We start from the raw sequence: 51,587 nt of genomic DNA, 5'->3' as shown, positions 1-51,587 counted from the left end.
TCTTTGAACTAAATGTCTTTTCACTCTACCATATTCTCCCATATGTGACCCAAATCCACCTATGAAAGTATGGCAGGACTCCATAAAACTAAGGCAGATTTTTAACTTCATGCTTTTGTTTCTAGATAAGGTACTTAACTGAGTTCAATGTTGTTAATTTTAAAATCCTCTGGAAAGAGAATTATTTCAATATAAAGCATGTGATTGCAGAGTAAATCTTAGGCTCCATTGACCATGAAGGATAAAGGAAATCATTGCACAATTATATATTATGCAATTTCATATGGGGTTACCCTAAAATCCGATTTTTTCAGCTGAATCACCATTGTTCCCAAAATGTTTAACATCACTTCTTAAGACTGACTGATCTCTTAGAACTATAACAGTTATTTTATTCAAAACACAATTTGTGCTACAGACTCTTCTGACACATTTATTATACCTTGTTCCTCTTCTCCAAACCTCCTGTTTGATGGCTGATCTTCACTCCAGGAGATCATCAGGACAGCGTGCCTTGGTCTCTTTTGGAAAGCACTGACAGAAGCAGATGATAACAAAATAAAAAGCCAGATTAGAGGAGAAAATATAAGGTCTTTGTTTGAATTAGTAATACTGATAAACAGCAGGATTGGGCCAGAAGGCTGTAGGAGATGAAGGGGATCAAAATCCACATATATATGGAGATACAACACATAGACATGCACATCCACTGTACATATGCACATGTGTATATGTGAGAGTGTGTGTGTGCATTCAGATGGTGATTCACTTCATACACAAAGCCAAGGAAGGGATTTTTCAGCAATGTTAGGGACTGAAAAGGATCTGGCAAAACAACCAAAGCTGCCCAACTCTATTCTCGCTAAGCCATGGGGACTTTTTCTCTCTCCACAATGTTCTGGTTTGCTTTAATATGTTTTTTTCAGTGTATCCTCATCCATTTATGTCTTCACTCTTAATGCTGCAGTTTTAATTATCTAACCTGTGAGATGTCTAATCTGTAGTGACATTAAGATTTCCATTGAGCAATCAAGCAATAGAAAGATTAATTCAAACCTCTTTTGCCTCCTCCACACCAAGTGTTCATTTAGGTTAAGGTTCAGCCTGTTGAGATAGTTGGAAACTGTGTTAAAAGTTGTCTGAATGGAAGAACAAGGAGATGCAGATCCAACCTAAATGTGTTTGGTAGCTAATTTTAGATGTCTGTGACTGAAAGTTTTGTCTCATATGTTGTACAACTTAGATAAAGAAGCTTTATGAAGTTAGTTCTTCCTGCTTGTCAGTAAAAAATACTTCATTTACCGGCAAAATAATTTTTTTGTTGTTTTCCTCACACTAATGACAAATAAGCAGTTTAGTACAGTATGTGGAGATTAATTTTCTTGCCAACTGTGTGATTTCCCCCTTTTTACATTGAAATGGCAAAATGTCAAAGCATTGATTTACAATTGTAATGTGTAATTATCAGCAGTAGAGGATGTGGATTAGTTGACTTTTCTAATTTTATTATTTCACAATGTTTCTTCTTGTTGCAAAACCCTTCAAATATAAATCTTCCCCCAACCAAATTTCACATTTCTCTCCACAGTCTCCTCTCTCTATTCACCCCTCATGACAACATTTCTGAAGTCACCAGCTCCCCACCACGTGCAGATTTGTTTCACTGTATTTCTCTCTGCTCTAAACAGCTGTTTGCTCTTGGGCCCTTTCTCACTTTCACTTCCCTCCAGTCTCTGCATGCCCTGAGCTTCTCTTCCAGATTTTAAAAGGGCCATGAAGACATTTTTGGAGGCTGGAGGTTGCATTTTGGGTGTGATCTCTGTAGATAATCTAAACAAAGCCTTCCAAGGCAGCAGGGATTGTTAACTGCATTTCTAGTACAACAATGATGTCATTGACCTGTGCCTACCTTTGTACTTTTGGTTCACTTAGCAAGAGGTAAGTCATTGCCTTACAAATCACAAAGAGACCAATAAAATTCCTTATCTACATTGTACTTAATTTATTTTAATCTCAGTTTTTTCCTTATAGAAATTAAGTTCTAATTAAAGCCCATTAACAAAGGTCAAATTGACTTGACATAAATGACTTTAAGCTGTGCTAAGAGCTTTCAGCTATCAACAGTTATCTATTACTAACAAATAAAACTCCAATAGCAAAACTGATATGAACTTAGGAGTTGTTTTTGCTGAAATCACACTGATTGCTATCTCACTTTCTAGAAACACAAGTTCTTATCTTTGTTAAATACTTTTTTATTGGCATGATCTCATTTCACAAAACTGCCACCAGACTGTTTAGAAGCACGTCTCTTGCACTGTCCAGATATAATTGCAAACATAAATTACTAATGTAGCTTTTTCAAATTTAAATAACAATAGTTTCTCTATATTATTCTGACCAGGTATTATGTGGGTCAAAACTGTTTCATCATAAGCTGTTTTGCTTATTATTTAGACAAAAATAACTGGTTTTGTGAGATTTTAATTTCCTTTATAAGATTTTAATTTTGGGGAAGGGGAGTATTTTGTGGGATTTCACAATCTCTTTGATAAACAGAAGTATTGCTTTTTCTGTACAGTCATAGTTTTTATACCTACCACGAGAAATATTGAATTGTTCATTAAAATAAATACAGAAAGTAATTTAATATTGAAACCCCTCAAGTGCTGAGGCATGGAACTGCTGGCCCACCCATACTGAGTATCTATCAGACTGAGCCTGCCCAGTGATCATAAAGCCCAAATATTTAAACACTAGACATTAAAACAAATAAACAACTACAGTGCCCACATAAACTTCCTTGCTGTAAGACTTCTATAATCTTATTAGCACCTTTCAACAGCCCTACTTACATGTTTTAATATGTAAATTATACAGTTCAGTCCTGTGTTTTCAAGTGGGCAGAATGACAATGTGAAGGTTGGCATTCACTTCCATGACTGAAGGTGTAGAAATGGGGTCACAAATGGGTACAATGACAGAAATTAATGTTGCTGCTCTATCCTACCTAGTAGCCTACTGTACATCTTTGTGGAACACATAGAAAAACCCAAAAGGACTGCTTTCTGGTTTTAGTAAATGGCAACTGAGTATAGGGGGCTTAACACAAAAACAGTGCTCCCAAACAGAGAGGCTGCTGGGCCTCCAGTCCTCTCATTATGGGAATTGTGAAGCTGATCTCTTTTGTAAGCTGTTGGATATCTCCTTGTAAGAGACATTGTCAATGAAAACAATTTGCAATAGAGATTTTTTTCCCTCTCTGTTTCCATGCCCTGTAAGCTCTGAAATAGCTCTAATAAGCAGAAGAAAATGTGTAACCAAATTAAATAAAACAAGAAAGAGGTGGAAACTGAAACACCTTAGAAGTCTGGCCAGCTTTACACTTATGGAAATATGGAGAGACTGCAGAGACAGTGGCTGTAAATGATGGCTGTAAATTCAGATCCAAGCAATTTATTTTACCTATGTGTGTGGCGGGCAAAGTTCAGTCCATTTGTATCTACCAGTTAATGTTTTACCCAAGGAGGGCACCTTTAACACTCTGAACAGTTCTCTAATTAAGATATTAAAGCAATGTCAGATCTAAATTGAGCCACTTAGTCAAATATGATCACAAGGACACATGAGGTGTCATTGGGTTCTTGAGATAGTTCTGCTCCTTTCTGTGAGAACCTGGGGCTCAGTTTGGCCATCAATAACCCCAGCTCAATAAATGTTCTAAGGGGCCCACTCATCCCCTTCTTCCTAACAGTCAAAGTTGTTGTCTGAAAGGCAACAACACAGGGGAAAGAGCTGGGAAGGAGGCAGGGGTTGAGGCATCAACTGTGGCAGTGAGGAAAGGCCAGCCATGAGCCTAAAGGCATTGCCAGACCCTTCCAAGGGGACAGTTCCTATGAGAAGACCCTCAGGGACTTATCCAGGTGATGACTTATCCAAGTAACTATACACATCTTATAAACAGAAATGATGTTCAAACCAACAGCTCCTGAAGTAATCCTACTTATCTTTATCCTGACCCCATCCTGCCAGGCATGAACGTCTAATTTAATTCTTGCACCCTGGACAGATAAGAATTGTTTTCCCTGGTTTTATAAACAAGATAACATCAAAATTGCAGCTTGGCAGGGATCACTGGTAAGTTCAGTGCGTTGCCTCATGGAAAATTAGACAGTAGAAGCAACAACAAGACCAAACCCTTTTCAGTCAGCAATAGCTGGGTCTCACCATCAGGATAAGCAGACAGGAGAGCAGCAAGGAAGGAAGTGGGGTTGTGATCCACCTTCTTAAACTAATTGGCAAATGGGCATTTTTAAAGACAGCTGAAGAGGTGGAAGGTGTAGGTGTAGGTGTAGAGTCTGCTCAGGACTCAGTACTTCCTACCTATTAGGGTAACAATGTTCTTCACACTGCAGAAGTTTACATGACACAGTAAAATGAACTACTCATAATCTTGTCTCAAGTTCATGATACCTGAAAATAGTATTTTTTCTACCTCAAAGTCAAAGCAATAGAAATAAGTTTTCCATTTTTATGTTTATTCAATTAATAAATTAAACATAGAGATGTTTATATTCCTGATAAAAAACAATATATTACATTCAGTAATATTCAGGAATGTAAAGATGGTAATAACCTCATATAGAGAGTAAATTTACTTGTTCTTCCTCAAGGCAAATGAACAACTGCCAAAATGAGCAGGGGTGTGATTTATTCCTTCTCTTTGGCAGCTCTTCACTTCCTTAATTCTTCAACTCTAGCACTTTCTGGTCTCTATTATGGATTCTCAAGCTATTCTGCAGTGCTGCAGTTTGAATCCCAGGACATTCTCAGGCTGTCATGATGCAGCTGTGATCTGTGATCTGCACTGGGGTACAGATCAGGACCACTCCAAAGCCAATGACTTCTGGCATAAGAAAGCTATTTTTAAAAAAAGTCTTTCTGTTGAGGAAGAATGCAAAAGACATTTTTCCCACAAGTTCAAGGAGCACTGTTTACCTGACATCAAGTGAGTTCTCACTTATGAGTGAAAAGGGTTTTTTGAAGTTTCTCTCTTCCTGGAGACCCTAGCTGCTAATTTTGATGCTTTAAAAGCAGCATTCTCTTTTCATGTCAATGCTTTTCTCATTCTTGTGGTAAACAATAAACTGACAGAACGCTTTCCTGGCACTAAAGTATAAAAAGTCAACAAACTGCCAAAGAGGGAAATTGTCTTTCTTCCACTCTCCATCTGCTGCAGGCAGCTGAAGGGTAACTTATAGCAACCGTAGATTAGGAAAAAAATGCACATTGCTATAGAAATTGCCAACAGTAGACTCACTTGGAGAGCTTGGCTTTATTTGTAGACATTTCCAAACATTATTTGTTCTTTTTCAGGGCCTATTTCAAATTCCATCAAAGCCAGAGACAAGACTTTCACTAATTTCAATGCCTTTGGAGCAGATTCACAGGGGAGAGCCTGTGGCACCCTCAGCCCTGGCATTTTTAGTATGTTCATGTAGTCAGATTTCCAGCAGCAGAGAAAGAACTGGACAATGCTACAGAACACATTCATCATAAAAGTGAGCTCCTACTGGAAATGTCTGTGTCACAGAGCCAGTACATTCAAGTACAGTCTCCTTCATCATGCCTGTGCTTTCAGAAGCAGGCTGTGTTTTTCTTATCTAGAAGGATAAAGTGGGGGGGCTGGATGCCAGCTGCTGTGAAGCCTGGCAAGTCAGCAGGGCCCAGGAAGAAGCAGGGAGTCTGGAGAAGGCATCATGCAAACATACAGTGGCCAACTAACTGAAATGTAGCTGCCCTCAGCTCTGGCTGCTGCAACAGCTTGAATATAAAACACTTGGGTTGGGTGTTCCCAAACTGAAGCCTGTGAAGATTGGTATGGGGCCTGAAAGGCACTCTTAATTTGCAGACACCCCCAAGAGAAGCAGCTGATAATAGCAGTTACACAGTCTAATCTGGGAAGGGGATGGGTGTCTGGGCCAATTAGCTAATTAGAATATGGATTGGCCTTCTCCAGAGCTGGGAAATCCAGTCAGAATATTCACATCTTAACTGCTCCATAAGCTCTCCCTATTAATCATCAGAAATTCATGTGGGATCTGCTCCAAGGTTTCCATAGCTGAACTCTTGATTTACAGGAATGGTGAGAAGGAAGACATCCAGAATAGTGTATTTTCTTCTCCTTTCCTCTCATCCCCACTATTTTTCTACCCATTAAACAATTTCCAATTAACTTTATCTTGAAAACCCTGATAACAGTCCTGCTTTTTCCTGCTGAGCAAGACAGCCATAAACTGGAGGTCGAGAAAGGTCTTGGGATTGAAGTTCACTCTCAGATGGTGACTGGATGCAGTGCATGCACTCGGCTTTGGCAGAAAGCTTTGGAGCTGGACTGGCACACTGCAGGGATGGGCACTGCCTTCAGCCCAGCAGTGCAGGGCAGGAGGCATTTCTGCAGTGCAGGAATCCACCAAACACTGCTGATTCCTCTGTGCTCTGCTAACTGCTCACTGATCCATGTCTAAATATAAGTGCCTGTTCTTTCACATTCGGGTTATGGTGGTATAAATTAATAATAATGGCATCAAACTCAATAGAGTTAATGCCAAGGACAGGAGGATCACAATAGCTAAAATCCTTCCTTGTACTGTGCTTCTACTAAGCTGGTGGCTTTGTAAACTTGATGGATATCTTTTATAAGGAAGTTGAGATGCATTTAGAGATTTCAGCCCCTAAACGTTGCTGGGCTTGCTTCCCAAAGTCCATCATCAGCCTTTGGAATGTGCTAATAGGGCTCTCAAGTAGTTCTGATGATTAAAGCAATATTTTCATCTTTCCTAAATCATTGATTTAAGTTACAGCCTTCTCTTCTGCCTCCCAGCAGGTATAAATACTGTAGCTCCAAAGAGCTGAGCAGCTTATCTTTTAAGGCATGATGGGAGCATTTCATTTGAGGTGTGGAATTCTAAGCAGACACAACAGCTCAAAATGAAGCTTCTTGAACAGCTGAGATGAAATCTGCACATGTGTAAACAGGAGGGCAGGATGGATCTGATACAGTAATTATAGACATTGCATTAGCATCTAAAAGAGCCACCTCAATAATAATTAAAATAAAGCAATCCAGACCAATTAAATGTATCTAGAGAAGCAGTGTGTTTTCCCATCTCATAACTCTTTGTGTTTCTCTTTTTTTTTTAATCTCACTATTTTATCTCTTTGCTTTTGTAAAGACCTCCCAGCTTCAACATTCACACAATGAAGCCTTTGATGTAGGAGCTTTATCTCACTTTTCCACATGTCCAACAGTAGCATATATCAACTTTATCTTCTCTGCTCACAAGGAAAGCAATGATTTAATGTCTCCTCCTCAAACTGATCTCACATGGGATGTGACATTTGTATAATAGAGCTCACAAGGGTCAGTGCAGGGACTTAGCATCAGCACAACACCCCCCAGGCACAATCACAATTATATATTAGAAGTTCTGGTCTGTTCCATGCTCTATTTCTGCCTTTGAAGAAGACAGCAAAAAGAGTGGTGTTCTGGTAAGCAAGACCAGTGCAATGCACAGCACTGAGCTGAGAATGTGGCTGGGAGTCACAGCTCTGATTTTTCTTGCTGTGTGTTTGGCTGTGGAGGAAGCAACTGATGAAGGAATACCTTGTTCAAAGTACCAGCAAGCTTTCAACCATTCATGCTATGAGTTTGTTAGACTCCAGCAAACCTTCACAGGTGCCCAGAGCTGGTGTGAGAGAGGAGGAGGGCATCTTGTCTTTATTCAAAATGAGGAAACTCAAGAGTTCTTGCAAAAACATATTGCTGAGGATCAGGAATGGTGGATAGGACTGATCTCAAACTCCTTGCTGAATGAAACTACTGATGGTAAGTGGTTTTAAAATCACATCTTTAAAATTATATCAGCTCATGATGCTTTCTTAACATGGTAGAAAATGCAGTAAGTCCCTTTGTAGATGTCTGCTGAAAAGTCTCTTTTGTTGCTGTATCTTCAGATTTCTATTAAGATGTTTAATTACCTGCTTCACTTCCTTGTTGCATGTTATCACCCTTTCCATTGGATCTTGTAGTTGTGTGAACACATGGTGAGTGAGACCAGCTTGCTGACCCAGTGAAACAACTGTGCTGGGTTGGGTCTCCAGTGGAAGCCAATTCATCCCACTAGGAAGTGCTGCAAGATCTGATGCCAGGGAAATGGTGAAATCTTGAGGCTGGGAGCACAGGTGGAAGTGGCAGTGGCTCTTTTCATGATTGTATCAGGTTCAATATAAAATGTAATTGAAGATTCTTTCCCAGACTAACCATCTCTGCTTCAGTAGGAGCAGGGCTACAGTCCTGCTCTGCAGGCTCTGGCTCTAATTGTATTACTGTGGAAAATAAACATTCAGGACACAATTTCTCTGTTTGCAGGGTCAATAACCTGGCTGGACACTTCAAATCTAATCTACAGTAACTGGTACAAGGATCAGCCATCTCCCTTCTCATCCATGTGTGGGTACATCCTGAAGAATGCCAAGTATCAGTGGGGTGTGACTGAAAATTGCAGCCAGGAATTTGACTTCATTTGTGAGTTTGGTAAGATACACAACAGCTGGAACAGGGAAGTGAGTGTGCTGTGATCACAATGGGGCATAAATTGCCTCGTTGCTTTCAAAGTAGCTGGGAAATTACTTCATGAATCTTACTAAATGTGAACAAGCAAAAAATCATATAACCCCAGCAGATGCTCTTTTTTCAGTGTGCTGATAAAGATTTGATCCAAAGAAGGAAGAACCCACAAATCTGGGGAGATGCAGGTGCTCAGCAACCAGACATTAAGGCCCAGGGTTCCAGCAGAGGGTTGATAAAATAGAAATGGATCTGAGAGTGAATATAATGTGTAGCTGTCCACATCTTCAGTGGACATAAGCTGGCTGTGTTAAAGCATGGCTGCAAGAATAAACTCTCACAACACCATAATACCTGGGCTAGGTAGGACCCATATGGCTGTACCATAAAAACACTCATTGAAGTGGGCCAGAATAATTTCAATTTGTAACTGAAGCAAAAATATAGGCAGGCTTCCAGAGGCACCACTCCTTGCAGTCTGGAGTGAGCAAAAGTGAGAGCAAGTTTTTCTTGTTTCTTCTGAGACCCTTCCACCATGTGAAGTTCAAGGTTTTCCCAGGTCAAGGAAGCAGACAGGAACCTGTACTTCCTGTGCTCAGACAGAAAATCCACAGACATTGTGTCACTCAAATTGTGACTTGGAACAAGCAGTTCTAGAAAGAAATGCTGCAATCTCATCCCTTTAAACATATAGATATGAGGGGAATTTGTGTTCCTCTCACTTTGCACAGGAATACTTTAAACTGCAGCTACAACTGGGGTCACAAGCACTGGAAGGACAGTCTGGCTGTGGGATCACTAATATAAAAGGCTTCCAATCAAATATGCAAGTACAGGTTTCCTCCACAAGCCCTAGAACTGACACTGCCCTGTCCAGCAGTCTGCTACTACTGACATAAATAACAAGTTGTTCTGCAATAAGCAAAGCTAATAAAGTTTTGTTTCCTATCCTGATTTTCTGCTCCACATCCCTTCCCTACTCTACTCAGCACTCCCAGTTCACCCCCATATCCCCAGCATGTCCCACCTCTGCAAATACTTTTCACTGCCTCAGCTCCCTCCTCTGCAGCAGCTCCAGAGCTCCAGCTGTATGTGCTGGTCACTTGAATTCCATGTCCATGGTATTGATGTAGCTCTTTCTCTTCTCCCTAGATATTGCATTTCATGACATTTTAGGGTGTTGAAGGTTTATATCTATACATCAAATTTAGCTAAAAATGACTAACATTAAAAATGACTGAGGGAGAGGAAACTGGCAGACAGCACAACCCCTTAAGCTTATTTTTCTTGCAAAAACAGACTAAAATGATTTTTCCATTACAGCCCAGTAGACAACTGTCTGTTTGTAAGGAAAGTATCATCTGTTACCATAGGATCTGACTGAGAGCCCATTAAATTCAAAGAGCAACAATATCTTACACTACATTCATCATTCCACCACCCAGGAAACCAAGACCAGATCAAGGCAATTCTACCATTTGGTGTTCTGTAGGTTAGCAGTTTACTATAGTAAATATATATGTATCAAAGCAGGGTTTGTACCTAGAAACACAGACCAAGTTTTGTCCATCTTTCCATGTAAAAGTTGCTGAGAGAGCAAATACTGTGAGAAACCTGCATATAGAGAACAAATTAAAAAGGCATGAGATAATGGTCCATACTAGAATTTCCCAGCAAGTTATTTTTCAAGCTTATTTAGAGAGCTCTAATCTGCAAACTGATCATGTTGCTATAGTTACAGCCAGGCTTAGCTTTAGCCTTTAAATAACAATAGCACACAATTATTGCAGTGTGCACACACTGGCACTGTTAATCAAGGGACTTGAGGGGAATGATCCAAACAACCACGGGAGGACAATGTATTTAAACCTGGAACAGCTGAAACAAAAACACCCTTTTGCAACACTCCCATATGAGAGCAGTTATTCACATCCTCCTCTTCAGGGTATTAAGCAGCCTGATTACTACACGATACTAAAATTCTGAAAGATAATTAACTGTCCCAGATTAATCAAAGAATGAGGTGTATGTATTTAGAACTATGACCTTACCCATCTGAGCAGTCCTGTGAATGAAGTCAGTCAAATATCACACAGGAACAAAGGAGTCTCTGTGGCAGAAATGGGATCAGCTCCCACACTTAATATGCAAACTATTCTCCAAAGCAATTAACTGAATATTATGCAATCCATACATCTCTTTCAGAAGTAAGGAGCAACTTTAAACCTTCCAGCATTTCAGGTCAAACAAATGCTGAGTTTTTCACAAAATACTATCTATTTTTATAATTAAAATATTTTTGCTTATTGAAAATGTCCTCTATGTTTTAAAGCAGTAAAAACATATATCTATTAATTTTGAGTTTTAAAAAATAAAAATATTTAATTCTTTTTAATTTTCTTAAATTTTCTTAATTGTTTAGCTTAAAAGGGAGAAAAGGGAAGAAAGACAAACAAAACAAAATTGACATGGAGTAGAATTGTATCAGGATTTTTCAGAAATTCAGAAAGGTAATATTTGGGGTTCTTTTCTCCTATTAGAATCTGGCCAGAGCATCGCTTGTGATAATTCCAATGCCACTGTACAGTGTGGATCAGGAGAAGTGATTCAAATTGAAGAGAGCTTCTATGGGAGGAAGACCCCTCATTACTGTGTGTCAGAGACTCCTCTGCAGCTTGAAAGAGATGAAGGCTGCAGCTGGCTCAGTGTCAAGGATGAAGTAGCAGGTGGTATCTTACAGCATTGCTTGTCAGAAACACAAAGTGGGTACCAAAGTTCCTTGTGCCTCGAATACTTTATCCTTTTCTCCAGCAGTTTGCAGATGGGAAAGTGGATTATTCCTAAACTGAAGGGAATCAAAGAGAACTACTGACGGGGAGGAGGTGCTACAGGAGGCTGGATGGAAAGGAGGAGTTTTGTGAGGAGCAAAGAGTCAGAGAAGGAGAGGAGGGAGGGGAGGAGCAAATGAAGGGTAAGGGGTGTGCCTGACAAGGGTGTGGCTGGCTCCTCTTACTGTAGGAAGAAAACATGTGAGCATGCTGATTCCTTGACAAATTCAGTGGGATACACAAGGTTTGGCAGAGATGGAAGGCAACACATCCAAACAAACCTAACTCCAAAGCAGGAGGGGTGAAAAGGCTGACACCACTGGGGACATGAGGGCAGGAGGGACCTGCTGCTCCCTGCCTCGTGTCAGGCATCCACCCTGCAGGAGCCAAGGGCTTGGGTACAAAACAGTGACTGTGGCCTGTCCCCAGGGAGATTCTTAGGGCTTCCAGCCAAAATTAAACAAAACACAAAAACTTTTTTTTTTCTTTTTTTTATCATAGTTTTTCAAATTCAGCTTTGTTCCAAGAAAATGAATTGTTGCTAAGAAATGCCACAAAATAAGCAACACACTAAAGTCAAAGTGATGTGGAAATTTGTCTAGAAATCAGAGACATGATACTGCTCCTCCTGCCCTTTTTGTTTCTCATTCATCTTTCATCTGAGCTGTTGTGCCACTAAAGCCAAGAGCCACGTGCTGATCTGAAACGCTCCCTTTGCAGGCCAGTGTCAGGGGCTACAGGCCTGCCAGGTGGCAGCAGATGGCATTTTCTTTGGAGATCCTTGTCCAGCTTTGGGAAGCTATTTGTCTATTCAATACCACTGCAAGGAAGGTAAGAGGGAGGAGAATGTCCACCTAAGAAGCCTGTCCTGTTCTTTGCTGTGACACTGAGACCACTGATATTTATCTTCAAAATCACTGTTCCATCCTCAGGGAAGAAACTGGAATAGTGGAGATCACTGAGAATAGGCACAAAAATGTAGATTCCCTCTCCTAACTGAGGGTTCTGGGTAGAATATAAAGCCCAGAAATTCAGACACATAAAACATATTTATATGAAATTATGTTCCAACGAGAATTTTGATTACTAGTCATGGAAAAGAATCAGCTCCCTGTCACACCACTAATGCACACAAATTAGCAGCAGTACCAGCTGTGATTTGGAGCAGGCTGGCTCTCAATGCCTGAAAATAAATTGAATTTTGTAAGGAAAGTAGACAAACACTGGCACTGAATTGTGATTCTGCTTTGCAGGTCTGCAGCTGGTTATGAAAGACACATGTTTTGTCTTTGAAAATATCACAGTCACTTTGATCTGGCTGCTCTCACCATACTCTGGGAACCTTTCCTGTACCATTAGCACTGGAGATGGTCACACCATAGATCCTTACTACCCTCTAACGTAAGATATAGCCTTCATTTCTCTTCAGACAAACAGTATTATTCATTGCTTGCACTTTATTGAACGTGCCAAGCATTATAAATGAGATGTTAAAAACTAGATAGCTCAATAATAGAACATCCCTGTAAGAGACTTGGATTCTGCAAAAACCTGTTTTGAAATCAATACAAAATTTTATATTAAGCTCCCAACCACAATCTTTCTTCTATTATAACAACTGTTTCCTATTTCCAAGACTATTTATTCCAGATCTTAAGACTCAAAATTACTGAAAACATGTCAGTAATTGCTAAACTACAAGCAAATATTGTTTCCTTAAGTTTAAAGAGTGTTTTTTTGATAACAAAATATAAAAGGACATTCTGTAGTTTTTATTTTAATTGCATAGAAATCCTGGTTTTAATAGATCAAACATTTTTCTGCTGGATTTAAAAATCAGATGTTGTCTTAGTAGTAGGAATGACATTTGAATGAATGACATTTGGGGATGTGTTATCATGTAAGGTGGAGGACTTCCCAGGATGCTCTTCCACAACAAGTTCTCTTTCTATTCTAGACTCGTCAGCAACCTCACATACAGGTACTCCTCTCCTGGGGAGTTTACTGTTTTTGTGGAGTGCACCACCAGCGAGTGGCACGTGATGGCCCAGAGGCAGGTGACAGTTCAGGACCAGGAGGATCAGCTCAGCATTACCGGGTGCTACAGCCAGTATGAGGCAGGGAACAGCTCCCGCTGCCGGACGCTGTACGGGGAGCTGCTGTGGATCCAAGTTCAGCTCACTGGAGGTGAGGATCATTTCTCTGCATGATTTAAGGGAAGGATAAATATTATTGCCATCCTTAGATAGAAGCAGGATTGTCATCAAGCAAAATAATAACTCTTTTCCCACTAATTGTTGTATTCCTGCATTTTTATTCTCTCAGTCCCCTTGGAGGGGTCCTTTCTCAGAGATATTTCACCACCTAAAGCATAAGTATAAATTCTTTTTTCCTATTGACAAAGCTAACAGCACAAGCATAACTTTAGTCACAAAAATCTACGTGGTGCCAGTCAGAATATTTCTGTATTTGAAGTTAGAAATTGATGGAAATGCTCCTCTGATTAGAGTAAGAGGATTCCACTCTGAGCTGGACACATTTGCTGGTGTACATTTCTTTCTCACTTCAAGTTTCTGGAAGCCACATATGTGCTGAAAAAAATTAAAAATCAGTAGTGTATGTTTGAATTGTCTTCTCAAAACACTTCCAGCAGAAAACACATGATAGATTTGCATTAAGTCACCTTAAATTACTTTATTGAAAATGACTGCTTTGCTGCAGTGTTCTTGTGACTCCTGTATAAACACTGGAATGCTGCACAAAGCAGCTGGAACTTGTTGGCCTGTTGCACAAGCTGAGAGAAATTTTCATCTGTGTTTTTGCAGGCAATGGAGTAACCTACAGTGTGTTAGCAGATAACATGACACTGAGTGAATCCAGTGCAAAGGAAGGTTTTGTCCCCCATAACCTGACACTCAGCAGGGCCTCTCAAGAGCTGATAGGCCCAGGGGTGCACCAGCTGGAAATCCGAGCATCCAGGAACACGATGGCATCGCAGATCTCTGGGACTATTGCTGTTCATTTAATTGAGCCAGTATCTGGAATTCGGGCTGCAGTAGCTTCCCACACTCTGCAGCTGGGGGAGGATTTGGAGGTGAATGTCTCTGTGTCCCACGGTGCCCCAGAGAAGCTGATGTTTGAGGTGATTGGATCCAACCAAAGCCAGTGCCACAAAGCAGACGGCCCTCGTGGGGAGCTGCGGGCGTACGGCGTTCCCGTGCCCTGGGAAGGTACAGCAACACCAAGACCTCCTGTGCTTCCAGGACATCACATAAAGAGTCACAGCATCCTGGGCTAGGGGACAGTAATGCACAGCTGAATTTGGCCACTTTTCTGACTGCTCAAACTTAGTCTGCAGAGCAGGATGAACAGCACAGTCCTATGTAAGGGAGCTAAAAAATGGAGCTGACAAGTGGCTCTGCTCTGCAGAGTGACAGCAAGGCTTCACCCGATTCTTGCAATGGAAGAGACACAGTAAAGAAACATAGGCTTTATTATTCCATGCCACCATCTGATTGAAGTACAAATGAGGACATTTGCTTGAATAGCAAAGTGTTTTCCTCCCATTTGTTCATTATGTTTCAAGCTTAGACTGCTCTGCATGTTACACTGAAGTAATTCATAATCTGAGGAGTTCTTAGTAGAGATGACAAAGAAAAGGGGAGTTTTTCTGCATATCCATTTCCAACACATAACTTTTGTTGGAGTTAATTATGAATAAACATTTTAGTAATATTATTCTTCCATTAGTACATAGTCAAAGCCTTTAAAATGTAGAATTAGCACATTGTGCTTAAGAGTTAATTAACAGTGGCAGAAGATAAAAAAAGTTTCCACCTCTAATGAGCTATTCCAACCCCACGCCAAAGTGGGAACAGTAGAAGCTAATTATGATTTCATTTCATATTTTTAAATTATTCAATATTAAAGTTTTATTTGTTCTCCCTGTACCCATTTGAACATCCCTTCCCCATAGGCAGAAATTTTCAAACAAGATAACTGCTGTCTCTAGATGCTTGAACTCATTTGGCCTCCAGTGTTTGTACACCTCTAGTTTCCTGTGTGATTTCATAGTCAGCTGACAAAGAATTGCATGACAAGGGCTAGGAAAAGGGCAGCTGAGTTATTCAGAAGTTGAGATAAAGGGGAAAAACATTCCAGGAAAAGCCTATCAGCAGTGGACACCCATCAGAAACCCCCCTGAAAACTCCTAACAGCAAAGAAGAGGATTTTCTTTACAAACCTGTTGGACTGGGCCCACTGCTACTCTTAACTGGCCCTTTTGCCTTCTCCAGGTACTTTTGTAGTGAAAGTGGTGGCCATGAATGACTTCTCAAACATGAGTCTGGATCTTGGATTCATCACTGTGTTGGCAAACAGCTCCCATATAAAAGGTAATTACATTAATCTGACAGTGCTGTTTTCACCATGTAAGTGTCTTTTTGCAATCAGAGCATTTCATGGAGTGTTTATGGTTTGCATGTAGCAATTGCTTTTCTTCCAGCAACAGTGCTGAAAACTTTTGTGGAGGCTTCTTCCTGATGAAGGCAGATTCCCTGACTTTGATGTAGTCATAAATTAGCATCACTCTGTATATGTAACACATTGCACATTTGCTGTTTGTCCTAGAAATAATGAGTGAAGTTTATGGCTTGGGACATAGCTTTGAAACCAGAAAATATTTGCATCACAGCAGTCTCATAAATTGCTGTCACTAATGGCTTCTAGATGGCTCATCCTTTACAAGAGCAGATTATACCAGCAATAAAATAACCTCAGCACTAATTGTATTGAAAGTTTTCCAGTGCCTTCCATCAATTTTCCTTTGTACATCAGTGAAACTCCATCCCCTTCTGTGAATATATTTTGATTTATACCATTATGTTTGAAGAATCAAGATTATCTCCTTTGTAGTCTGTGATGAGCTTGTTGTTACCATTTTACCCATTTGACTGTGCTGTTTGTCACAGCTTTGGAGTCTGATTCTTACAGTCCCATCTTTCACACTGTCACAAGTCAATCCTTTGATTTAAGTCATTTTTAAATCATATTCACTGAGGATGTCTGAAAGCTTCACAGGTAGCACTAAAATATTCTGGATTTTTTGAATTAAACAGATTCTGATAAGGAAGAAGGCAGCTACAAAACAAACACCCAAAAGAAAAATGTAAGTATTATTTAAGGATCTTTCTTTAAAATTGCTTAGAGATTTTTCTTACCAGTGAAAGTGCTGTATAGGACAGGGAAAAGAAGTATTTGCAGCATAGTAAATTATGGACTAGATGTTCTGTTCCCCATATGCCTTAACACAAAATCTATACCACAAGTCTTGGAGACAAATGTGTTTACAGGCATTCCATCTACTACAATGCATAAAAAAGATTAAAGAAAATGAACTTTTTGCAACAATTCAGTTTTGGAAGTTAAAATGCGTTTAGACGAATTTTTAATTAATCTACTTGACTAATGCAAACCTCTCTCTGGAAAGTGATCCTTCAAGTAGAGTTTAATATATTTTATATGGTTCCCAAGTGTTTTCTGCTTTTCTATTGGAGTGTTTAAATTATTTTGCAATGAAAAATCTCCCAGATTTTGGCAAAAAAAGAAGTTAATGATACACCAATTACTAGCAGCTGTCCAAATTTAAATAATAAAAATGCCAGATAGAATATTTTATCATGTTAAAAGTCTAGTTTTTAACTGTAACACTAGCAGACAGACATCTGCTGTGGGAGATTTACTGCTTCACAAGGAGCCATCATGCTTTACAGATTGCCTGTAAAAATATATTGCATCAGAGGAATATAAATCTAATCCACACCCAAGTTTATCACAGCTTGGTACACAGAAAGACAAGCTCAGCTACCCTTCTTTTTGTTTATAGCTGCAATGTATCCAATTAAGATAAAAAAGGAATGCACCAGAAGACAAGTGGTTGTTCAAGGGTTAGAAGTCTTGGTCCAGATGTGAAGGTTTAACAGGAATTAATTTCCTAAGCACATGGTTTTGAAAATGGGAGCTGCACTCCTAAATCAATTCTGCATTTGGGAGAATTTTGCCACACAATTTTTCTGTGCCATCTTCTTCCATTCCCATAGCTTCTACTGCCACACTACCTCTGCTAAGAGAAAGATCATACAGAGCTGCATCCAGTGATTTGGGGTCTAAACTTTCAGACCTTTTTCATTATAAAGAAGCAACTTATGTACGTGTTTATTCATGTTTGTGTTCTAACTGATACATTTACTTCTTATTTAGGATCACAAAATATATATTAAACCAAGTCGCCATGTGGATCCTTTCACAACTGTTACACTTGCCTGGCCAGACAACAACAATAATTCCAGTTTTCTCTGGACCTGTGGTTTGTGCATTTCCTGAGCTCTCTTCACCAACTTGTACTTGATGAGTAACAAACTCACTGTTGTGTCAGATCCAGTGTTGAAAATCTGACTTAAGGATGCTTCATTTTCTGGCTTTAAAGTTTGCCACTCACTGTACATGAAGAATGTCCTTCTACCCAACCCGAGTTTTGGGACCAAACTAATTATGTATATATTTCGGCCTAGTACTCCAATTTGTCTTCTCCCAAAGGTTGCAGTTTTTCAATTTTTCAAGATCTACCTGTCCTAAGCTTCTCTCTCATAGCCAAGGACTAATCCCAAGTGAGTTACTCTGGCATTTACAAAGTACATGTGTCACAATAAAACAGCAATAATTAACATTAAACATGATGCAAACACATTTCTGGCTGAAAACAGGACTGGGATTCAGGCCATCTGTGTTCTATCCCCATAATTATCCCTGACCTCATACATGACTTTGGGAAAGCCTGTACTCTGAATCCAGATTACCAACTCTTTAAATTGTGTGCAAGAAACTTGTCTATAAAGCTCTTTGAAACTTGTGGCAGGAAAGTCCTTTATAAGATGTTGTTCTAACTATAAAGGAAATGTTTCTGCAGGAGCTTGCTGGCCTGCCTGGAATGAATGTGTGAAGCAACAGATAATCCTAATCAACCAAAGTAAGGTGCAAATCCCACCTTCCTGCCTTCCTCCTCCAAAATCAGCAGTGACTGTCAGGATTACCGTCCAAAACCATGGCAGTGAAGAGAGGCAGGATGAGCAATGTCTCTATGTGACTGCAAAACAAGAACTGCAACTGGAAATCAGGTCTGGTTTTAAACCCTGGTATTCACAGGTTAATATTATTACTGCACAAGCATAGTGCAAGGCCACAGTTTCCAATAATAAGGATAATAAAGTAGTATTGTACTTTTAGAATCATAGAATCCTAGATTCACAGAATGGTTTGGATTGTTCCACCCCTCTGTCATGGGCAGAACACCTTCCACTAGATCAGGTTACTCAGAGCTCCATCCAGCCTGGCTTGCAGCAGCCACAGCTTCTCTGGGCAACCAGTGCCAGGGCCTCAACACCCTGAGAGTAAAGTAAACTTATTGTTCTAAATCTATTTGCACCTTACCTTTATAAAAATTACTGACCAAATAAGTCTTGCTGCATTTTTCAGTCCATGTTTCTGAACACAATCCTTTTACAAACTGAAACACATTCTTCTGAAAACTACTTAGGGTTTTTGACCCCACTGCAGTGTTGGAGATTTCAATGTGTCAACCTCATTGAAACAGCAGGAATAAATGCCATAAGATAGGTGTGAAATTTCTCCTAGACATCTCATACTATGTGTAACTCCCATCTTACTTCCTTACAGGTGTGAGGCAAACTGCAAGCCAGTGAATGTTAGTGATGAAGTTGTTTTGAGTGTCTCTGGACAGGAGGACTCCCAGGCCATATATTACAACTGGTATTTAGATAACACATTCCAAAACAAGGTGAGAGCACCAGATTTGTCAGAAATACTGCATACACAAAAATAAATATCCACAAAGCCATACGGCCTCGGATATTTTGTCAAATAGATGCTCAGAAAATACTAGTGAAGATGGAGACAAGGGGGTGCCTGGATTGGGAGGGGTTATAATGAAGGGCACCAAACTGCCACCCTGCTCCTGATAAATCATAACAGAAAGAGCAGCAAAAAGCCTCTACTGCCATGTGTTCTTTTCTGTCTGATTTTCCAGCCTACAACCCTCCCTCTAGCCTGTGGCCTGACTGGTTTCCAGCAGAGCTCTTTGAATTTGCTTCAAAGCAACTCATCCATGTTGAGAATGAGCAGCTCCTTCTTGCAGACACAGGGAGAAGCTTTTCAGATTAAAGTAACAGGTAGGGGCTAACAGGGTTTTCAGGGTTTACAGATTCCTTTGAGATAATCTCTGCTGACATGACATGACATCATATTGATGTTGCACATGCATAGCCTCATTGACAAATATGAAGGTAAATTAGTCCACCAGTTGAAAGTGTTACTTTATATGCAAGTTCTTTAAAATAATGAGGAGATAAGTTTGTTCTGGGGTGTCGCACAGGAGAAATTCAGTTATCTCACTCCAAGCTGTTAATAACTTTGTTAAGGCTCAGCTGAAACAAAGTTATGCTAAATGCTTGATCAAATAATAGCGCTTTGCTTTATAATGCAGACATTAACATACTGGAAATAGTTCTTTTCCTGTTAAGATTGATTCATAGCAGGATTTCATTCCTCGTTAGCCCAGCCTGCCGTGTGTGTGCCCCAGCCCGGTTGCTCGGTGGGCACGATGCAGACCCGACCCAGGCGCTGCCGGGCACGGTCCTGCCTGACTCCCTGCTCCCTCCACTCCCAGGCACGACTCAGCGAGGCTACGGGGAGCGATGGTTCCTGCTGAGCACCGTGCCCCCGCCCGAAGCCCCCGGCTGTGCCCTGAGTCCCGAGCAAGGCTCGGTGCTCACCGCCTTCAGAGTCTCCTGCAGCGCTCCCGGCTCGCTAGGGCCGGGCCCGGCCGGTCCTGGCAGGCAGCTCACGTATTGCTTCTATGTGACACCAGGTCAGTCCCCAGGCCAGCTGTTTGGCTTCTCCTGACAAGAGCAAAGGCACAACCCGCCCTGCTCTGCAGGGACACTGCTCTGAGTCCTCTGTTCTCAGAGAGCAGGTGTCTCTGTGCTGTCTGCTCCCTGACCCCTTCTTTCCCGTTTCAGATTCTCTCCTAGATTGTAGCCCGGATCCTGAACTCTTCCCAGTTTATCTTCCACTTGGAGAAGAGGAAAATAATTTCATTTTACACGTGAAAATTATTGTTAGCAACAACTTTGGTGATACAGTTCAAACAAATGCTTCAGTGAAGGTACACAGTAGAATTAATTCGTTTCAAGAACTCTCAAGTGGATAAGTAACCCATAATCAACTTTTGGAGTTTCTTCCTGTTTTAGATGTACTACCCACTTCTGAATGTGCCATAATCACCATTTTTCTACCTAACAGAGACTATTCTCTGTGTGCTCAAGGTCAAAAGATCTTCCACTGCCCTTTTTTCTACAACAAAAGCCTAAAAGAATTGTTCGGACATTGACTGAGCAGTGTAAGCCTATTTACTGACTCTGGAATTACTCTGTGTAGACCCCAAAATCCTCCTGCTTCTTCCCCAGTGCCACAGTAAGGAGATCCTTATCAGGCCATAAAAATTAAAACATTTAAAATGGGGAGCATGAAGTTTTATGTCCCCCTCTATCTAGTCTGTCACTAAGATGATCATGGAAGCTGTTCAAAGAAACTTATAACTCTCAACTTAGCCTTGGCAATGTTGAGAGCATATCTGATTCCTTCACCAGGTTGGACCTGCAGATATGATGGATGGGAACCTGACCCTGCAGGCTGTGGTATCTGAGAAGGCAAACACCATCCTAAAAGATGGGAACAGCAGCATGAGTCTCCTCCAGCTGTACAAGTCAGTGACATCTGTCCTTAACCAGCAGATCCAAGAGGAAAGTTTTAACATGTCTTTACAGACAAACACACGAAAAGAGGTCAGCAAAACACTTGTTTTTTTGCAGTAAAATGTCATATAATGGACTCTTCATATTCTTTGACAGCTCTTAAGTTATAAAAAGCTCTCATATCACCACTTGAAATCAATGAAGGTTTCAAGTTTCTAGCATCGGTCTCAGTGTTTGGCACAGGTCTCAGCTAGTTTTCACTATTTGTCTACATAAATTATTTGTTTTATCATTCATCAGTAAGCAGTTAATTCTCAATTGTTATTTCATTAATTTAAACTAGTTAATCTAAACCTGATTTTCCCAAGCAATTTAAATATCAATAAAATGGCATCTCCAGAGGGATAAATATCCTATCTAATTTCCCCCAAAAGCACTGGATGGCAGGTAATTTTCTTTAGTCCATTTTAGCCACCAGTTGATGTTTCAGTCATAAGCTGATATTTGTATAGTGCTTTGAGTGCCTCAGATGAAGAGATCTAGAGAATGTATCCTTCAATTAAGATTCATTATTTGAATAACATCAATCACACATGGCTCTGCTTTCTCTGGAAGTGGCATTTACACAGTAATTCACATACATTACTACAAATTCTCACAAGTAACTCCTTGCTGTTAATGGATGTTAAGTGTATGAATTCTCTGTGCTGGGAGGTAACATAAAACTCATGATTATATAATTACTAGGGCAAGTGGCATCTTGTCAGTAGAGCTAATATAAGCTCAAATGATCCTTGTTGTGGAGTCTTACTCTACTGCATAACTTACAGCAAGCCTGGCTGTCAATACACAGCACTACTTTCACAGTCCTAATTAGCATCTTGTTCCTTTGCCTAATTATCCCTTTTCATCCCAAGCTCCGAGGGCTGATGCTGACAACTCTCTCTGTTGTTAAAATAACATCAATGCAGACTGCTCTGAAGATGTCAGAGGTATTGAAAGAAATCACTTACAGGAGTGAAGAGCTGTCTGTCTCAGCACAGGTAAGAAGCAATTCATCTTAAATCTTCTCACACTAATAGTAGTGACTCTAATTATCCCACTAACCTTGGAAGAGTTTCAGTGCCTTATAATTATCTGTTCTTACCCATTTTTCCAGCTGTACCAGCATGTGTATTTTGACCAGCAGTATTTTGACTCTGTTTAGAGTAAGTAAATTCAAGTCTCAGATATTGTCTCAGCAATCTCTACAATCCACGATATGACCATTACATTTATCATACATTTTTGAGACAGAATCCCTAACTTTTAGTCAGAAACATGTCAGGGTGCATGTTTTCTCTTATAAAGCATTTTCAGAACCCTGAAGAAGAACTGCCCCTAGAGGGTTTTTCTAGAATTGCCCACATTCATTCATCCCTGATCCTGGCACTGCACAAAATGCACACAGGCAATGGTCAAGGAACATGTCAGCACCCAGAGGAGCTGGGCACAAATGGGCAGGTTGGTCTCACAGTAGTATCCCTTGAGTCTTGTCTGGCAACAAGGCATTACTAGTAGATGATGCTATTTATGGTTACGGGGTGAGCATATGGCAGGACAGAACAAACTGTCACTGGGGGAAGTTTCCCAAATATGCAGGCAATAAAAACAGCTGTCCTGATTTCTGATGTATTACGGAGTTGAAGCCAGACAGTGGCTTGGGAGCATTTCAGCAGGATGTGGTTAACTTTGGCAAGACAAGAACACAGCTCAGATCCAGCTCTTACCCTACAGAAAGGCTGCTCAGCATTCACAGGCTGTGGGGATGGATGTGTCCAAGCCTGCAGTGAATTTGCTTAGCTCCTTCACTATCCTGGGCTAAAATCTGGCCAATGCTTTCCCAGTCCCAAAGCTGCTTCTAGGCACAAAATAAAAATTGCAAAAATCATTCTCCTTTGGCACTTCTCACTATGGCACTAAGATAGAAACTTATAACCTAATTTACTACTTTACTGTACATTTAAAAGCTGTCTTTGCCCAGGGTTTGACAGACAAGCTTCTTTCAGATTTATTCATCTTTTTATGGTTTACATCTGTAGAAGCAGGCTGTATTTTTCATGCCTGTATTCCATTTTGGTTTACCATCTATATCATCTTTATTAGCATTTGAAGTATTACCCCAGCACAAATAATTATAGTAAAAATGGTGTTATCCCCTAATAGTCCCAAAAGATTACTGATGTTGCAATATTCTGTAAGTGACACAAGTGTCACTTCTGTCATTTGTAATGCCAGCACATATAAACTGCTCCCTGTGTTTCTCCTGCAGGTGGAAGCCAGCAACACTCTGAAACATGTCAGTGCCTCCTTGCTCACTGTAAACACAGAGCACAGCAGAGATGGTCAGGAGTTAAAGGAAGCAGCCAACTATCTGCTTAATGCAGTGAGCAATGTTCTTAAAGCTTCTGTAGAAATCAGAGCTGGGAACACTTCAGTGCCAGAGGCAAATCAGGTAATTTAGATTTGGACCAGTTTGTACTGTACTGTGTGTGAATATTTGTTTGCTTTGGGAGGTTTTTAAAATCTCTGCCGTCTCTTGTATTTTTAAATTGCCACTGGGAAAGGTTCATTGTGACACCATGACAGACTTGAATATCAGAGGAAACCTCTCCCCAGTTAGACATGTTAGATTGAATATCTGTTAATGAAGATGATAGAGGCCTCTTAAGACTTGTTACATTGAAAGCTGAACAGGACAGAGAACACAGCATCAGCTCTGACCCCTAATCGATGACAAGCACGTTGCAACTTTTTTTCAGATTTGCTTCTATCCCCTCCTCATGCCCCATAATTCAAGGAAGCCACAGGTATTAAATATTCATGACTGCCACAACTACTTCACAGCTTGAAGCAGCTCTGGTTGCTGCTGACACTTTCGCAGAAAATTCTGAGTATCTGTTCAGAAAGACACAACATATCTATTTTGTCCTGCCCTTTCCTATCTATCTGTGAATTGTCACAGCTAACTCTGTGAGTTTCCTGGGCTGAACATACTTTAACTTCATCACTCCAAGGGAATGGGGATGAAATAAGTCTAACCTGAGAGAAAAGATTATCAACTGGACAAGTTTTCCAGCAATAACCCACTGATAATACACAATTGATATGTAATTAGGTCTTGCTTTTCCAAGTAACAAAACACTAACATGTGCAGCTTAGGGCATTAATACACAAAAGTACATGAATATATGGATAGATGTCATGCTTGTAATTTCAATGTATAGAAGTCATAAATATAACAATATAGAAGTAAAAATCTGTAAGGCATTTATTTGCCACAATGAGAATTACAGAAACTGAATTGCAAGAGAATAAATTTCTCTGAGATAAGGAAGCTTATCACCAAGTTTGTCAGCTTAGTAAGACACCAAAATTAAATGGAAGCAATTACAAAGAATGTGCAGCTTGATAATCCTTTGTTGTAAGTTTCCTCCTCCAATTCTTTTCCAGAGTTCAGTGTCACACCAGCTCCTGAGTACAGTTGAAAATCTCCAGAGTGCCCTTCTGTTTGGGAAGGTACCAGGTGATGAGCCAACAGTCCTCACCTCTCCCTCTGCCACAATGTATATGCACAGGTAAAAGCTGCAGTGTCCCCCACGGAAGCTTCTGAGAACTACAAATATTAATTCCATTGTGCTTAAACACAGTGTTTGAGACTAACTAAATACTGTAGCATAATGACAATTTTCAATAGTGCAACAAGTCTGTTGTTAGTGACTGATAGTAAGAACAGTTTGGACTCCAGAAGCATCACCTTAGAAATTCCCATGCTGTGTATTCTTTAACCAGCAGAGAATGTGCTACAATTTCCTGAGTGAGGCAGTAGTCACTTACTTTTGAAATGATGTAGAAAACTCATGTCATACCAGCTAAGGGTTTCTTTTCTTTTCCAAGTTGCCAATAATGACATGTTATATGGAACTGTAAGCAGCTTGGCAGAAGCAAATAAAATCCTGAGGAGCCTGACGAGCATTTTCCACTCCCTATAATCATCCCTAAATTGTTCCCCTAGAGCCTGGTTTTCATCCACATCAAACTGTGCATTCAAATCAAGAGCATGTTCACACAGAAACCAAGTCTTTCAAATCAGTACACCTTGGTAAAACTTCCTCTCCAGATGTGCCAATTCCAGCCCTTTTTTGATGATTCTATGGTAGCATTACATGGAGTACTGCATCAGGGACAGATTCATGTACAAAGCATTTACTGGCAGACTTAGAAATAGTTTTGCAACTAAATTATATTCTTGAAGAGAGAAAGATTTCTGTGATATGAAGTCCATGCTATTGATGTTTGGTTTTTTTTCTGGTGGTTATTTTTCCTTTTTTTTTTTTTTTTTTCTCTTTTATTCTGCTTTGCTTATGCCCAACCCTAACTGGACAGATTACAAACAGAAAACATGGATAGCACATCCATTAACATCTCCAATTCCAGCTCTGCCAGCTTTACTCTCCCACCTGCTTCCTCTCTCAATATTTCAGAAGTTGATGGTGAAACAGTGGATATAAGGGCAAGTAAACAGCTTTTATCTAACTCTATTTGATTTCCAGCTTACATTCCTGATCTAATGGTTTTAGAATTGTTTATCCTTTCCCAATGAACACACGAGCATGTGTCATTCCTCCTGTCATGCCAAGAAAATGATTTGAAATTATTGGTCAAAGAAGCCTTCATTTATCTTAATTGCATGAGGTTGGTTGAGCAAGTTAAGGACAACTGAATTCTTAAATTCCCCATCCCATCAGCCCCTTACAAACACTTTAATTCACCCGTTCATGGCAGGAGTAGGCAGTGGAATGAATCAATACCTACACATCTGTTTGCTGTTTGTTTGCATCTTATGCTCTGAGGATGATGCAACAGCTCAGAGTCCATATCACATTCAAACTAACCTAGAGCAGCCTTCTTTCATCCCAGCAGGAAACATCTGAGTGTGGGGCACTCAGATCCTGCAGGAGACAAATGTGCTGATGGTAGCACGGCCCCCATCTGAATGAGGATGTGGTGTTTTTTCTCTCAGAACAATAGATTGCATATAATTGTCATATTTTCATAATAAATTTTCTGAAGATCTCTCTGGTTGGTTTGACCCTCTCAGGAGACCCCTAAAATCCCTGCAAACATTTTTTTTTTCATTGCACCTTTTCCTACTCTGCCAAAAAGATGTCACACTGCACGGAAACAATAAAGATTGTTGTACACATTCCAGAATGAAAATCACTTTCAAGGTTTATAGATCCAACTTGGAGATAAGGTAGAGCCTTATTTAAATCTGGATGCAGACTTGTAAGTTTACTTCTATTTGGGTCTGAGCTCATTCTTCCACCATTCAGCAATTCAGGGTGTGAATAAAATAAAATATTGACAATAGCTCAGTTTTCTGATTGTTCATGTCTCCTAACAGATGGTGAGCTTTACCATGAATCCCTTCTTCTCCAGTGACAGCAGTTTTGACATCAGTGGAACAGTGGGAGGTCTAAGTCTAACTGGTCTGGATGGTTTGATTATACCAGTCAGCAACCTCAAAGAGAACATCGAGGTAAATTCACTATTTCCTAACTCTCCCCCTCTTTTCCTATTTTTTTCCTCTCTCCATTAACAAACTGTCATTTGTGTTATTTGTGAGGTGAACACAAATTCTGGTAGTGTTCATTACATTAGATAATGGGCTGATGCTGTCTGTAGTTGTGGTGAAAAAAAACCCAAGTATTTCTCTTTTCTTGAAAATGAGGCATTTTCTTCTTCCTTTAAATGAATATAAGAATGCTAATGGTTGTGGAAATAGATTTCAGCTTACAGTCATCCCCAAGCAGAATGTGAAGTCTGATTTCATCAACCAACTACTGTATTTATTGAACTACTCTTTGGCTTCCTAGCCCATCTGTAAACTGACATCTAAATCATTCATACATGCACTTTATGCAGCCAATGTCTCAGTCACAATCACAGTTCTCAGTTCAGAAATGCACTAACTCTAACCCTAGGCTTTGTGATGAGTCTACAGATTTCACATTAATTTTTCAGAGGTTAGTTGACATTAAAAAGAAACTTACTTTCAAAGTGGTATTTTTGCTGGCTATGCTTTCCTGATGTTGTGAAAAAAGATAAACTAGCATGTGGCTGCATGCTAAGAAGAAAAATGCTTTTCTGTATTTAAACCTATGTCTTTTTGTTTAAAAACAGATCATGTTACCAAGGCTTACAGCAGCTCAGGAAGATAAGATTCTGTTGAATCTGGGCAATTATAGCACTTTTCAAGTAAATGTTACCTCAGAAAACACATCTATAGTGATCCACCTGGAATCTGAACACGACATTCCACTAATACTTTACTTGGGGTATGGTTATCACCCAAATGAAACCAACTATGATATGAAAAATCATCTGTTCTATAAGAAAACTTCTGGAGGTAAGAGAAGTGGTTAGTGACTCATGAACTTACAGAATGAGCCTTGAGCATGAGTTCATTCTTTCAGCTGGAAAGAAACCTCATGCTTCAGAGTTCCAATCTCTGAATAAAGTGTTCATTAACAGGAGGAAAGATTGATTTGATCAATGAGTTGCTAAGAATGATTTCACGCCTGTTTCTTTGCTTCATTTATTAAATGCATACTTCTGAATTAGCCTTTCTATATATACATTGAAACTAAAATATTTATGTTCAAGGTGAGATGAACAGCTGGGTTCTCAGCCCAGAAGAACTCATTTTTGGAGAGGGAACCTACTATTTCATGGTTTTACAAGATATGGGAATGGATTCAACAGTCTACCATGGGCTAACCATAAATGCCACTTGCTTTGCATCCCTCTGTGTATTTTGGGACGAGCACCAGGGAGGCTGGAACAGCTATGGATGTCATGTAAGTAGAGCAAAACAAAACAATGGGTCTGTTGCACACTTCAAAGCCAGCCCTCATAACCACCATCTGTAATAACTGACACCATGAAATAAGATCATTCTGAGATGTTTTAATAAACTCAAGAATTTAGTCATATTGAACTAACCTTTAAACAACATTCCCATTTCTTGGGATGAATTTCTAAATAAGAAGAAATTGAACCATTCTGACAAGGCCATAATATATTGTAATGCCCATTACTGGTTAGGTGTTAGAATTAATAGTCTTCATTGGAACTTGAACAATTTGGTGTGCAGCAGCTCTCTACACTAATTTACCAATCTCAGCACTGTCTTTTCATTTGCTTGCTAAGTCATTTAATACTTTGAAGGCAGATGTTTTATCAGAAATCTTTTCTGAGTTTCAGGTAGGACCAAAAACAAATCCTAGCAGCACGCAGTGCCTCTGCAACCATCTGACTTTCTTTGGGAGCTCCTTCTTTGTCATACCCAATGCCATAGATGTCAGCAAAACAGCACAGCTGTTTGGTACATTCGTGGACAATCCTGTGGTAGTGACAACTGTAGGATGCATCTTTCTGATATATGTGCTTGTAGTTATTTGGGCTCGAAGGAAAGACATCCAGGATGATGCTAAAGTAAGTCTCCAGCTAATAAAGTCAATGTATTCAGGCCAATTCCCACCATGCCTAGCCTGTTTTAATAGGAAGTCTTTAACCAATCCTACTCCTTTCCCCGTAACTCTCTGTTTACTTGTAAGTAAATATTGTTCATAAGATCACAAATTCCTACTCACAGCTTTCAGGAATCTGTACTTACAGGACAGCTAACAGACTGCCCATGTTGTGTGGCTCTGCAGGTGAAAATCACAGTCCTGGAAGACAATGACCCCTTTGCTCAGTACCGTTACCTTGTGACAGTTTTCACAGGACACCGCCGTGGTGCAGCCACAACCTCCAAGGTATCAATGGCACTGTGTGGGAAGAGTTTCTTTGCTTAGGGAACTGGATGAATAATAGAGCACCTGAGGCTATTAAACAGGACAGCTCAAATGCACTGAAAGCCCTTAGCCCTGAGCCAGAAAGTCCTTAGGTTTGATGAAAGGAGAAATAATCACACTTAGGATGGAGATGTGCAAATCTTCATTCTGCCTTTTTATTTTCTAGGTGACTCTTACCCTCTATGGACTGGATGGAGAGAGTGAGCCCCACCATCTAAGTGATCCTGATACACCAGTCTTTGAACGTGGAGGAGTGGATGTTTTCCTCCTCTGTACCTTCTTTCCTCTTGGGGAACTGCAGAGTATAAGATTGTGGCATGATAATTCAGGGGACAGTCCGTCCTGGTAAGTGGAGATCTGGAGATGCTGGGAAATAAAAATCCACTCATAACTTTTTATAATGACAACAGCTTTCCCTTTCTAACATTTGAAAATTTTCCTTTCTGCAGTTCTAGAAAGAAGAGTCATATTCTACTTTTTGCAGCTAAATAGACCAAATCATAGCCTAAAGTGCAGGACCAGGAGTGTTTCCCATATCCCATGTCCAGTACAGGATAGGATATGTCTTGGGCCTTACAGTTTAGTCACCCCAAGTAGCTGAAAGCCAGAGTTTGTCCTCCACAGTTTCATTGAGCTCTGGATTTCACACACTCAGTGGTATATGACCGTGCCCTGTGTGTTTTTCCAACAGGTATGTGAATCGAGTATTAGTCCATGACCTGGCATGGGATCAGAAATGGTATTTCCTCTGCAACTCTTGGCTAGCCATTGATATTGGAGAATGTGTCCTAGACAAAGTGTTCCCAGTAGCAACAGAACAGGACATGAAGCGGTTCAGGTACCTCCTATTTCATGGATTTTTTTTCTCTTGATAGCAGTCAGTCTGGAAAACCAAGCATGAAAAAAAACAGACCAAAGCCCTAGAAAAAAAATGAAAACAAGGAAGGTCTTTCCACTGTCCTTAATGGGCTCTGAATAAGGGAGAGAGGGAGCACAGTTACATAAATCATTACCCTAACAGTAGTACCATACTGAAAATGTTGGTGCTAAAGAAGGATAGCCTAACAAACCTACAGAAAACCAAACATCTTCTCTTAAGTGTAATTTTCTTAACAATTTAAATAGGAACTTTTTGCTTTCCCCCTATGCTGTGTCCAAAAGAAAAGGACATAAGTAGCTATGACCATTCCATGCAAATCAAGCCATGATACTTGACCATTTCTCCTAATTATTACTTCTGCTGGTAGAGCCTAGAAGCATAAACAGGTTGGGACCCCGAACTAAGGCTGTGTTCTTCCCTCTCCTTTCTACATATCCATTTGATTTCCCTCTTCTCCTTCCCAGCAATCTGTTTTTCATGAAGACCTCCAAGGGTTTCCAGGATGGGCACATCTGGTACTCGGTGTTCAGCCGCTCCCCACGTAGCTCCTTCACGCGAGCCCAGCGCGTGTCCTGCTGCTTCTCACTGCTCCTCTGCACCATGCTGACCAGCATCATGTTCTGGGGTGTGCCAAAGGAACCTGCTGAGCAGAAAATGGATTTGGGTAACAATCCTCACCATTGCTTGGGCAGGCAAATAGAGAGACAGCAGAATCTGGAAGCAAGAGTTGATTAAATGGATTTTTTCACAAGAGAGAGGCTTGGTGGTTTATTTTATTTTGCCTGGGGTTATTTTTTCTTCTCTTCTCTGTTTGACCTTGACAGGTAAGATTGAATTCACATGGCAGGAAGTGATGATTGGCTTTGAGAGCTCCCTCCTCATGTTCCCCATCAACCTGCTGATTGTGCAGATCTTCAGGAACATACGACCCCGGCCAGCCCAGCAGGGCAGAGAGAAGAAGCCGGGAAAGAATGGCCGAGTGTCCCCAAGCCTGCCTTCCACTCCAGGGGCCACCCAGGCCGCCTCTCTCACTCCTGAGGCTGTGACAAAGGCAAGTCCCAGTGAGTCCTGCAGTGCCCTCTGCTGCCACACACTACCGGCTTCCCCAACTTCACAAATTTCCCTGTTCCGATGCCCTTCAGCCTGTCTGAAGAGAACAGCCAATTAGCAACTGGTGCAAAGCATTCATTTGCCCACCTAAATGTAATCCTTCATTAAGGTCTGCCCTTGTACATCCCAGCCCTTGCACAGTTATTGTGTGTGACCAAAGCACTGTGTTCAGGAGTCAGGGCAAACACTGAGCAAGACGGTGAAGATAAAAGGTATCATGGACCACATCTTTCTCAGCTTAGGTTCTCAGGCAGGCATGCTGCCCTTTTGAACCACAAAAGCTGCCTTGTTGAACTCACTGAAATCTGCCTGTCACATCCAGCTCTGTAGGATGTGCTATTCTTATCCATTCTGGAGATTTTAGCAGTTGGTGCTGTTCCCAGCCAGTGGTACTGTCAGATCACATCAGCTTAAGCCACTGCAGCCAGAGTCACTGCTGTGTTGCTGCTGTCTTTCCTAGGACATAAGAAGAATTGCCAACTCACTCTTTAAAGCCCTGAAGACTCCATCTCTCACCTCAGCACCAGACCTTGAAAAATCAGCTAATATCAACACACTCCTGTCATTGGTTGAGGATGTCATCTGTCAGCAGAACAGAGCTGGGCAAGAGCTTTATGATGAGAGCAAGAAGGACGGCCCTATAATTGTCACATTGGGTGCTATGGATATCCAAGGTAAATAACACACTGTGAAATACCTGCTGAAACCCTTGCAATGAAAATGATGATAGCACTGGATGTGATGAGCCAAGCTCTTCTTACATTCTGACTCAAAGGCAACTACAGAATCACAGAATAGCTGAGGTTTGAAGAGATCTCTGGATCCCACCACGCTGCTCAGAGCAGGGTCAGTGGGAGCAGGATTGCCCAAGATCAAATCAGTCAGATGCTGAATGTCCCCAAGGATGAAGACTCCACAAATTCTCAACTAGAGCAACCCACTCCAGTGTCCAATATCTATGTTTTTTCTTATGTTCAGAAATTTCCCATGTTTTAAGATGTGCCCATTGCCTCTTGTTCTTTCACAGCACCACTGAGCACCCAACTAAGTAAAGACAACTGTGAAATCTCTGTTTCTTACGCTGTAGAATCAAATGTTTGCTACCAGTCTGGCCTGGGAACTGGATCAGCATCTACAAATGAAAAGACTCACAAATATCACTTGTTTCACAAACTCTTTAACCTGTCTTTTTTTCTTTTTTCTTCTTGGCCTTGTGCTGTTGTTCCTTTCAGTCTGACTCTCAATTAAACAGGAATATATGAGTAAACAATCTCACTGATTTCATTAAGACTCACATTTGGCTTTTCCAGGGAGTCTTCCAAGCTACTAATTGCACAGGTAAACCATGAACAAATTAACAGCTGATCCGATCAGACCTGGATTAAGATTAAGATTTTAGGACTGCTGTTCAACTCAGTTGCCTTCTGGAAAAAGTTTCAGGCCATTCCAGCAGAAGAGCATAAAACTCTAGTATTAAAGCTGCTTTTACATGTCCTTTCATATGTTAGTCTTTACTTCATCACATTCATGATCTTTAGCTCCAGAGAAACCACCCTTTGAACAGTGTTTTAATCTATTTATTTTCTCAATAAATAAATAAAATTAATAAATTTATTCTTTGTCTGCAGAAAAAACAAGAAGTCCAACTCCAGAGAAGAGAATTTGTGACCAGCTGAAATACAATGATTACCATCGCTGCTTGTACCTGCAACTCCAGCACGTAGAGATGGAGCTGGAATTACTGGGGCCCCATAAATTTCAGATGCCTCAGAGTTACACACAAGCTGTTTGTCAGGTTCAGCATATGAAGAACCTCCTGGAGAACAAAATCTGCTCATCGGCATCCATCAGTGAGGGGTAACCCAGTTCTCATTCTAAGTATAAGTAAATTCAGGTCATGAATTCAAAATTGGATAGGATGACAGAGCTCAAATAATTACTGCTTAACATGTGCTAGATAACTATTATTACATCTGTAAAAATAAGTCTTACTATTATACCACTGCAGGAGCTACAAAGAAATTTCCATGCACTGTGAACTGCACACAAAAGCAATAATGACAGATCATTGCTGTTTGTCATTTTTGCCTCCAAAGTGGAAAGTTACAATAAATGCCATGTGATAGTAAAGGGCTGGGATAATCACCCAGCTTCAAAGTCACAGAAGTCTCTTAAATGTATGGATTAAAAAAATTAATAAGCAGACAAAAATAGTTCTGTGAAATATGATAATTAAATTGGAAGTATTGAAAACAATTGCACTAATTACGTCACTTGGCCATTATGGTGATCACAAGAGATGCATTCAGCAGCTTTAATGCACTCATAGCTTTGTCAATAATTCTACTGGAGATTCAATTATACATGAACTGGGGAGTAAAGAAGCTCATCACATTTATTTTGATTTTAGCTGATCTCTGCTCACTTCTTCATTATTTTTTCTCACTGTACTTTTTGGTATCCGTATATCCTATATAACTTCATTAATTAAAAGAATATTTTGATTTTATATCATAAGATGTTGCCTGTTCCCAGTGAACCTGATGACTACAATTTTGGTCCTGTTCCATCACAGATTGAATTTTCTCTTCTTGTCCGCTCTCAAGGTGGTCCCATACTCCAAATTTGTCCAGTGATGACAAGAAAAGTTCTTCTCCCAGAGGGCTGCCCTGGTGGTTTGTGTTCATTGCTTGGTTCCTTGTGGCAGCCACCAGCAGTGTGTCCGGGTTCTTCACCATGCTCTACGGACTCCATTACGGCAAGGAGAACTCCATCAAGTGGCTCATCTCCATGGTCATCTCCTTCTTGGAAAGTCTTTTCATCACACAGCCCTTAAAGGTGAGAGCCTCAGAAATACAGCCACTAGTCAATATGAACTCACCTGCTGCCATTGCAGGAAGACAATGTAAAATGTTCTAAAGAGCTGCAGGATTTAAGATATAAATGAGACGTCTTTGCCCTTCAAACAAGAGCAGGCAAGTGGTTTAGAGTTCTGATGGTTTTTGCTGACATTAACTCCATCAGTTTCATCTCCCTTGCTTTGTCAGGGTTTAGTGAGGTTTCTGACTAGAGAGGATGTGTCACAGAATCAGTTTTGCTGGACAAACCCCAGCACTGTGCACTGTTCTCTTGTTTATGGGCTTCAGCTGCATGGGTTCAACAAACCCAAGTACAGTTGTTATCCTTCAGTGCCTGGATCCAAAGGGATCCAGGTCAAAGCCTGAGCTTCTTTATATGAAATGGGAATATGGTGTGTCTATAGCTGATTCCTTCCAGGTGCTGGGATTTGCTGCTTTTTTTGCTCTGGTTCTGAAGAAGGTGGAACATGAGGATGAAGAAAACACTGCTATTGAGGGACCTTTATCTGCACCAGGTAGCTGCCTGCAAAGTTAAAAATTATTAAAGTGCAAAATTCTCCAAGCTTTTGGAGGGCTTTATGAATGATTCTTGACTAAGCTCAACTGGCTTGCAACAAAACCTCTAACAATTCCACAACTTAGTGAAAATAAGTAAGTGAACAGTAAAAATTCACCCTTCGTGTAGATTGGTAGGTCTTTATCTGACAAGTATAACTAAAACCTCTCACAAAGAAATTTCCCACATCCTTTAAGCCCTATATGGATGCTCTCAGGTTACATACTTTTCCACAACCACAATTATCTGTATTATTCCCCTAAACTCAACAGTGGCTTCTGCAATCATAATCATATCTAAATAAAGTCTTCACTAGAAGACAGGAATCCTAGGGCACAGCAAAGTTATCTGATCTACAGCTTCCTCCCTGCTCAGCTCCAGGCTATGAATACACCACCTTCTGAGATGCTCAGCCTAGAGAGAGACACCTGGACCACACCTGGTCCTAAACTCAACACACTGTTTTTGTGAGCTCCTTCCCTCCCCACTGTTTGCCTTACAATTGCTACAGTAATTGTTTAAATCACATCCTCTGCATTCCTGAGGGAAAGCATTAGATAGAAATGTTTCCTTAGAGAGTCCAAACAAACAAAAAGCAGGACATGGATGATCAATTAACTAATTCCAGGGTTCACTGCTCTCCCTCACAGGTGATTCACACCCACTCTTCGGGGTCCGAAGGGACAGTAGGAGCAACATTTACCGGCCACCTCCTGCTGCTGATGTGGAGAAAATGAAAATCAGCTACATGAAGGAGCAGAAAGCATTTGCCCTCATCAGAGAAATCCTGGGTATTACCCCTATGTAGACTATCTTTTTTATTCAGTAATACTCATCAGTAATTTTACATCAGTGAAAATATTGTTCTCTTGGGTGACAAAGTTTTGGCATATATTCAGCTTTCTGCCAGCCGTTATGATGTAGAGACAGGCTGTTCCCTGGCAGCTGGAGCTGCAGGGAGGTGGGAATGTTAGCTGGAGCTAAAACTGTGGCTAAGGCTTCATTTTATGGTAAAAAGACACATCACAAACATGAGAGATTAAAGAAAAGCAGAGAGGATAAGAGGAGGAGGTGAACATTTAAATGAAGCTGAAACCAAACAGCAGATGGAGGCCATCTTTCTAAAAGCAGATAGCATCTACAGATAATGATTTATGCCCCTGATTTATTTCCTCTAAAATCAATGGCAAAAAAAAAATTACCTCAACTTCACTTGGAACAAAGTTAGACCACTAATTTCATCTAGAGCTGCCATGACTACTTCTGTTTAGCCTTCCCACTTATTTTCTTGACTGCTACTCATATTCCAAATGTGAAACACTTAAACTGCAGCACATTGAAGTAGTTTGGGTGCATTCTATAGCACTGGTCACTCGGAATCTACAAAGCACCTCCTTGGCCTAATGGCTGCTGGCAGCAGTAATCATTCATGCAATCTGTTTTGAACAGCATTGTTAAGACAGAGCTCATGTGTTGTCTCTTTCTGGTTTTTTTCTAGCCTATTTGGGGTTTTTATGGATGCTGTTACTGGTTGCCTATGGGCAGAGAGATCCCAATTCCTACTATTTAAACAAACACATTGAGGACAGCTTTACAGATGGATTCCATGATGTCTACAGTTACCTGGATTTTTTCAAGTGGGCGAACACTACTTTACTCAAAAATCTTTATGGATCATATAAAGGTGCAGAGTCACATTGTTTCCCTTCAGTTTGCCAGATTCTGAAACTTTATTTTTAATACTTATCTCTAACTTGCAAAGGGACTGTGAGTGTATGAGGCTAGCAAGGAATCTTATAATATGAATACCAGTGGATGACAAAACCCTACAGCTTGACCCTAAGTTAAATATCCCCTGATATTTTCCTTACATTTAATATAACACAAAAGGTCTGCACTGCAATGCTAAATTTTTCACATTTTATATTACTTACACCAGATTTTCAGATATATAAGAAAGCTTACATAACTTTCTTTCCATAATTAAAAAAAAAAAAAGAATGGTAGACAGGTGGCACCATACAGCTTTTCTTCAGGAGAGTTGTTCGAATCATGACCTGGGTCAACGTGAAGACAAATTAGGCAATACCAGCATGTTTCTATCCAACCATATCCAGTGAAATATGACCCATATTCCAGCTCACAGTTAAGGGTAAATATTAAATATATTAGCAGAGTTGTTCTTTGGATATGACAGGCCACATGGACACTGCATAAAGCTACTCTTCTATGGGACTCGAGGTGAGTCACTTTTCTCCCCCAGGCCTCACTTTCCCTGTGTATAAAATACAGATGGAGGTGATACAGAACACTGTTATTGTGAATGTTATTTAAGAACTCAGTTCAAATCAATATGAGGGTTTCATTTTCATGACTATTTTCCTTACAGTGTTTCCGAGAAAAGAATATATGGCAAAATATTAATGCATCAGTGAATCATAAATGAAACGAAGAAATATTATTAATTTTGTCACATTGCCAGTGCTGCTCTTTTCCATCCCCTGTTTAGGATTCATTACAGATGGCAATTCCAAGCTGGTGGGTAGTGCTCGAATTCGCCAAGTAAGAGTGAAAGGAGACACCTGCCCTATTTCTCCCAGACTCCAGCACGTAGTTGAGGAATGCCACGCTCTGTACTCCCTACAAACAGAAGATACATCAGTTTATGGGGAGCACTGGAACACCTCAGCCCTTGATAACTCCTCTGACTTGAGCTCAGCATGGCAGTATCAGAGCCAGTCCAAACTGAGAGGACACCCCAGCTGGGGTAAACTTGCCATCTACAGTGGAGGGGGATATGTGATTCACCTGGGAACTGACCCTAAAAATGCCTCCAGGTACCACTTGTGTTCTTGTAAATTATCAGCGCATCCTCCATGTGATACTGTCTCATTCCTGTATGAATTAGACCACTGGCTAAACATTCTTTTGGCAGAATTCTCCAGTACCTTTTCAACAATGTCTGGCTTGACACCTTCACAAGAGCAGTGTTTGTTGAATTTACAGTCTACAATGCCAACGTGAACCTGTTCTGCATTATAAGCCTGATGTTTGAAAGCAATGCTTTAGGTGAGAGCCTTTCCTAAGTTACACATTTCTGAAGACTGCAAAAAATGCACCTACAGAGGATAGACTTACACATTATCAGTGTTTTCTGAGTTCTTTCCTCAGGAAAGACAAGTGTATTAATAAATCTAATAATAAGAGAATCAATGCAAATTTTCTAAACCTTTTAGGAAAAATGCAGCACCACAGTAATATAGACCATGATGGAATATCTTATGTTTGCTTATGCTATGGTCATCTGCTAATGAAGAAAATATGACACTGAAACTTGATCTTGGGAATTTACACAACAGAAACAAGAAAAATTCTGTTTCCTAATCACTTCAACTAATCAATACAATATTAGGACAAAAATGCAAATAACAGTCTGTCTCTCTTGTTCCTGATGACTTCTAATGTATAGCTATGTAATCATGTAATACATAATCTGGATACAACAAAGAGAAGAGTGAAAGCAGATTCTGGTTTAGGGGCTATAGGAAAACATTTAGTCTGAGCAGCCTCCTTAGGGTGTGTCCAAGTATTGGAAATGCCCAAGCTGAGCTCATTTTGGGTTTAGAATGAGATTCAGCTTTTTTAAAAAATTCCAAGTCCTCCTGCTATATTTCTGCATTTGCAGTCCAATCCAAACTCAGTCCTGCTGGGATAATTATTGTGCTATCACACAAGATAGCACTACCACTCTAAAAGCCTTGACTCTCTGAAATTCCTCTTTGAGGAAAATTTCAAACCCTTATAGGGTTACTCATACAGTTCAGTCTAAATCTTAGTTTGATGGTTGAATTCAGCCTCACACTGACGTGAAAGCAAGCACAGAAGTCTCACTGGTAAACTGAGTTGTTTGAATGAAGGCAGAAGGAGCCCTGAGGTGACCCCTGTTTGTTTTTTAGGGGCCTTCTTCACAAGTGCAGAGCTACAAAGTGTCCGGCTGTACCCCTACACCGACAGCCTCCACATCTTTGTGCTTGCAGCAGAAGTCATTTATTTCCTCTTCATTGTGTACTACATGATAGTACAGGTGAGCCCCACTGGAAGGTCTGCCTGAGAGCATTGCCTTGTGCCTGCTGTCAATTTCACTTACAAAAGCTTTAGGACTGTACTTGATTTCAGGAGCACTGATGCTGCTACACCAATGGAAGACTGAATCAGGTACAGTGTCAGTATTAAATAACAGGAAGGCAACATTTTATTTGGCTTGGATGCTGTTGTTGAGAAAGATAATGAGAGACCATTGCAAGTGTAGTTTTATTAATGCAGAGCAGTCTGCTTTATTGTGGAGGGCATTGCCCTAATCTTCAGAGGTGCATTGTGTGATATGGAGTCATGAGACTGAAAGAGTAAAACTCCTCACAGGGAAAGCTGCTGAAGAGTCTGAGATGGAGATACTTCCACAGCAAGTGGAATCTCCTGGAGATGGCCATTATATTGATTAGCTGGAGTGCTCTGTCAGTGTTTGTGAAACGGACGGTCCTTGGGACCAGGGACATCAGCTACTACCAGGAACACAAGGAGGAGTAAGTACTAATGCTATTTACTGCATCCTTTGGTGTTGCTACTTTTGCAGAAATAAATCTGTTTTTCTCTTCCCAGATAGCACCTTTTCTGTGCTAAATATTGCTGTCCTAGATGGCTATGTATTCATGCAGCCTGTAAGTGTATCAGGGCTTAGATTTGTGTCAGCAATAAGATTTTCTTCTGATACTGCTCTAATAAAATCCAGCTGCCTTGAGCACCAAGTTCCCTTCCTGTCTGCATCACCCTCTTGTGAACCAACAAGCCTTTCTGCTACAGGACATCCAGCCAGAAAGCACATAATCTGCCTTGTTCTTTGTTGTAAAAAGCCATTGGTTAGAGGATAATGATGGAATATTTAGTACAGAATGGAAAATTATAACATCTTTTAAAAAATGATCACACAGGAAAGAGTTAATAGAATCACAGAATAATGAGCAGAATTTGGGCTACAGCCTCAACCTCCTCTCCTTAAAAATCTTAGCCATGCACAACTGAGCTTTTTGTGTGCACACAGTAGGAAGTGCATGTGGGAACACTCAAACAGGAACTCATCAGGTCTCTACTGAAACCCCAGCACCGGGTGACTGGCTTTTCCAGCATACCCATTTTTGCACTTCAAAGGATTCTGTGTGCATGGTATATTATGTATTTTCTTTTTTTTCCTAACAGCTCCATAAGCTTCAGTGAAACAGCGAGAGCTGATGCTGTTCTTGGCTACCTGATTGCATTCCTGGTGCTTCTCTCCACAGTGAAACTGTGGCATCTGCTGAGGCTCAACCCTAAACTGAACATGATCACTTCAACACTAAGGAGGGCATGGGGTGATATCTCTGGGTTCATCACTGTTATTGCAATCATGTTCCTTGCCTATTCCATTGCTGTGAGTACCACGGTGCTTTCTCTTGTCTGCAGTCTGCTCCCAGGTACCCAGGTTAAATCCACTATTTTTGAATGCCAAAAGCAACACAGCTTTGCCATGTAAAATGGAATAAAGCTGCCTATCTATATCTTTGTTCAGCAGCTTGGAGCCCAAGTCTTCCATATGAGCAAAAGAGAAGTTAAAACATCCACTCTGTTCTTTGCAAACTGAAATTTAGTGAAAAATCTAACACTGAGCTGAAAAATAAGGACTCTTTATGTGTAATAGATGTGACAAAGAACAAAGTACAGGAAAAAAGACTTTCTGGATAAAGCTTAAATTGTGGAGCATTCAGAAAGTGCCATTTTCTGTTTGGCTAGTTATAAGTGGGAAATAGTTGTATTTTTTACATATCTAGTGGCAGGCTGAGCAGATATAAGACATTCTCATATCTGTGATAAAAGATCTTCAAGCTAAACACATTTTGCAGCAAGGACTCTGATCATGACACAAGACTTGACTTCTGTCCTCTGCAGGCAAACCTGATATTTGGCTGGAAGCTCTACTCTTACAAAACCCTCCTTGATTCGGCAGAGACCATGGTCAGTCTTCAGCTGGGAATCTTCAACTACGAGGAGGTACCACATCTAATTTTGAGAAGTTTGCAGCCATCCAATTGGCATCTCAGCTATCAAATATGCATTGACCCAGCAAATAGAAGGACTTTCAATTAGTGTTAAACATTAATCTAATTTTGCAAGCTCCACAGCTCCCTAAAGCAGTCACCCTTTCTGAGCAAGACAAGGACATCCAGTGAAACCTCTTTCATTTTCTCTTTTGACCACGAGGAGGCTCATAATGAACCTTTCATTAAGAAACTTGCTCAAATTTCTACTAGAGCTGTTACTAATTGATAACAAAAAGTTTTGAGTAATTTCCTTAGAAAGCTACAGATAGAAATGAGAGGAAAGCTTTGTGTTTGTTCTGAACACCCCTTCACCCCTTCTATCTTCCCAAGAAAGGCAAGGCCTTCCACAAGGGAACTTAATGTTAATTGTTTGTTGTTGTTATTCTTTATACACCACTTCTTTGGTAAGATCTTACAAATATTTCAATATCCTTTGAACATTTCTTTGTGGATTAATTCTTGGACATCTCTGACTATGAAGTCCTCCTTGGTGGATGTTTTTAGACCATGGATCCAATAGGATATGGGTGGCTTTGAAGATCAGTCATTTGGCACATTTTCACCTCTACATCCCACTCATGTTAATCATGAAAATACATTCCTGTGTTGTAGTTTATATAAAAATTAGTGTTTTGATTTTTCACAACCCTTGGTTTATAAGTGTCTCTGACAGTCTGTGCTTCCTTGTAAAGCATACAGAAAAATAAATGACATGCATACAGGGATTTCACCTAGTTTGAAAGCTGAGGCATTAGGAAGCTTCAGCTGTTCTGTGGATAAACAGATCTCCAGGCTCGTCAACTTTCATGTGAAACTGTTATACCATTACAATTAAATGCAAATACCTAAAAACCTCCAAAGATTGCCCATATTCACACACACACACATATATATATGTATATAAAATATTCTGCTGTCTTTGTACTATATCATATCAACAAAGGACAATACTAGAGTAGAAAATTTATATATGTGTATAATGCATATGTCATGATTGATTAGACCCAGGATTTTCTTATTGGGTCTCAACTGCTTGTATGTATGTATGTATGTATGTATGTATGTATGTATGTATGTATGTATGCATATAGATATGTATGCTTTTTTGTTTGTTTTTTTAATGTCTTACCTTATGCATTATACAGGTCTTAGACTACAATCCAATTTTAGGCTCCTTCTTAATTGGATCCTGCATCATTTTTATGACATTTGTGGTACTGAATCTGTTCATTTCGGTGATTCTGGTTGCTTTTAGTGAGGAGCAGAAGCATTACCAGGTTTGTTCATCTAAGCTCTCTTGCTTTTAACATTTTTTCTTCAGTGCTTACTCAGGTATTCAACCATGGATGAAAGCCATGTACATTTAGTCCAACTCTTAAGAAAGCAACATTTGCTCAGAAAGTACACTTCAGATTTTCCAGATTTACACTGTCCATTCCTGTTCAGATGAGTCCCTGTTCAGATCTGATTTGTCGCCTTCTGTTCACATACTACAGCCATCAAAAAACTCTTAGGTTTGTGCTGGGCTGTACTGAAATCAGTACCAAAACTGCTACTGAAGTGCATGAGGCTTTACAGCTCTCTCTGTTGAGTGCCTGACCCATTCAAACTATTGATAGTGTGGTGTGAAATCCATCTTAACACTCCAGAACTGCCCAGAATTCCTCTATGTTTTAAATTAAGTCAAGGGAGATTAAAACAAAGGATATGGTTGATAGAATACAATATATATTTAGTTTTTCTCATTTACTTCATCTTGAAATGGTCGGTGTCTCATTGTGTATACCAGGAGCTGTATGGAAGCTGGTAAGTACACTCCAGGCTCCTGTAGAGAGATTTCCATGGGATTTGACAGTCAAAATTTCTGTAGTGTCCATACTCATCAGAGATTTCTCTCTGGATAAAAATATTGGCCCAATGTTTTTCTTGGCAGTCACTCACGCTCTGCTGAAAGTTGGCTTATTTCACCTCAAGCAGAGATTCTGTCTTGCAACTTGCCCTGGCTTCAGCAGAGACTGAATCCACTTTGGGTGTGCACCTCTGAATAACTTATTTGTTATTATTTCAGGCTTCAGAAGAAGAGGAGATTGTTGATCTAATGCTAATAAAACTCTTCAGTTTCTTTGGGATAAAATGCAAGAAGGAAGAGAAGCAGGTCACTGGCGAACAACTGGAACAACCTGTCAGCGAGTGAAGGAAGACCACCTTGAAAAATCACTTTGCTTGTGGGCAAATTATTCACTTGTTTGCTATCAGCTGAAGTGGTTAGAGTTACGTTAGACTATAGGCTTAGGTTATTACAGCTTCTGATTAAAATGGGTTTACCCAAAGGAATGGCTGGAGCTGTGCCAGGGGAGGTTTGTGCATGATATTAGGAAAAGTTTCTTTCACGCAGAGGGTGTTTGGGCACTGAACAGCTCCCATGGAATGGGCACGGCCCCAAGCCAAGGAGAGCTCATGAAGCATTTGGACAACGCTCTCAGGCCCATGTGGGATTGTTGGGGTGTCTCTGCAGGGCCTGGAGTTGGACTTCCATCCTTGTGGGTCCCTTTCAACTCAGCCTGTTCGTGATTCCGGGAAAACGATGCGCTGCTCACCCCTGAAATGCTGCCGGCGCGTTATTCTAGAGTAATAGCTTAGAAATAGCGGTAACCCTAAGGCGAAACGTCCCACGTGCACTTGCTGTAAACTTGGCGCCTGTATTTATTTAATAAACACCGAGCGGCTGTTGCACTGTCTGGCTAAATCCTCTCCGTCTCCGCGGCGGCGGCGCACGGAACATGGCGGCTCCCCTCCCTCAGGGCCCCGTGCCCGCTGCCGCCGGGGCGCGCAGCTGAGCCCGGGCCGCTCCCCAGGGCCCGCGGGTCCCCTCGGCCACCGCCGGTCCCGCCCCGCCGCCATCGCCACCTCCCACCGGCACCGCCCCCGCCCGCCCCCGGCAAAGATGGCGTGGCGAGCGCTGCGGCGGGTCGGGCCGGTGCTGGCGCCGCGCTGCCCGCTCCTCTCGCTGCCGCCGCGGGAGCCCGCGGCCCGCAGGCTGGGCACCAGCTCGCTGCTGCTGGCCGGTGAGTGGCGGCCCGAGGGAGGGAGGTGCGCGGCGGGCGGGACAGCGGCCCGGTGCTGCGGGGAGCCGGCGGTGCCTGTGCCCGGAAGGGTGGGCAGGGTGGGCTGCGGGGGCTCGCCCCGGCCCAGCCCGCGGGGAAGCCCCCGCGAGCTGGGACTGGGTGCGCGGAGCGACCGGAGCGCGGGTCCCGCTGCCGGCCCCGGGCGGCAGCCGTCCTCTGTCCCTCTATCCCTCCCTCCTCCCCTGCCTCCCGCCGCGCCGTGTCCCGGCGGCCCCTCGGAGCGCGATGCTGCAGCCGCCCGAAGCCCCCCGGTGTCGGCGGGGCCCGGAGAACCTCACAAGATGGCTGAACCCCGAGCGCCCCTCACCTGGCCCGGACGCTGCTGGCATTCCCGACCCCGCTTCCACAGGAGCAGCTGCACCTCCGTTAGTTGGCCAGAAACTTTTACCTTCATCCCCGCACTGCAGTTTTGAGCAAAGCGGCTCAGTCCCCTCTGGTCCCAGAAAGAGGCTTCGCAGAGTGGGCCGAGCGGGGAGCACACCAGCTTGCCCAGAATAGCGGATCGCTTTTCCCGGGGTTGCCGCTCGCAAACGGCTGATGTTGGCTCCGAGGAGAACCAGCAGTACAAGAAAGGGGCAGGGGTGGGCGTCTGGCGGAGGCAGAGCCGCAGCAGGGACTGGCGTGGGCACACGGACAGACCCGGCCGGGCTTGCAGGGCCCTGAGCCGCTCTAGGCTGCACAGGTTCGGCTCTGGCTCCTGGGCAGCCACAGCTGCACCAGTGGCACGGCAGGGGATGGACTCGAGCATCAGTGCCTGCTGAGATTTTGTGTTTGGTGTAGTTAATTCTGAAAGCATCTGCTGCTCTCTTTTGAATGGAAGTTACCCACGAAAGTCTGAAAAACAGAATCTGTGGTACTCTAGCAAATAGAAGTGTTTAAAAAGTGGTCAAGAAGAGGAGGAGAATAGGCTGTAAAAGTAAAGACTACCACTAAGAAGAGCTCACCCATTTCTCTCCAGACTATCTTAAACCTACCTGTTTAATGGCCTTCTGCTGCAAGTGAAAGAAATATTATTTATTGCTCATTACTTGCAAACTGAGTCAAGATCTAAGCTGTTTTCCACTATTCTGGCCAATGTACCCGTTGTTTTTCTGTACACATCACTTGAAGGAATAACAGTGCTTTTGTTTGAGACAGAGAGGAAAAGTTTTGTATGCCTCTTTGTGGAGGTGTGAGTTCACTCTTCAGGTATATATGAATTACTTAATAGAGGCAGGTTACACTAAATGAAAGGCCGAGTTCAGTGTGTGCTAGTTAAGCTGAAGCCAAAGTCCTGTTGAAATGAATGAAGCTAGAGTAAGTTCAGCTGCTCTTCTGTAAAAGAATGCAGAGAGAGATTTGGTATGCATTGACATTTCATATTCCTTTAGGTTGATTTATTTAATGGGCTGACCACATAAGCTCAAGGTTCAAATTTTGAGATTACTTATTAACTGTCTTTAATTTGACCTTTACTTTATTTGCAGTGGTTTTTGTTGCATGCTCAGAATTTTAATTTTTCACGTTTTTTTGTTTTGGTTTGTTGCTTTGGTTTTTTTCTTCTTTTGTCCTGTAAGAAAGTCACGTGCTCTTCTAACTGTTTGGGACATTTCACTGCTGTATTCCAAACTGGTGTGAAAATATTTTTTTATTAGCCTTGCTTTATAAACAGATTCCATACACTATTATTATCCTGGATATCTACTGCTTGGCTTCTTTGTGCAATGTGTGACATCACTAATGTTCAGCTTGAGTTTGAGATTTGTCAGTTGTCATTCTCCATTCTTACGGTTCATTACTCATTTCCAATAGAATTCCCATGGGTTCAGCATCTTGACACTAAATGATTTGAGACATTTAAGACTCTGTTCATTAGAGTGTGTCATGAGATTTCTTGTAGTTTGAGAAAACAGTGCTAGATGAAATTCTGCGGATTTTTGACTGGTAATTCATAGGAAAATACTTCATGTTGACAGTTGACTCACGTTTGTTTGTGTATTATACTTGTCAACCCACACGTTGTTATACTGAGCTCTATAAAATTCGGGCCCTATCTAAGACAAACAGTTTTATCTGAGACTTGCTAGTCTTGAACTTTTCAGACACAAGAGGATCACTGTAACTGAAGAAGCTTAAAGTATTGACTGTCTGGAAAGATTTTAGCAGTTCTACAGTGAGAGCTTCTCTTTTCCTTTATGTACAGTTTTAGAAAATACACAAGGAGTATACCAGTGTACAGGTGCAGAACTGTAGTTTCTCTGGTGTTGCCTAAAAGAGTTCAGCCCACAGGATGATTTGAGAGGAGAGTTGAACTCTCAGAAGAGTTCAACTGTTCAGAACTGTTTCAGAAGTTACCTTTTCCAGTTTTTGCTAGATCCCTTGCCTGACTGGATGGGTGCTGCAAGTGGAAAATAAATATAAATTAATTACAATTATTTTGTTAAAGTAGGAAGGTGTCTACAGGGAAATTATGTAAAGATGAGAAAACAGACATGACAGGCTGAAAATTCTCAGAGTAAGAAAAGTTCTAGGAAAAATGTTGCTTGCCTCAATTACTTCTTTTGAAATTTCTCCATATGACTTTATAAAAACAATAAAGCTGTCTTGAATCTTCCAGATCTGAAATGTAAGGAGAATTGTAACCTTGCTGTGAAAAGACTTAACAAGGTGTTAACAGACCTATTTTATAGAGATACAGAATAAGAATAACTACTGTGTTCTTGTCACAGTAACAATATTATCAGAGAGCAAAGTCTATTAAGTAGCAGTTGTCTGTATGAGTTGCCTTATTAATTAGTCCTGTATTAATTTGCCTTAATAATACATAGAACTGTGCCAGCTTTGCACTTTAATGAGATGCTGTAATGCTCACAGGGTTTCTAGAGTCACCAACACTGACCTTCCCAGCCACAATAAGTAGTTATCAGAAATAAAACTAAATATGTTTGAAAAGCCACTGTGCTATCATAGACATGTATAACTATGAGTAAAATACACATCTAAGCTTTAGATTTGCACTTCTGTTTTGAAGTAGAACTGCTCTTTTTGCTCCTGTACTTTATCAGTCTCCAGATGGTTGCACAGGAACTGATAATACCCTGGGCAGGACACCCAATGAGCCTCTGCCCTGCCACTGAGCATGTTCTGAGCTTCTCTCTAAATTGAATGTGCTAGTTAAAATATTTTCCAAGAAAAAAGAACAAATTCAGTGCAAAGCCCCACAGTTTAAGGCTGCAAATGTGTTACTGTGTTTAAGCAAGCAACATGTCACTTCTTTCTGAAATGTCAGGTTTGTTTCCTTTTAGCCCGCAAGTTCACAGACAAGCACGAGTGGATATCTGTGGAAAATGGCATTGGAACAGTAGGAATCAGCAATTTTGCACAGGTATTGATCCCTCTGCCCTTGCCCAGCTCTGCAATATTTATTTATGCCTATCTGCTCTGTCCTTGCTCTTTGGACGTTTATGGGGGTGTTTTAATTGTTTTGATTGCCTATGCGACACAGTGAGCATTGTTTGTGATATTTGTGCCACCTCAGCATTCTGAGAAGGTCTTAATGGCCTCAGATTGAACCTGTGGAGAGCTGAACTTGGTGGGAGACTTCAGTGTTCAGGTCTAAGCCTGAGCAGTTCATGGCTGTGTGAAGAGGACATCATGTCTGCTTTTAGGTCAGATTTCCTCTGAGCACAGATATGGTGAAATCCCTCTGGCTAAAGAGCAGTTGTGAACAGATGTACAGCATGGCACAGAGTTTTTACTCTAGGACAGGAATTCCTTTGGATATTTTGTTCTCATGCAGGTACTTGATTTGGAATAGTCACAGGCAAATTCTGGGCTGTATGTGAAACTTAAAAAGGAATGGGACAAGCTACCAATAAATGGAATTAATGTTTCTCAGGACAAGCAACATTTCTTTTAATCTCAGATTTCTGTCAATAACTCTGATACTCACTGGTCTTTTGTGAGACAGGGTACATGTGTCAGGGAAGAGTTGAGTCAATTTTTGTGGTGAAAAGGGTCCCAATTAAGTCAGTGAGGAGGAACTGTGGGCTAACAGCTCTCTGTAGCTGATGCTAAGAAGAGCAGCAGATGTTATTCCTCATTCTTCCAGAAGAAATCTGCCTATAAACTGAGCCTGAGGGTTATTAGCAATGTAATAGAGAAACAATAATTTGGTATTTGGGGCATGATAACACGACAGTTTATTCACATTAAGTGTTTGCTAAGAAACAGTGAAAAATGTGCAATCCATAAAGAATGAGAACAATATTTAGAGACAGAGAATACTTATATGCAGATTCTAGAGTTACTGTATCAGTTCTCTCCTGTATGTAGTTTTGTTAATGTATGCTTCTGATGCTTTTGTTTTTCTTTTAAGGAAGCATTAGGAGATGTTGTTTACTGTAGCCTTCCAGAAGTTGGGACAAAATTGAGTAAACATGGTAAGTTTCAGTTCCAGTTGCTCGTGAAGAGATTATTCTACTCATCCCACTCTTCCTTTGCAAAGATAAATTTTCTGAAATAATATTTATGGTTATTAATACTATTGTAAAGCTTTTGGATGCAAAGTAAATTCAGATATTTCTACAAGAGACAGCTTTAATTTTAAATTCTCACTGTCAGACTGTGCTTAGCAGCAGAAAATACATGCTTTTTAAACTTTGAAGATATTGATTCAAAAATATAAAGCATTAAAATATTTTTCTGTTAATTTTATCTATACTCTGTTTTTAAAATATTCATACTTTGATCTGAACTTGCAAGTGTTGATTTGTAATTCTCCAGTTATGCACTTCGTGAGTTGCATGATGTAAAACTTCTAATTTATATCAAGCTCTAATTTTTCTATGAATATAGAGACTCAATAATTTTGAGGTATCAAATATGATCACAGAGTTTTTGCTTGTAAGTGGTGTACAAGTTGTTACATTCTTCATCATTCATTCAATAATGCAACTTTTCCTGTTAAAGAAAGTGAACATTAACAGGTAGAAATGAAAAGCCTTTTCCTGTATTAATGTGGAGAGCTGTCTCAGTAGTATATGAAGAAAAAGTTGTCATTATTTTGAGACAATTTTCAAAAAAGAAATGGGGATTTATGAGTAGAAGGCTTTTCTTCTGCCATCCTTCTTGTGGAATAGATCCCCATCACACTGTTTTGGCCAGATCTATTACATTGAATGCTGACTGTTAGACAAAAGGTCCCTCTGTGTAGGATTTTAATTAACCAACTTGTAGTTTTGCTTTATTTGAGGGAATTTCATTTCCATTTGAGTTCTTCTCTTTTCTACCCACTCTGGCCTCAGTCTAATTCCAAGTTTTCCCAGAACAAGTTGTTCTCAGATCCCTTGTCCTGGTGCCTATCTACTCTTGTGACAGCTCCCTGTTCCTTCAGCTCTGTCTTGTTTGCTTGTGCCTGAGAGCTGCTCTGGATTAACATTGCTCCAGGCACCATTTCCATAACTCCCTACAAAACAGGAAAAAGGGAAGAGCTGCTGGGTGCTTCCAGTGTGGGGCTTCGGAATACTAATGGGTGTTTTCCAGTGAGTACAGATAGAACACTTGATAGTGTTTCTGAAGGAAAAATGGGATTGCTGAAATTGTGGCTTTGTTGATTTTGTAACCAAATTACAAATAAAAGGCATATTTAAGTCTCTTGCAGCAAGAGCTGGGTGTTGTTCCTTCTAAGTCAATATTATGTGTGCTGTGGGCTTCAGGCAAAGGATTAACCAAATGTAAGGAATTCCTGTCCCTTCTGTAGCAGCCAGCTAGCACAAATTCCCCAGAATTCAGGAGCATAAACACCAAACTTAATAATGCTGATCCTTGTCATAAAGTAGGGTGACTTCAATCTGCTTTCTTGCACAAGATCAGACATTTCTTCACTGCTTGGGTCATCACCAGGATGTCTGACTGGACAAACAGAAGTGCTTTGTGTTTTCACCTTAGAAACATTCAATCATATTCTCTGTTTCAGATGAGTTTGGGGCTTTGGAAAGTGTGAAAGCTGCTAGTGAACTCTACTCCCCTCTCTCAGGAGAAGTGACTGAGATTAATGCTGCCCTTGCAGATAATCCAGGGCTTGTCAATAAATCCTGTTATCAAGATGGTAAGATGTCACTTTAAATAATGAATAGTCTGTGGATTCTTGCTACTACAAATGGCTCTGCAATTCCTGTTCTTCCAGTTTAATGGTGTGGAGACTTAAATGGAATACACTGAATATGGTTCAAGCCCAGTAAAATTTAATATAAAGCATTATCACAGTGTCTTCTTTGAACAGCTGCTTTACAAGATCATATTTTCAGATATACACTGTGGCTGAATTTAAATCTATTTGCCTTGATTGCATTTCTGGGTTTTGGATCTTGTAAGAGTTCATGACACTGAGAGGTCAGGCTCCTTTATTCTTTCAAGGCAGCATTTCCCTGTGCCACTGTCACAGCCAGCACTAAATTACACAACTGCTCTGACTCAAAAGGACATTTCTTATGAGGAGATGGTTGGTTGTTCATTTTTTAAAATATTGAAATGTTGTTTTGCCTGCTCAAAAACCTGGCTGATTCTCCAGTGATCCAAGGCTGGTTGTTCCTGCTGGGAGTGTTTTCCTAAGGCAGGAACATGAATGAGCTGTTCTTGTAGGATATTAGCAATTCTTTTTAATTTCCTAACTACAGGTTGGCTTATCAAGATGACTGTGGCAAACCCTGCTGAACTTGATGAACTGATGACTGAAGATGCCTATGAGAAATACATAAAATCCATTGAGGACTGAGCTGGAATAATGAAATAAATTCATATAAAATATCTCAGTGTATTTTGTCATCAATTAAGGAAATACTGAGTATCCAGTTTTGGCAACTTGAAAAATACCACTTAAGATCACATATACAAGACTATAAATAATTACAGTGATAAATGTGTTTCACATCTGTGTACCTGTGAGGGTTTTTTATTCTGTTGTCTGATTTGTGTAACTGCAGATGTTATCTATAATACTGTGAGGAACAAAATTCTCTTGCTGAAATATATAGTTCCATAGATTCATTTGACATCAAATCTAGTAACAGCAGCCTTAACATGTTAATTTTGTCATAGGCACACGACTGTTCTCATGACCTGGCCTATAGTTTTCCCTTAAGTACTTTCCTATTGCTCCCAAACCACTGAAAAGCAATCTCTTCCTAACCTGCTCATGTTCTTCTTTCTTAGGGTTACAAAGATGATACCAAAAAGGGAGAAGCCATATCAACTACCTCTCTGTGTGATTTTTATTTCTTTACAGAACTTATTAATCCTTTGCTTTCCTCATTTTATTTAATTGTGTAATCAAATAGTCCTGCCTGTGAGGCAGGAGGGATTGGGGCCCTGTCTTCTCCTTTCTGTGCTTTCTTAGGGTGCAAAGCTCCTGCAGTGATTGTTTATCAAGGTCCTACAGTGGATTATTGAGGCTGTATTTTTGTCTAGTAAGCACTACCTAAGTCACAAGTAATTAAGGAATTAATTTTACATCTTTTGCATGGCAATTGTGATTTCAGCAGAGCAGGTACTTGTGGAAGTTGTGTGATCAGCAACAGTTTGACATATCATGTATCTGTGTGTGTCTGTATTTAAGATCAAGTACCAAACTGCTCTAATGACACCACAGGACTGAACCCAAAACTTGCCTTTGCAAACCAGTGAACTAAAGCAGCTGATTCCATTAGAATAAATATTTTAATGAATCCAAAAATGTGAACTCAAAGTTGGTGTGGCACCTGAACTTT

The 51,587-nt window shown here is 40.7% G+C and overlaps 2 protein-coding genes across 2 annotated transcripts; both read left to right on the top strand.

The window, feature by feature from the left end:
• Window positions 1-6,558: 6,558 nt before the first annotated feature.
• On the top strand, window positions 6,559-43,431 carry LOC132333017 (polycystin-1-like protein 2). Its single transcript, XM_059857744.1, has 44 exons — window positions 6,559-6,564; window positions 7,486-7,888; window positions 8,432-8,596; window positions 11,170-11,355; window positions 12,178-12,288; window positions 12,711-12,858; window positions 13,415-13,644; window positions 14,283-14,687; window positions 15,753-15,851; window positions 16,575-16,624; window positions 17,716-17,821; window positions 18,422-18,629; window positions 19,189-19,309; window positions 19,559-19,700; window positions 20,198-20,398; window positions 20,550-20,695; window positions 21,180-21,374; window positions 22,202-22,327; window positions 23,596-23,778; window positions 24,777-24,901; window positions 25,710-25,836; window positions 26,731-26,865; window positions 27,510-27,735; window positions 27,993-28,186; window positions 28,593-28,823; window positions 29,045-29,146; window positions 29,352-29,530; window positions 29,877-30,023; window positions 30,530-30,729; window positions 30,890-31,116; window positions 31,636-31,849; window positions 32,804-33,032; window positions 33,782-34,013; window positions 34,452-34,548; window positions 35,240-35,380; window positions 36,088-36,273; window positions 37,099-37,426; window positions 37,525-37,658; window positions 38,546-38,673; window positions 39,009-39,169; window positions 39,840-40,050; window positions 40,566-40,667; window positions 41,863-41,994; window positions 42,786-43,431. Exons 1-44 carry the CDS (start codon window positions 6,559-6,561, stop codon window positions 42,909-42,911), a joined length of 7,545 nt encoding a protein of 2,514 aa, XP_059713727.1. The 3' UTR covers window positions 42,912-43,431.
• Window positions 43,432-43,642: 211 nt separating this feature from the next.
• Window positions 43,643-50,628, top strand: GCSH (glycine cleavage system protein H). The gene is made up of 5 exons (XM_059857411.1): window positions 43,643-43,782; window positions 47,127-47,206; window positions 48,200-48,263; window positions 49,799-49,930; window positions 50,499-50,628. Exons 1-5 carry the CDS (start codon window positions 43,662-43,664, stop codon window positions 50,594-50,596), a joined length of 495 nt encoding a protein of 164 aa, XP_059713394.1. The 5' UTR covers window positions 43,643-43,661; the 3' UTR covers window positions 50,597-50,628.
• Window positions 50,629-51,587: the final 959 nt, after the last annotated feature.

This window comes from Haemorhous mexicanus, chromosome 12 (assembly GCF_027477595.1).
Source record: "Haemorhous mexicanus isolate bHaeMex1 chromosome 12, bHaeMex1.pri, whole genome shotgun sequence".
NCBI lineage: Eukaryota > Metazoa > Chordata > Aves > Passeriformes > Fringillidae > Haemorhous > Haemorhous mexicanus.
The sequence above is the reverse complement of the archived record's forward strand: the minus strand, read 5'-3'. Positions and strand labels throughout refer to the sequence as shown.

Excerpts from the sequence above, each read along its gene's own strand:
- LOC132333017 (XM_059857744.1), top strand. Across the intron at positions 15,852-16,574 it reads AAACAGCTCCCATATAAAAG|ATTCTGATAAGGAAGAAGGC; the intron begins GTAATTACATTA and ends TGAATTAAACAG. Across the intron at positions 20,399-20,549 it reads TTGCTTCTATGTGACACCAG|ATTCTCTCCTAGATTGTAGC; the intron begins GTCAGTCCCCAG and ends TTCCCGTTTCAG.
- GCSH (XM_059857411.1), top strand. The coding sequence starts at position 43,662 with ATGGCGTGGCGAGCGCTGCGGCGGGTCGGGCCGGTGCTGGCGCCGCGC. Across the intron at positions 43,783-47,126 it reads CAGCTCGCTGCTGCTGGCCG|CCCGCAAGTTCACAGACAAG; the intron begins GTGAGTGGCGGC and ends GTTTCCTTTTAG. Across the intron at positions 47,207-48,199 it reads GAATCAGCAATTTTGCACAG|GAAGCATTAGGAGATGTTGT; the intron begins GTATTGATCCCT and ends TTTTCTTTTAAG.